The sequence below is a fragment of the Vicia villosa genome, linkage group LG1 (genome assembly GCF_029867415.1).
Source record: "Vicia villosa cultivar HV-30 ecotype Madison, WI linkage group LG1, Vvil1.0, whole genome shotgun sequence".
Classification (NCBI taxonomy): domain Eukaryota; kingdom Viridiplantae; phylum Streptophyta; class Magnoliopsida; order Fabales; family Fabaceae; genus Vicia; species Vicia villosa.
Genome location: NC_081180.1, coordinates 178893197 through 178965285, shown reverse-complemented (window position 1 = coordinate 178965285; position 72089 = coordinate 178893197). Strand labels below are relative to the sequence as shown.

General features: G+C 37.3%; 3 protein-coding genes and 1 long non-coding RNA gene across 8 annotated transcripts; 2 read left to right on the top strand and 2 right to left on the bottom strand.

Annotated features, from left to right (window-relative positions):
- The first annotated feature begins 2776 nt into the window (after positions 1-2776).
- LOC131620748 (uncharacterized) lies at positions 2777-4065 on the top strand. Its single transcript, XM_058891912.1, has one exon. The coding sequence runs from the start codon at positions 2889-2891 to the stop codon at positions 3732-3734; it is 846 nt and encodes a 281-aa protein (XP_058747895.1). The 5' UTR covers positions 2777-2888; the 3' UTR covers positions 3735-4065.
- Positions 4066-10621: 6556 nt separating this feature from the next.
- LOC131620728 (uncharacterized) lies at positions 10622-13558 on the bottom strand. Of its 5 annotated transcripts, XR_009289258.1 has the most exons (10): positions 13360-13558; positions 13127-13180; positions 12949-13008; positions 12527-12688; positions 12276-12339; positions 12083-12178; positions 11864-11980; positions 11469-11778; positions 11188-11323; positions 10622-11003 (listed from the first exon to the last, which is right to left on the bottom strand). It is a non-coding gene; the product is annotated as an uncharacterized LOC131620728 (long non-coding RNA). The 5 variants fall into 5 exon arrangements; XR_009289257.1 differs by having other exon boundaries at positions 11473-11778; positions 12276-12688; XR_009289260.1 differs by having other exon boundaries at positions 11897-11980; positions 12276-12688.
- A 4601-nt stretch (positions 13559-18159) lies between these two features.
- LOC131660256 (protein MAIN-LIKE 2-like) lies at positions 18160-20116 on the bottom strand. The gene is made up of 2 exons (XM_058929467.1): positions 19697-20116; positions 18160-18198 (listed from the first exon to the last, which is right to left on the bottom strand). The coding sequence occupies exons 1-2, from the start codon at positions 20114-20116 to the stop codon at positions 18160-18162; spliced, it is 459 nt and encodes a 152-aa protein (XP_058785450.1).
- A 13432-nt stretch (positions 20117-33548) lies between these two features.
- Positions 33549-62527, top strand: LOC131660246 (uncharacterized). Its single transcript, XM_058929443.1, has 3 exons — positions 33549-33837; positions 60197-61277; positions 61519-62527. Exons 1-3 carry the CDS (start codon positions 33549-33551, stop codon positions 62525-62527), a joined length of 2379 nt encoding a protein of 792 aa, XP_058785426.1.
- The last annotated feature ends 9562 nt before the right edge of the window (positions 62528-72089 follow it).

Sequence of the window (72089 nt, the reverse complement as noted above, 5' to 3'; positions counted from 1 at the left end):
CGCTCTTATAGGGGGGCCTACCAGAGCGCTTTTTCCAGAAAAGCGCTCTTATAGGGGGGCCTACCAAAGCGCTTTTTGAAGCGCTTTTGTTACCTTTGCCAGCGCTGCCTTTCACAGCGCTTTTAAGCGCTTTTAAAGCCCATAAAAAGCGCTTTTAAAGCCCTTCCGTGTTGTAGTGGCTATTTTACCACTTCTAAGGTTCATACAATAACAACGAAGACATACTCAAAAGGTAAACAACAACAGGCAGATATTTTCTCAAAAGAAAACAAAATATGTCTATACAACGCTTTGACACCGTTCCACTGGGCGTGCCAATTTGTTTACAGGGATTTCTGGTAAACAACTGCTAGTCCTTCAAATTCTATGTGTTTGGTAACTTACGGGATCGACTAGATTGATCCTAGGACATATGTCGAAGTGATGTTATCTTTGTGATTGAATTCATATTTTGTATCTACTTTGTTTGACAAAGGTATTCAAGGTTCTTCTAAAGGTTGTGATATATATATATATATATATATATATATATATATATATATATATATATATATATATATATATATATATATATATATAAATGAAAAATGACTTCGACTACGAACTCTAAATGACCAAAATAAAAGGTTTCAAGTTTAAAGTTTATAGGAAAGTAAAAGACATGTAAAAAGAAGTAAAAAAAACTTAAAGACTTCAATTGAAATCTAAAAGTAATTGACAGAGATGTATAAATGACTTGTATTGATAAAGTGAAAATAACATTGAAAATAAAACTGGTGTTACAGTACATTCTCAACAAACTCTTTCTCTTACGCTTGGTATTTGAGTATTTTTTGGGTGATTTTGTCAGGGGTGATCGCGGTGCGGTTTGGGCGGTTTTGACGAAAAAAATCATCCGAACCGCAAGCGAAAAAATCGTGCGGTTTGGTTTGGTTCGGTTGGCTTTTAAAAAAAATCCGAACCAAACCAAACCAAACTAATGCGGTTTTGTTCGGTTCGGTTGGTTCGGTTCTTACAAATATTTTATTGAGCCATACATACACATATAGATGACAACATAATTTTGTATTTAGACATTCATACACTATCAAATAACAACAAAACTCGTCATATTTTGACAACAATTTTCCATTTAATATGTAAAAATTAAATTAGACAAAAGTGGAATATTAAACATAAAATAATAGCATAAAACAATATAAAAAATATTATAATGAAACAAAAAAATAGAAGAGACGAGAGGTAGTGAAGGTGAAAAAGAAAAAAGTTGAGAGATTAGAGAAGAAGATGGGCGATAAAAACGAAACTGAATTACGGAATATTTACATAAAAATGAGAAGGTGAAAATGAAAGAATATAAGAGAGTAGAGATTATAGAAGAAGAGGGAAGATGTATGTGACAAAGAAGGTGCGATAATATTATTAGAGATTTGAGAAGATCAGGACTGAAAATATATGTGTAAGGATGAGAAAAATTGTTCGTAATCATAAGGCTAACGTATAATTGGTTTAAGTTTGGGTTCGTTGTGAGTAAAGTAAAAGTTAGGTTGTAACATAATGCGGTTTGATTCGGTTTGGTTCGGTTTACAAAATACAAACCGCAAACCGAACCGAACCGTGCGGTTTTGTTAAATGATGACCCAAACTAATCCGAACCAAATGCGGTTTTTGGCGGTTTCGGTTTGGTTTGGTTTGGTTTGCGGTTTTCTATTGGGTTGGTTTGGTTTTGAGCACCCCTAGATTTTGTACAAATTAAACACCCCTGAATCCTAACACTAAGATCCCTATTTATACTAATTCGACCTTAACGGTCTTTTCACGTAAATATGCCACGTTCGACATTTCAAATGCTTCGATCTTCTAAAGCTTCCACGCATCTTTCTGGTTAAACGAACTACTTTCAAATTCAAATCTTTCCCGCTCAAAATTTCAAAATGCAACCAACGCGACCGTCGAAGTGTTTCCTCCAAAATGTCTGAAAATATTCTAAGTCTTTTTTATTCCTTCGAACTCAAAGCAACTTAGCTTGGACTCCACTTCAACATAACATTAAGTTCTTTATAAGAATAAACTCATAAATGGTCTTATGAAGTCATATCTCATGTTATTCTTCGAAACATGATATCCTTAAATCAACATTTCCAGCTAAGAATATTTAACCCTATTTTAGATTGAAAAATTAGTAAGAAAATAAATTACTTTCAATTTAAGATATAAAAATTGAAACAAATTTAAAAATGATGAAATACATACTTCATATCAAAAGTTTGCATTTTGTTTTTAAATTAGGAATAAGTTTTAGAAATTAAATATCAGTTTCGTTATTCTCTTATGAAAGCTAGCACTATTTATATAAAAAGAAATTAATTAAAAAAATTCAACACATTAATTAGAAATGATTAATATTAGTTTATACTCTAAGAACATAAATAAAGAAATTAAATTTGAAGAACTTGTTTTAATGAATTTCTATTTTTTATTTGTTACATTGATGTAACAATAATCGTTAGAAATTTTTGAACCAACTAATGATAAACATGCAAATTGTAAACCAACAGCCCACGTCACGCCTGATCAGTTTAATCAGTAGTTATACTATTATTTGTTATTCGTTGCTTTGTTTGCTTTTGACATTGCTTTCGTCTTCTTTTGACGGACCAATAATAATAATGACAATAAATCATAATAATAAGTAAATTTTTTTAATATCTCTAGAAGAATAAAGCTAGCTTTATAGTTAGTCGAATATTCGTTCCATTCATTCTTTCATATAAATACGTAACATAACCAAAACCACTACCATACTCAACAAACTTTCAAACCTTACACACTTTAAATTCTCTTATTCAACAAGTTAGGTTTTCAGCTTTCAAGTTTCAACAACCACTATGCCACAGTTAGATTTCGAAGCGTTAGTTTCCGCTTTATCCGGCGTCGCCACCGACCATAAAATCGCATGCGAACCAACGGAAGAATCACAATCACAACCACAGCATCATTCCGACTCACCGCCGCCGGAATCGTTTTGGCTCTCAAACGACGCGGAATTGGACTGGTTTGACAGAAACGCCGTCTACGAACGAAACGAATCAACCAAAGGAAGTTCGATTTCCACGAACCTAAACCCTAGCTCCGCCTCAAACTCGCAGCGGTTCTCCAAGAACATGAAGAAATCCAAGGCTACGATAATCGGATTGCCGAAATCTCAGAAAGCTTCGTTTGCGGAAGTTCGGTGCCAGCGTAAGCATCGACCGGGAAACAACACTAGGTTGTTTCCGAAACGAAGCGCGTCAACCGGAGGAAAATCTGATTCTATTGTTTTGGAGCCTTCGTCTCCGAAGGTTTCTTGCATAGGAAGAGTCAGATCCAAACGGAGTTGTAACCGCCGGTTGAGAACTCGTCAGAGATCGATCTCCTCCACCACCACCTCCGTCACCGTCGTTAGACAAAAATCTTCCCGGAGTCAAAGAAAGAAGAAAACCGGTTTCATCCAAAGCGTTTGTGCGATTTTCCGAAGCCACCGGAGTGGAAAATCAGCACAGAAAACGGATCTTGATCTTCCACCGGGAGATGAATCTTCCTCAAGAAACAAGATAGCGAGCCGAACCGACGAGTCGTTTGAAGAATCGGTTTACAGTGAACCGCCCGGTTTGGGTTCAATGAACCGGTTCGTGTCAGGGAGGCGGTCCGAGTCATGGGGAGTAGGTGTGTCTGAAATCACCTCTTCACATTAGGATTTGTTTTGGCGCCGAACAGATTCGGTGGCTGCCACGTGTGGGCCCGATGTTAGCGTGTGTTCATTGGGCTCGAAGTTTTGAATAGTTGTTGAAAGATGACGTGGCGCGTAGAATAACTGTTTGTAACTGTTTCACACTAGTACTTGCTTAGTTTGTGCTTTGAAGCGTGTTTGAATTTGCTGTTTCTAGTTTTTGAACTTATCTGGTTTAGGAGTAAAGTGACATAACGACGGCGTTTTGTAAATATGATTCGTGTGCCCTTTTGCTGTAATGAGCAAGTGTAAATTTTTTTAGCATAATGTTTCATAATTCATACACACTTACAAAAGCCATGTTTTTTAATATATAGTAGTAAATTGGTATCATGTTAATCGATAAAAAAATTAATCCTGCTAGTTTTTTTAACTAGTTTTAATTTTTTAAATTACTCTTTTTTTGTTAAAAAAGTAATTATGTGTTTTTTAAATTGGTATGATGACATGGAACAACGAACACCTCTTTAATCGGAATCTAATGAACATTTTCTCTAAGTAGTTTATACTTTAAGTAGTTTATACTTTATAGTAAATGTTAGATTGTCTCATAAAAATTAATGAAGTTTCGTTTTTAAAAGATTTGATATTACTACACTATCAAATGTTTTTTCTTGTAGGTTTGAATTGAATTTTTTTATATTAGTGTTTTGTTTACTAAATGATATTTTAATAGGGTTTTCTAGGTTTTGTTTTTAGTTTTCTTTTATAATTATTTTTTATTTTTATTTTTGATTATTTTTAGAAATTTCTACATTTTGAGTTTGTTTTTGGATTGACTTGCCATGTCAGCGTTGCTGGATATATATTAGTTTAGTCAATAAGTTAGTCGGCATTCTGTTTGATTGACAAATGAGTTATTTATAGTCAACTATGAACAATGTCACAAACAATTTAAGCTGTATCTTTTTATTAAGTAAAGTTTATTTTCGAAGTTGATTATGTTTTTCTGCATGTTATATTGTGATGATTTTTATGCTTGTAAATATTTGAAAATTTTAAAAATATTTACCGTATATTTTCATTAAATATAGTTTTAAGCATTTTCATGTGTAGGCCAATCAATCACAACAGTAGAATGGTTTCCTCTAAATTGGCATATAAATAATATTAATAAACAACGTTAAGAAAATGTGTACAAAGCAAAACTATGGAGGATGGTTGGCTAATATAGAAATTATAGTGGCTTCAGGAGGTATATTAAGGGGCATGATATAGTTATAGTTATCTACATTAATGGTGTTAGCCACAATCTTCTAAAGTATAATATGTGAGTTAGTTGGTTGATGTTAAATGGAATTTATATTTAAGTATTTTCATTTTAATTTTATTTGGCCTTTATTTGAGTGAGTTGAAGTGTATATAAATTAAAAATTCAGTTAGTTACAAATAGATGTAGAATTTGTTAAGTCGTAAAAAAGTTAGTTACAGTTAGTTACAATTTTTTCACTCTCTCTTTCTCTTTACATCTTTCATCTTCTTCTTCTTGTGCATTCATGAAGTTTCAATGTTAACTCTAATAATTGGTATCCAGAGTTTCGGTTGTTGATCAAAGGAAAACACAAGTGTACGTGAGGCGTGTGCTTGATTTCGTTTGTCAAATTCACATTGAATTGAAGATCGAAATTGAAGATAATCACAATCTTGATCCTCAGGGTTATAGAAACATGAGTGTACGAGAATTGAGCAAATTGCACAAGAACAAAAATGAACGACGAAAACGGTAGCTTGAATACAAAACTTCTAGTATTTGACAAAAAAATCATAATCAATGGTCGATTCAGATGTGTGTGTTGTTTGGTACTCAAGATGTGCTTGAGCTCGTCAATGATGGCTACGCGTCGATCGCAAAAAACACAACACAAGTGCAAAGAAATATGCAACATGAAATGAGGAAGAAGGATCAGAAGGCATTGTTCTATATCCATCAATATATGGATACGAAGGTATTTGAGAAGATTGCTGATTCGACTGCGGCGAAGGCGACGTGGGACACACTTGTATGGTGCTATGGTGGCGATGCATCAGTGAAGATAGTAAAGTTTCAGTCCTTAGGCAAGCAATACGAGAATCTCACCATGAAGAATAATGGGAAAGTTCCTGATTACATCTCCATAGTGATTGTGGTCACGAATGAGATGAAGGCTTGTGGAGAAATGCTTTATGAATAAGTAATTATTGAAAAGGTACTAAGATCACTTACTCGTCAGTTTGATTACATAGTTGTAACCATAAAACACTCGAAAGGCACCATCACCCTAAAAATTGAAGAGTCATAGAGAAGCTTAAAGGCACAAGAATTGTGAATGAGTTCACAAGAATTATATGGGTAACACTCTTAAAGTTCAAACATGAGGTGTTTACTAAGTTCAAAAAGTTTAAAGTGAAGACTAAAAATCAAAGTGGATAAAGGTTGAAGATCCTCAAAACTGATGGTGGAGGTGATTTCAATTCAACAGAGTTCAAGAAGTTCTATGATGAGCATGAAGTGATTGCTCCATACACTCAACAACACAATGGTCTTGCTGAAAGAAGAAATAGAACTCTGCTTGACATGTCATGTAGAGTTTGAATAACGTGAGATAGAAAAGAAACTACCTCACACATTGTGGGGTGAATCCATTGACACGTCAACATATGTGCTCAAAAGATGTTCAACAAAGAAGTTAAAGGAAGTATTTCCTATTGAGAAATGGACTGGAAGAAAGCAAAATGTGAGCCATTTCAAGGTGTTTGGTTGTGTATGTCACAAAATTGTATCAGATGCTACTAGAAGGAAATTGGATGACAAAAGTAAAGTCATGTTACTTATAGGTTACCACTGTACGAGTGCTTATAAGCTCTATTTCCTAATCACCAACAAATTCGTTGTCCGCAGAGATGTCATTGTGAAAGAATCAGAAACATGGGATTGGAACAAATCTGAATCTAACTTTAGTGCTGGTGGATAATGAACCAATAAGCATTGATGAGGCTCTCAAGAATAAGTTTTGGGTGAAGGCCATAAAGAAAGAACTTGAGGCAATTGAAAGAAACAAGACACGAGAGTTGACTATTTTTCCAAAGAAACAAGACATGTGGGTGTCATATGGGTTTTTAAGATAAAACTGAAGTCAGATGGGTCAATTGTCAGGCATAAAGTACTGTTAGTGGCTAGAGGATTTCTACAAAAATTTAGTTTATACTATTTTTAAGTTTTTGCACTTGTGATTTTGGTGTGCCTTTATGCTAACAAGAAATTGAATCACTGATATAAACAAGTTCAAAAGGGTTTTGAAGAATGCATTTGATATGAGTGACCTTGGAAACATGGTATATTTTTAGGAATGGAGATTTTACACTCTATTAAGGGAATCATTGTGCACCAACTGAACTATGAGCTTGAGTTGCTGAAGAGATTTAAGCTGATGAGTTGTAAGTCTGTAGTCACACTTGCAGAGACAAACCATAAACTGGATTCTGATGTTGATTGTGAGGAAGCAGATGCTATAAATTTCAAACAGTTGGTTGGCTCTCTGAGATATCTGTGTAACACTAGGCTTGACATATGTTATGCTATTAGAATGGTGAGTAGATTCATGAGCAAACCAAAGTGGTCACATTACCAAGCTGCAGTCAAGATACTCAGGTATATAAACGGAACAGTGAGTCACGACATTATGTTTCCATCTAGTGTAACATGTGATGTTGAGATGGTATGTTATTCAGACTCATACTGTGTGGAGACAGGGTAGACAGAAGAAGCACCACTGGTGCATTATCTGCTTGTCAGACTGTTTGGCTTATGAATTTGTTAAAGGAACTAAAGTTCAAGGTGAGCAAACCGGTATTGATGATTGACAACAAATCAACTATAAGTATTGCCAAGAACTCAGTGCTACATGGAAGGAGCAAACACATTGACACAAAGTTCCATTTTATGTGAAATCAAGTTTATAGTGGAGTGCTGAAAGTTGTTCACTGTAGCACTCATAAAAAACTTGTAGATGTGCTGACCAAAGCAATCAAGACTGAACATTTCATTGAATTTAGGGATAAAATTGATGTCATTGATTTTTAATCTTGAATATGAATTAAGGGATATTGTTAAATGTAATCCAGATTCAAGTATTTTCATATCAGTTTCATTTTGTTTTTATTTGAGTTTCAGTTGAAGTGTATGTAAACTAAAAGTTCACTTAGTTAGAAATAAATGTAGAATTTGTTAAGTTGTAAAAAAGTTAGTTACAATCAGTTACAAATTTCTTCATTCTCTATTTCTCGCTGCATCTTTCATCTTCTTCCTTTTATGCATCCCTGAAATTTCACTATTACTTTTTTCTGGTCCTTATTTATAAGAGAGAGTTTATATTTTAGATTCATTCAATGATCAATATATTTGGTCCATATATAAACTATATACATTAATCATTGAATGAATCTAAAAAGTAAACTTTCTCTTATAATAAGAACGGAAGGGAGTAAGTCCAACAATAGAGAACATGTCAAATAAGTTTATCTTAAACTAGTAACAAACCCGTGCGTTCGCACGGGTTCTGATACGTTATGTGCAATGATTTGAAGACCGTATTTGTTAATTAAAACAATAATTAACAAAAATAATTAACAATAATAATAGTAGAAAAATGACAACAAAATAAAATTGTGGAATGTGATTTAAAAATTAAAAAGGTGGATGTTAAAAAATGATTTATATTTCATGTGGGCCAAATATAGTTGATGTCAAAGTTTTTTTAAAATAGTTATTGAATAAATTGTAAAACCATAATTACATTTATTTAATTAATTGTGAAAATATAGAATGAAAGCTCAAAATGAGATTTGTGCAGGCCGAACCAAACAATAAGCGATGCTTGTAAAATGAGGCCCACCGAACTCAGGTTTTGCATCAGAAGAGACATGAAGTAGAATAACGTGTACTTAATATTGTAAACCACAATTTCATTTAAGTGAAACCAAGGAGATAATTAGACACGCAAGTTAATTGGTAGCAGTACTTTTTGTAATAAAACAAATGAATAATAAAAAATCAGAATAATTTACTTACTAAAATATTATTAAGCATAAAATAAAAAATGCTCAATAATATTAGAGTATCATATTTAGTATTGTTTAACAACTAAAATGTATGATTAGAAAGAGAAACTAAAAGAGAGTTAAAGCATATGGAAGTACCTGTGAGGATGCATAAGTACTGATTTATTACGCGCATTTGTACACAAATTAAGAAATGAATAAAACAAAAATATATTTTTTTGAAATCGTTTATAAAAATATTTGAATAAGTAATATATTTTCTTCTCGTATTTTAATATAATTTATAAAATTATTGAAATCAGTAATACATTTTCCGATAAATAAATATAATACCGTTTATTAAAATATTTGGTCCATATTCAACTGTGTTTTAATATGATTTGAATGGTTGGAATATAAAATTATTTTTTGAAACTTAAATATTAAATTGTTTTAATATAACTATTGGTGAAATTCAATTGTCAATTTTTTTTTGCTGATAATGTAAAATTTGTTTCAGATATATATTTTTTAATAAAGAAATGTCTGGTTACCCGTGAAAAAATAATAATTGAAGGTATAATTAATAAAAAAATATTTTGATCAGTAACTTCATGTCCCGTTAATATTCAATAATTTCATGTCCCGTTTTAGATGTACATTTATTTTTGTTTTTTTGAATATTATATGTACATTTTTTTAATAATTTTTTATTTAAAATTAATAATCATTATTTGGGAAATAAATAATCAACATTAAGTAACTTCATGTCCCGTTAAAAAAATTTTGATCAGGAACTTCATGTCCCGTTAATAATAATATTTTGATCAATAATATCATGCCCCGTTTCAGATGTACATTATTTTTAATATTAGATATACATTTTTTAATGTAAAATTTTTTAATTAAAAATAATAATCATTATTTAGAAAATAAATAAGGCAACTCACATTTAACAGCAACATCAGAGAATAAATTTTTATTGAATATATAAAGCAAGACTATTTATTCCAACAAAAATAAAATGTTAATTAATGTATGGAGCAACAAATTAAAATATGTATTTTTGTAACCATCTCCAAATCAGTAGTAAAACATTTAATTTAAACCATGTTTACTTATTTTATAAAATTAAGCACATTATTAATGATATTAAAATAATTAAATAATATTTAAATATATTTAAAAATATTTAAAAACATGTTAAAATATTCTAACACATTTTTTAACAATTTCTCAATTTAAATGTTTTTAAATATTTCAAAGAGTCTCAAATAATATATGACATAATAATCATTTAAAAAGTAATATTCAGTAAATTGTTTAATAATTATTTCATATTTAAAATAATCAATCACACTTAAAAATGTATTTAAATATCATTTAAAATATTTAAACACATTTTAAGATATTCAATCACATTTAAAAAGTATACTTGTATATTTTAAAAAACTTCTTATCAAAACAAAACTCAACACAATTTTTTTTCAAAACAAAATATATATTTTTTTGATATTATTTTATTTAGACTATTTTAAAGACCGCACATTTAGTTGATAATATTTTATTTAGACAATGTTTTTTAAGGAAACATGTAAATAATAATAACACTAATCTTGGATTCAAAAATAGACCTCTTTTTCTTCCTTTTTTGGCTCTTAATGCAGTGCATTCCTATTTACTTTGTCTAACAAAAAGTGCAAAGTAGGCAAAGCCACTACTATATTGGACAATGGAATGCGATAAGAATAATAACCAAACGTGACCACCAAATGTTTTGAACAAACTTTAGATTCAATACACATGAGTTTTTATAATTTTCAGCCCTGTGAACTTTTCTGTTATCTTTCTATTATCTACACTGTATATTACTGAATATAACATATTACAATACAAATTTTGTCACTTATTTACTGTGAAAATTGAGGGGAAAAGGAGCATATAAGAAGAAATCTACATTATAAATTGTTTTATTTATTAGTAACATATATAAAACAAAGTACTGTGTACTATATCAAATTCTCATGAATCTCTTTAGTATGTATGTATGCTCTGTTAGCAGCCCATTAGGCTTGAATTGTCTACTCCCACAACTCATGCTTTGTCGGGTTAGGTCGTATCAACATTCGAGGATCAACAGTCAAGCTTTGACTTCGTATCTGACATTTTAAGGACTTTTGTAACTGAAAACGATGATTCAACAGAATAGCCTTCTTTGCTGCAGGAATAATAGAGCAAAAGTTAATAAGAAACCATTACAGGCCCAACTCAAGTTCACACAAGCAATCTATAGGATTGAAAAGATTAATTACAGAAGTAAGAAAAGTTTGAAGGTTAAATTAAAAATGTGAAATCATCACAAAACACAATAGTAAGATTAATACCATTATATTACAACATACCTGTTAGAGAGAGCAAAGTTTGTTCTTGATAAACACCAATACAGACTATGAAGAATGAAATATGTACAGAAAGAAAACACCTACATGCAGCAAGATTTTGGAAAGAAATGGTATTTGAGAGGTGATGGGTATCCTCCTGTGAAGTTAAAGTTAAAGAAAAATATTACATCACTGTCCAATGGATCAATTTAGATCTTTTATAAATAAAGTTTCATATCTTATCAAATAAATGAGCAAATATATACGTATCAGGGTCCAATAAATAAGCAAATATATCTCACCAACCATGACAAGCGCAATCTACTACACATATAACCAGCCCTACGCAGTCCACCAGAAATTCACTCCCTCATCATCAGATCAACCAAATCGAGCTGCACCAACAATTCCGCAGCATAAACCGTAAGCCGAAACTCAGCTGCATATCATCCCCTTACGTTAATCTGAATCAGCCCCCAAATCCCAAACAATTCCAGAACCTGCAGCTACCCTTTCTAAATTCAAACCAAGCTGAAAAACAAAAGGTTCCATTACACCAGCCTTGGTATCATATTTCATTACAGCTGCTTTCAAAGTCTCCAATTCTTTAACCTGTTACGATTTGAAAACCAACACGAAATGTATTAGGATCAACCAAATGATACACACACAGAGCTAATAATCCAACAATACATACGCTAGGGGCTGTATCCATTTCAAAGAACACAACTTGTATTTTCCCGTATAACTCAGAGCTGGTATTGTGTTGTTCCATGCATTCCTTGGCGCTTTTCACAACCTTCTTTCAGATAAGCTGCAAATCAATGGTGTTACATAAGGATATATATAAACTCAGTTGAAGTTTAAGAGGAAATTAAGAGCCAAGAGTCTTGATGCAAAAAATGATGCTTATTACCTGCCTCCTAAGAACGGCCAAACTCTTTGTATGCATGGGGAACTGTGGAAGGACTCCATTTGAAGGAGGAAGACCAAGGAGACCACAAATCAAAGTCTACAAACTCGCCATGGAGATAATTACGTCAAGCAACTTTATCAGAAACATGGAATAACGTAAATCTATATTCTAGGAAGAAAGCAAAATAACATACCATTATTCCAAGTAGAAATCATCATAATGGTAGGCAGATGGTATATGACATATGATCCATGCAGCTTTACAAACAAATATGTTAGTATATACTTACAAACAACTATTACAGTAAAGGTCTAAATTGGTGATTGAAAATAATAGTGATCAATTTGATCTTTCATTCTTCAAAATGGAACAAATTTGAGAGACCCTATAATATACTCAATCAATAAAATCAGCATCCTCTTGGAAAGAGTAGGAAAAAGAGACCTTAAATTTCTTTTTTCACATATCCTTAGTGAATATCGGCATGCTTCTGTATCGACATCAAGTATGGAGACAACATTCTCTACAGCTGCGACAAGGTATCTTCCTAACCATTATTGAAATCTCATCTGTGCAATGCCACCCTAACCATTATTGAAATCTCATCTGTGAATATCCAGCCAACATAGCATAATTATATGAGGTGTTATCAAAAAACAGTCATTTTCCAGTTATATCACAAGTTTAACACTATGAGCAACAATCTAATTAATTTCCCGTGGATTTATAAAGACTTTGTGAGCCCCTCAACAGACCCCCATTATGAACAAACGACAAAAAAATCATGCATGATTTTAACAATCTGCAATAAAAGCACCAAATGCATATTACTTTCACAAATAGCAAGCAATTTTAAGAAAGCATACCTGTTGAATTTTAGGGAGCACTTTGTGTAGAACACCTTTACATTCACACACCAGCTTCACCTGCAAATAACAATTAAAAAAAAGACTAATTACAGTCAGATATGAAAAGCAGAAACATATTAAAAATAACAACAACAACAATCCAGTAAAAATATCATCACCGATTATAGATTCATACCAGAAGGAATATCCTTTTGCGAATTGGAAGCCATGAGCAAACAAATCTAAATAACTGAAAAATAAACAAAATCGTATAGCAATAAAAATTAGGTTATTAACTATTAAAAAATTCACAGAAAATTCACCGATTCAGATTAAAAGAATCATTGATTACGACCAACAAAACTAAGATTGAAAAAAACGAAATTAAGAGAAATCGAAATTACGAAGAAGATTGAAGAGGATGAAAACCTGAATCTGAAGTGCCATAAAGAAGAGACAGAAAATTGTTAAATCTGAGAGAATGGAGAAGGAGTTGTATTGAAGGGAGAAGGAACTGTGGTGGCGGCTAGGGTTAGGGGAGGTGAAGATGAAGAGAGACGACCAGAGAAGGAAAACAGTAACAGATGGAGAGAAGGAAAGAAAAGAGGAAAGAGAATTGAGGTTTGCGTGTGGGTGTGGGTTTGGGAAGAGAGATAATCAGTTTCAAAATTTATTTTTCAAAAATTAAAGTGCCCTTTGAATAAATCACCAAAAAGATATTTTTTGTCCCAAAAATATTAATTTAGACTAAGATAATCAAAGGGTATTTTGGTGAAATGCAGAACAGTAAATTTTCTTATATTATAGATTTTTATTTTTTATTACAAGTATGTGAATAATCATTGTAAAAACGTGATTGCTAATAAAAAACTCTCCTTTATTGATTACAATTCATAAGATTTTACCACACCATGTGGGTTTCATTTTAATTTGGTGAAATTTTTAATCGATAAAAGTGAATATGTTTGAGAGGTTAGGTTCCCTCAACCTATCCGTATACATAATATTTTATTATTACAAATTTATATTTATTATACAATAATTAAAGAAATTTATAATAAATATTTTAAAATTTTAAGCTCTATAAAAATATTAAATAAAATAAATGTGTATATCTTTTCTATAAAAAGGATATCATTTTGGTAAATAATTGCATACATCTATATATAAAAAGAAACATTTTTTATTAGGTTTGAAATCAATAATTGGACTATAAGGAATTAGACGTCAAACCTTATTACATCATCATAACCAAGTCGTGGGCTTGTGCTGTTGAAATTAGAAATTTTAGAGCTGTGTTCCACATCTATCTCCCCTGTCCGCATCACCACAAACAAACTCTATATTCACCTTTTTCGTGCTTTTTCTTGTTGCTATTTTTAAAGAGTACTCCCTCCGGTCTCAATTATAAGCAAACATTTAATTTTTAGATTCATTCAACAATCAATGTATTTAGTCTAATAATAGACTAAATACATTGATTGTTGAATGAATCTAAAAATTAAATTTTTGCTTATAAATGAGACCAGAGGGAGTATAATCAAAGAAATTCATACATTAAATATTATGAAGTCAAAAATACAGGTTTGAACATGTATTCCAGGCTTTGAGCATATCAAATGTATAGTTATAATTAATAATACATTCTTTTTTGAAGTATATACGTTACACTTTTTCTTTTGACTGAAAAATAGTTATTTCATTATATCAATAATATTCATTACAAGTAAAATAAAAGAGTGGTATTGAATTTGACCATAAAAAAAGGAGTAGTATTGAAACGAACAACCACTTTTGTATTTTTCTTAGAATTCATCAGGAGAATTTTCAATATCAAGAATAAACAAATTAAACTCTACAACGGAGGTATGTTATTGGCTAATTCTTATTCTATATTTTTTTAATAATCGGTAACAAAAGAGAAAGTATGTTATGCTATGTAAAAAGTCACGATATGTGGACGAGCTTGTCATGGACACCCTAGAAATAATAGATGATGTAAATTGATTTTTTTTTTTAAAATTGGTTTAACTATTTTAGAGAATTTCTTTACCCACCTCCTTATGGGGTCACCCCCAGCGAAAACCCCATTTTATCCCTGTTTCGAAAATGTATTTCCGAAGTTTTTTTTTTTAATTTTCAGATTTCGGAAGTGCATCTCCGAAAACACCAAATGGGGAGTGTTTTCGGAGATGCATTTCCGAAAACACCTTTTTTCAGATTTTGGGGGTTTCAGAAATGAACTTCCGAATTATGCAGAAACTGTGTTTTTTTTTTAATGTTTTTGGAAACAGTCTCGTATTTTTAATTAAAGGAAGACGGCAAAAAAAAATAAGCGACATATAAACAGAAAATACTAATATGATAAAAATAGTAATATATACAAGCCGATCCAAATCCAAATAATAATAGTGTGCGAAAGATACAATACGAAAACAAAAAAAAATAAACCCGACCACTACTGGGTATGCCTAACCCTCTCTCCCTGGGACCTCCTTTGCCGCCTGTATGCCGCCGCACGGCCCGCATCAGTGACGATCATCTCCATCACGGCGACTGTCTCTGGACCGCCCTGATGAACGACACCTCGACCCAACGCGTTCCGTCCAAGCATCTCTATTCGCTGGCAGATCGGCAAGAGATCAATGGCGTGGTCATCCTCAGCCTGATGGTTCTCTAGGATCTCCTCGTGTGCTGGCCTAGGAGCGCCGGGAGCGTCGGGTGTGAGCAGAGGATGTGACACCCAATAGAACCATGTGACGTATCCCTCCGCACTGTGCCAGTCCTGGGTGACCCGAATGCGACGATACTCCTCCGGTACCACATGATGCTCCCAATCCTCAAATATGGCACTGAGCTGCACTCAGGTCACTGTGTCGGGAGCAGCCTCAAAAGGTGACCTGGGTATCATCTGCACATACCCAAACTGTCGCATGCACCGCTCAGGGAGATACCGGACCATGGTGCTGGTCCTGCATGCCAACCAGCCAGAATATAAAGATATGCCGTCAAAGGGGACAACCTGAGTGTAGTCGCTGAATGGCCTCCAAGTGACGTCATCGTGCATCGTGCGGTCCAGGTACCCACGGTATGGTCCCACCGCATTGTTCCCCCTCTGGAGAACGTATCTGGAGGCCTTGGGCATGGCGTCAACGTACTCAGGATCAATGTGGAAGCCGTGGATGCGGGAGAAGTAAGAGATGATCCAGCTCTGAAACACAAACACGATAATGTATTAAAAATAAATACGAAACATAAATAAATACGAAACAATTAAAATGAAACGTACCGAAAGTAGTGTGAAGGATCCGGTCAACTGCCTCGTCCTCCAGTTGGAGGCCTCATTCAGCTTCTGGTATAGGTATGCTGGAGTAGCTGCCCCCCCCAGTTCCACTGGTGAACGGTAGTCAGGTCCATGAAGTAGCGGAGGTAGGTCACGTCGACGTACCTTGCACTCTTGTCCACAAAGATTGCAGCGCCTACCACATGCATGTACCAGCACCGGAGAGCGCAGCCACGGTGATACTGTGTAAATAGGTCGTCACTCGCATCCTCGGATTCGGCCTCCGACACCAGGTGGTGCTCGAAATAGCGGCTCAGTATGGTGAACCGGATATGAGGCCCAGATGTCGTGATGCACTCATAGTCAACAACTTCGGGCTCCATACCCAAATAGAGCGACATCCACTGACTGGCTTCGACCCTCTGGATCCGGGAGTGGGTCAACAGCGCCCCCCTGATCGGCAGGTGGAGAAGACACTGCACATCATGCAAGGTGATCGTCATCTCCCCAACCGGCAAGTGGAAAGAAGATGTCTCCCAGTGCCACCGCTCCACAAAGGCCCCCTGCATGCCGTGGCTGATGGTGGTGTACCCCGTCATGCAGAGCCAGCCCACTAAGCCCTGAAGCTCTCACTGCGTCGTTAAACCACTCAGCAGTCGGTTTAAACAGACTGAAAACCTTCCGGACGTGGTTCACCATTTTCAACGGCTCTCTCTCCTGTTACAAAAAAAACAAATAAAAAAGTATGTTAAATAGACCGTTAAGAAAATATTGAATAAACGGCTAAATTATAAACAATTAAATGATATAGTCGGGCAAATTATAAAAAATACCTCTCCCTCCCAGATACGCCGAACGACGTGCTCGTGGTAGGTAAGCAGCACAAAAGTGTCACTGGGCCCTCCCGGGTAGCCCTCCTCCTGCTCATCCTCCTCCCCGTATGGAGGGTCAACATCCGGTACCTCCTCCGCCTCGTGGTATGACACTGCCTGCTCCTCCTCTTCCTCTCGCTGGCGGGAAGAAGATACCCAAGCCAGACGACTCCTCGATCCAGATGTAGAGGTACCCTCGTCCATCTCCACGGGAACTCGCACACGTCGTCCCCGGCCCTTCCCCCGTCCCTACGTCGACGCCAGCTGCACCGCCCGCTCGCGTCTAGCCGACGCAGTCTGGGTCTCTCTACCCTGTCTGATGCGTGCTTGGTTGCCTGACATGTTTCTGAAAACAATTGAAATCGATTAATATGCGAGACAACAGAAAAAACTAAAAAAAATTACATTTCTGATACATTTCGGAAGTTCATTTCCGAAATTGGGAATGGAGGTGTTTTCGGAAATGAACTTCCGAAACACCCCTGCGAAGAAGTTTTCTGCAACTTCCATGGCAGACCCCAAAAACAAACTTTAAAACTATGTTTAATCATTCTAAAAAACCTAAATACCAGTACCAACCTAACCTAAATCAATTTTTGCTATTTGTAAACACCCTAATATGAATTTTAATCATAGATCTAAAACTCGAAATGCTTACCGATTTAAGAGATTGGAGGGCTTTGAATGTAGTATAGCAAGGTTATTGGAGCCTTTGATGTAGCCTTGGAAGTGGTTTGCACAAAATATCTCTGGGGTTGTGTTTGAAGTTGAATTAGGGTAAATGAATGGGGGGACTGTTTTGCTTAATCTGCAAAACGCGCAGTATTTCGGAAATGAACTTCCGAAATGGTGTTTTCGGAAATGCATTTCTGAAATAAGTCCAATTTTTAAAAAAAAAAGGCGCTTTCGGAGATGCATCTCCGAAAACACCTTTTTCTTGCATTTCGGAAATGCATTTCCGAAGTCAGGGGTATATGTGATTTTTCACCAGAGGTGACCTAGAAGGTTGGGAGGTGGGCAAAGAATTTTCCCTATTTTATGTAGTTGAAACTTGCTACTTTTGCAAAAATAATTTTAAAATTTTATGTTGATACAGAAAACTAAAGGGTCAGACTGCAAAATAAAAATTTTCATTTAGACTATTTAGCAATAACCATGTGATAAATTTGACATAATAATATGGCTGAGTTTCAAGGAAAAAAAAATCCAAATAACCATGTTTAATAAATAATTTACATCAAAAACCATGTTTTCGGCAAAATTACGCATATGACCAGGTTTCAGAGGTGGTCTCCACATAGGAGCCACCTCTGGTGGCGCAAATGCCTAAAATGCCATAACCTATGCGCCACCCAGGGTGGCTTCAATGTGCATTTTCCTCTTTTAAGTCACCTAGGGTGGCGCCTATGTGTCTTTTATTTTTTTATTTTTTTTTAATTGTTTCTATACTATTTTTTTTTTAATTTTGTTATTTTTTTTTTTATTTTTTAAAAATTGTTTTAATATAATTAAAAAAACAATTAAATAAATAATGAAACACCACGTGTCATTCATTCCAAACATTACAAATACGAGAAATGCAGAAACAACATTACAAATACGGTCATACAGTCCAAACATTACAAATACGGAAAAAAAAGAAAATTTTTAAAACATGGATATTATGCTATTCACGACCCCTCCGACCCGGAGCCGGACCATGACCCCTCTCACCGCCAGTTCTGCAATCTGGAATTATTCGAATCCGGTTGGAAGGATCTCGACGACCCACTTCTCCACGACCCCCCCTATTCCTTGGTTGTTCTTGTTGTGTCTAGGTAGGTGGTCCTCGGATTAGCCCCTCCATGCGCTTGTTGGACATGTATTCTTGTATGCTGCTGTCAAATAGTCGGGTCCCCATGCCCTCAAAGATTGGTCTTGGCGGTGGAGTTGCGTCATATGGTCGGTAAAACCCAGCACTTGATTGGCCTTGGAAAAATGGCATTGTTTGTTGTGGTGTGGTGTACCCATATTGTTGGTGTTGTGAAAATTGGGGTGTGGAGTATCCATGTTGTTGGTACTGTGACGATTGAGTGGTCATTTGCTCGTTTGGGTCGTATTCGTCATCTAGACCCATGTCGGGGGCTGGGTTGCCTATTAGAGTTGGAGGGGCCGGCGTCGCCGTGTTGTTGGGTGAAGCCCCATGATTGTTGTTGGATGGGTTGCCTAGTGGAGGTGGAGGGGCCGGCGTCGTAGTGTTGTTGGGTGAAGCCCCATGATTGTTGTTGGACGGGTAGCCTAGTGGAGGGGTCGGCGTCATGGAGTTGTTGGGTGAAGCCCCATGATTGTTGTTGGCTGGGTTGACTTTGGTAGGGCGTTGTTGGTGTTGTTTGATATTCTTCATGGTAAGGTTGTTCGGATGTTTGGCGTTGTCGGCGTTGCTGGCGTTGTTGGAGTGGTTGTTGGGGTGGTTGTTGGGGTGGTTGTTGTGCGTATTGTTGTTGGCGGGGGTCGTGTAGGTAGTAGGGGTCGGACACATACATATCGGGGGTTGTGACTGTTCTAAACCAAGCAACGTAGTCCGCGGTTGGAAACATGGGGAGTTGGGCAACAGGGAATTGTCGCTCAAGACCTTAGTCATTAACCAAACATACTCCTCGGTAGAGTTGTCGCTCAAGACGAGTTCATCATAATAAGCTCTAAGGGAGGCCAGACTGATACCCTGGCCTCTTGAACCTTGAGTAGGCACAACTAGATCTCTTCCCAACACTCTCTCACACAGTGAATTAGCATGTTGAACAGATCCATTAACAGCCTTGCCATCAATGGGCAGACCAAGCAACATATAAACATCCTCTAGAGTAACCGTACACTCACCTATTGGAAGATGAAACGTGTGGGTTTCAGGCCTCCATCGCTCTTGTAAGGCAAGGATGAATTTTCTGTCTATGGTGTTGTTGTGCATTTTTATGATATGCCCGAAGCCACATGCTTGTAGATTCGGAATAATCCTCTCGTCGGGTTCAACATAAGCCACATTATCAACGCTCATGTTTTTGGCGAGACATATGACAACGAAGAAGTTGGTTTTCTGTTTAGAAACACCGAGGTTAAACGATTTTGTTTAAGCAGAAAAGCAAATTTCAGTTACTTCAAAGGGAGATTAGAGACGAAGCTTGCAATGGGTGGTGTATCCCAGATTTTTTACCAATATCGATTTCTTCGTGGGGACAACCTGGTCAAGTTTATCCAAGTTGAGATCAAAGATGATGAAGACATGCAGAATATGTTCGCCAATCATGAGTATTCTGGTTACGACTGCATAGAACTGTATGTTACTCTACCAGAAGTTCAACCCACACAAATGGTTGAGTCACAAGTCATTGATGCACTTGAAGACGAGCAAGCAGAGGTCAACGTTGTAGATGAAGAAGAAGAAGCACCGGAAATAGAAGTTGATAACTTGGTCAACGAGGAAAGTGAAGATGAACCGGAAGTTGTTGTACCACGAGATCAAGTGCATATGCCTCCAGTGCACATGAGGAACTTGAATTTTGATGGGGATGACGAACTATCGACTGATGTTTTCTATGATCCATACACTCAAACAGATCAACGGTTAAAAGTAAGAGACAGATTTCGTTCTAAGGAGGCATGTATCATGGCCATAAAAAGATTTCATATGGCTAACAATGTTGATTTTAGAGTTGATCGCGCCAATGTCGAGAGGTACAAAATTTATTGTAGAAACACTGATTGTGGATTCAGGTTGCATGCATCATACAGGAAGAGAAGTGATTCATGGGTTATAGGATATATTTCCCAAGATCACACATGTGTTAACACAAATGTTTCACAAGATCACCGTAAGCTAAGTTATGACATTATTTGTCAAGAAATCTTGCCTCTAGTTGAAAAAGATCCATCGTTAAAGGTGAAAACGATAATCTCTCATATCGTTGCAACATACAATTACACTCCGTCTTATAGAAAGGCGTGGCTAGCGAAGACCAAAGCGATCGAAATTGTGTATGGAAATTGATCGGTCACCATTTCTAGTAAGTTTCCGCATCTTTTTTCGACCGAAATTCGTAATCTTGGTAATACTAAGTGGCATTGACATGTGTTTTTATAGTAAGTTTCTTGTTTTTCGGTTGTATGGTTTTGTTGCATGTTAATGTGTTTGGAGTATTATAAAAGTGTCGTTTTATGCGCGGGTTGTTAGTTTGTTGTTAGCCAAGTTGATGCACGGGAGAGATAGAAACGTATGGCGCGCACAAGCGGAAAAAGAAGCCGAAAGAGCCAAAGCTGTAGACAACACGGGCACCCGTGTTCAGGCACACGGCCGTGTGGAAAAGTGGCTGGAAAAGCAATTCCTGAGGGCAAGGCAGAGGTTTCACACGGGCACCCGTGTTCAGGCACACGGACCGTGTGGAAAAGTGCGTGGAAAGTGATTTTCTTGAAGTCAAGGTAGAGGAACAACACGGGCACCCGTGTGCAGCAACACGGCCCGTGTTGTTGAGGCGTGCTGATTTTATTCTCTTGTTTTTCCTCACTTGAAGGGGACCAGTAAGGGTATTTTTGGTATTCCAGTTGCAACCTGAATGGAAGTGAATGATAAGTACAACCTAGGGCAAAAGGAGAAGACACTTTTTGACAGATCGTAATAGAGAATTGCAGAGAGAAAGAGACGAAGCGAGATCTTGGAAGACGAAGGGATTCAACGGTGGACACCATTGAAGATCCTCGTTCTCTCAATTGATTGTAATGTCTAAACTTTTTCATTTGTGTTTTTTGAATACTATGACAGGCTAAACCCCCCAATGCTAGGGGGTGTCCCTGATTCGATCTGTAATAACTCTGGATTTGGTATTTCGTTAATTTAAAGTTCGTTTGTTCAAGTCAATTGTATAATGTTTATAATGCTTTCTTTATTGAACGATAAGGATTGTTCTGTGGTTAACAATTCGTAGGTCTACAATTGTTAGGGTTTGTATGCAATTGAACCTCATGATCATCACCTAGGACTAGGGATATAATTTGGTTATTCGGAAATTCTTGATAAATAAATGATTTGGTTTACCCGTTTTCTCTAAGGACTTAAGTAATCGGAGTTCAAATCAAATACGATTGTCACTAAGGACTTAGGATTATCATTCTTGAGAATGAATACTTGAACCACATGATCCGGTTAATGAAATCTACATCCAGAGAAAATTAGAGAAAGAATCACACACCCTACCTTAGCATTATTTTATCATATTCTCAAATTCAGTTTTTAACTTCCGTTATTTCTTAGTAGTTTAATCTCTTTCGAAGCAACACACCATATGAACTTTTGTTTAATTGACTGAGTCTAATCACTTGTGTTTCCTACGCAATCCTCGTGATCGATACTTGGGGTAAAACCCATTATTACTACATCGGTAAAAATAGTACACTTGCTATTTTACCGATCAAGTTTTTGGCGCCGTTGCCGGGGATTGCCAAAATATAAGTGCTAATCAGTCAATTAAAATTTTATTGCTCTGCAATTAAAATTTTATTTTTGCTAAATTTATATTTGTTTAGTTTTATTTTTGTTTACTTCAAACTAATTAACTTCTAATCTTGTATGCGAGGTAAGGCCTCAGCTGAACTTCTTTTTGACGCAGAACCAGAAAGGCTATTGCGAGCACGACTCCGAGAAATTAAGCAGAAAAGACTGGCTTCAACAAGAGAATCTCCTATAGTTTCAGAATCAGAAGAAGAACCAAGGATATCTAGTTCATCCGAACAGTCAGAATCTGAGCCAGAAACTATGGCAGCTGATCTACCTCCCCCAGAGAGGCTTTTAGGAGACTATGGAAGGGCTAATGCCCCACTTGGAAGAATGACTATCGTAAACCAACCAGTCAATGTGGCACACTTCCAACTCCATCCTTCAACTATCCGACAGTTGGAGAGCAAGCCGTTTGCGGGAAGAATCAATGAAGATGCAAATAAGCATCTACAAAGATTCCTCACCACAACAACATCATTGAAGATTGAAGGCCATTCTGAAGAAGCCAAGAGACTTGTGATGTTCCCATTCACTTTATCCGAAGAAGCGGAAGAATGGTTTTACTCACTACCAGCTGGAAGCATCACGACATGGCAACAAATGGAAACGGCTTTCCTTAATGAATATTTCCCTGCATCAGTTTTTATTCGAAAAAGATATGATATTGTGAATTTCAAGAAAAAAGAAGGGGAATCGCTGGGAGATGCATACAAAAGGTTCAAGAGATGTTTGGTTGCGTGTCCTACTCATAACATGGACCCAACCGAGCAAATGCAGACGTTCGTGAACGGTCTCCGACTGAAGACAAAACAGCTTATCGACACTGCCGCCGGTGGCTCAACCAACTTTTCAACAGCCACTGGTATCAAGAGAATCATAGAAGCGATTGCCGCCAATGAGCATATTGAGTTATATGACCGCGCTATGAGCCAACCAGAAGGAAAAATTGATTTGAAGCTTGCTGATCAGGTAGTCAAAATGGAAGACCAAATTGCGGCTGAGGTAGAGAGAAGATTGAAGAAGATGAATATCGGTGAACAGAAGGTGGCTCAAGTTGAGCCAACTACCTCCGTTGTTTGTGAAATATGTAGTGGGCCACATTTTGCTATGCATTGTGTGGCAACACAAGAACAGGTGGAACAGATACATATGTTAAGGCAAAACAACCCATATGCCAATACATATAACCCAGGATGGAAAAATCATCCTAACTTTGCATGGAAGGATCAACAAGGAAACTTTCAGAAGCAAGGATCAACCCAGTTCCAAGCTCCAGCTCAGACACAACAGTACAGACCTCCACAACAACAACCTCCGTATCAACCACAGTTCCAGCACCATCCACAGCAGTTCCAACCTCAAGGTCAACAACAGGTACCAAAGAAAGCGGATTGGGAAATTGCTTTTGAAAAGATGGTCGCTCACAACTCTCAATTCCAAGAGGAAACAAGGAGCACTCTTAGGAACATAGGTTCTTCAATAAAAAATCTGGAGATTCAAATGAGTCAAATTGCACAACAAATGACCAATACTCAACCACAGGGTGCTTTACCAAGTACAACGGTTACGAATCCTAGAGACAATAATCATGTGAACGCTGTGACAACAAGGAGCAATAAATCGAAGGAAACACATGAGAAAAACTCTGATGAAGAAGATATGTTGATTGAAGTAGATGTGGAGATTAAAGAAAATGAGGTAGTAAGCAAAGAGGTCATAGGCGAAGAAGGATTAGTCAAAGAAAAAGTTGCTACACCTAAACCAGCGGTGAGACTTCCTTTTCCCACAAGGAATAGGAAGAAAGAACAACATGAGAAGAACTTCGAGAAGTTTCTAGAGATGTTCAAGAAACTTGAGCTGAATATTCCATTCTTAGAGGCACTGGAGCAAATGCCTACATATGCGAAGTTCATGAAGGATATCATTTCAAAGAAACGAACAATCGACAGTGACCCGATTATTCTAACCGAAACATGTAGTGCTATTTTGCAGGGGATGAAGATTCCAGTTAAAAAAAGAGATCGAGGTTCGGTAACGATTCCATGCACAATTGGTGATAGATCCTTCAAGAAAGCTTTGATCGATTTGGGGGCAAGTGTGAGTCTTATGCCTTTATCCATCTACAAAAGATTGGGAATAGGTAAAGTACAAGACACTCGTATGACACTTCAGTTTGCTGACCAATCCGTTAAAAGACCCTACGGAGTGGTAGAAGATGTGTTGGTAAAAATCGACAAGTTCGTGTTCCCGGTAGACTTTGTTATTTTAGAGATGCCCGAAGATGAAGAGATACCAATCATTTTGGGAAGACCTTTTCTGGAAACCGGAAGATGCTTGATCGACATAGAAGAGGGTACTATGACTTTGAAAGTTTATGATGAAGAATTGAAGATTGATGTACGAAACACGATGAAGTACAAGGATGATGTTGCCACGAGTCAACACATTGAGGTAATTGAGCAAATTTGTGATGAAGAAAATTCTTTGACAACACAAAAGCTACCTTTGGAAAGAGTTTTGAGTCTATCAATCTTCGAAGAGGAGGAAATCATTGATGAAAAGGACAGTGAAGTCCTAGCCATGATGGAAACGTCATTTACCAAAACTTCTCGTCACAATCGATGGGAGGATCTAAGGCAACCATTAGTGGAAGGAAGTAAAGACGAACCAAAGAAGGGGGCTGAACTAAAGCAACTTCCGGAGAACCTCAAATACGTCTTTTTAGACACTGGAAGTAAGTGCCCGACTATTATAAGTTCTCACCTTGAATTTCTTCAAGAGGATAAGCTTGTCAAAGTCCTCAAAAAGCATAAAAGTGCTCTTGGATGGTCAATTGAAGACTTGAAAGGGATAAGTCCAACGCTTTGCATGCACAAAATCTTAATGGAAGATGATCACAAACCGGTTGTCCAACCTCAACGACGACTAAATCCAGCAATGAAGGAGGTGGTTAGAAAGGAGGTGGTAAAACTTTTGGACGCAGGGATGATCTATCCCATATCTGACAGTTCATGGGTGAGTCCAGTGCATGTGATGCCTAAAAAGGGCGGAACTACGGTAATCAAGAATGATAAGAATGAGTTGATTCCCACAAGAACAGTTACAGGGTGGAGAGTCTGTATAGATTACCGAAGATTGAATCTGGCAACTAGAAAGGATCACTTTCCACTACCTTTCATCGATCAGATGTTAGAAAGGTTAGCGGGTCATGACTATTACTGTTTCCTCGATGGCTATTCGGGGTATAATCAGATAGCTGTTGCACCAGAAGACCAAGAGAAGACCGCATTTACATGCCCTTTTGGTATTTTCGCTTACAGGAGAATGCCATTCGGGTTATGTAATGCCCCAGCCACATTTCAGAGATGCATGCAATCCATCTTTGCAGATATGCTCGAGAAACATATGGAAGTATTCATGGATGATTTCTCAGTTTTCGGTAAGTCTTTTGATAATTGTTTGACTAACCTTGCTCTTGTTCTAGAAAGATGCCAACAGACCAACTTAATCCTCAACTGGGAGAAGTGCCATTTCATGGTGCGCGAAGGTATAGTGTTGGGTCACAAAATTTCTCACAAGGGAATAGAAGTTGACCAGGCAAAGATAGAGGTAATAGCCAAACTGCCTCCCCCCATGAACGAAAAAGGTATTCGAAGTTTCTTAGGACATGCAGGTTTTTACCGTAGGTTCATAAGAGATTTCTCAAAAATTGCAAAACCATTAACTACACTGTTGGTTAAAGACAAAGCCTTCGTTTTTGATGAAAAGTGTGCCATGGCATTTGATACTATAAAACAAAAATTAGTGTCGGCACCAATTGTTGTAGCCCCGGATTGGTCTCTACCTTTTGAGATCATGTGTGATGCCAGTGATATTGCAGTGGGGGCAGTTCTAGGACAGCGTAGAGAAAAGTTGTTGCATGTCATTTACTACGCTAGTCATGTGTTAAACCCTACACAGATGAACTATGCAACTACTGAGAAGGAGTTGCTAGCTGTTGTTTATGCCTTTGATAAGTTCAGACAATATCTGTTGGGTTCTAAAGTCATTGTTTATACTGACCATGCTGCCTTGAAGTATCTTTTTGCTAAACAGGACTCTAAACCAAGGTTACTAAGATGGATCTTACTCCTTCAGGAGTTTGATGTGGAGATTCGTGACAAGAAAGGGTCTGAAAACACTGTGGCTGACCACTTGTCTCGAATGTCACCTATTGCAGAAACAGAAGAGACACACCCAATAAAGGACGAGTTCGCTGATGAACATATCCTCGCTGTTATTGGTGTGCCTTGGTTCGCCGATTATGCGAATTATTTGGTAGGTGGTATTGTACCTGAAGAATTTGACTCTAACAGAAAGAAAAAGTTTTTACATGATTGCAGGTTTTACTTATGGGATGATCCATTCCTATACAAGAAGGGACTCGATGGTTTGATCAGAAGATGTGTACCCGAGGATGAACAGAGGGATGTGCTAAAAGCATGCCATGATTCCGAATATGGAGGACATTTCAGTGGTGATAGAACGGCTGCGAAGGTCCTACAATCTGGGTTGTATTGGCCTACACTATTCAAAGACGCCCAAAGGATTGTGAAAGAATGTGATAGGTGTCAAAGAACAGGGAATATTTCTAAAAGAAACCAGATGCCACAGAAGGGTATACTCGAAGTGGAATTGTTCGATGTGTGGGGAATCGATTTTATGGGACCTTTTCCACCATCTTTTGGAAAGAACTACATCCTCGTAGCCGTTGATTATGTCTCCAAGTGGGTTGAAGCAGTCGCTCTCCCCACAAATGATGCGAGAGTGGTAGTGAACTTTCTCAAAACCAATATCTTCTCTAGATTTGGGGTTCCCAGAGCACTCATAAGCGATGAAGGCACCCACTTCTTAAACAAGTTGATGGAGAATCTGTTGAAAAAGTACAATGTGAAACATAAGATTGCCACTGCTTATCATCCTCAAACCAGTGGTCAGATGGAGGTTTCGAACAGGCAGATCAAGCAGATTCTCGAAAAGACGGTTAGTGCTTCGAGAAAAGATTGGTCTATGAAACTTGAAGACGCATTATGGGCATACAGAACAGCATTCAAGACCCCCATTGGTATGTCCCCGTATCAACTAGTTTATGGTAAGGCGTGCCATCTCCCTCTTGAACTTGAACAAAAAGCATTTTGGGCCACCAAATACTTGAACTATGATCTTGCAAGAACAGGTGAATTACGGATTCTTCAACTCCATGAGCTAGAAGAATTCCGTGATCAAGCCTATGAGAATGCTAAGGTATATAAAGAGCAGACCCGGAAATGGCATGATCAGAGAATAAAACAGAAAGCATTCTGTGAAGGCCAATTAGTGCTTCTTTTCAACTCCAGGCTTAAACTCTTTCCTGGGAAATTAAAATCCCGGTGGTCTGGTCTGTTTGTGGTACAAAAGGTATTCCCTCATGGTGTGGTGGAAGTGAAAAATCCAAACAATGGAGATGTTTTCAAGGTAAATGGACAACGGCTGAAGCCCTACTACACTGGAGTAGGCACGGGAGTGATCGATCATTTGCGTCTCACCGGATGAGGTGTAGACCGTCGAGCCATGCGACGTTAAACGAAGCGCTCCGTGGGAGGCAACCCACGCTTGTTTTCTTTAACATTCGTTTTCTTTGTTTTATTTTGTTTTATCGTAGGTGGTAGAGTTTAGACCGGTAGACGAAACTCGAGTAACAAGGCACGGAGATTGATCCATTTTGATGCATAGAAGAACATCAACACGGGCGCCCGTGTGCAGCAACACGACCCGTGTTGAAATCAGAACGCAGCAAAAAAGAGAAATAAAGAAAGAGTGAAAGAGAAGCTTCAGCACCAGCAACACGGGCGCCCGTGTGCAGCAACACGGCCCGTGTTGCCCCTCAGCACGCTCCCTTGCAAATAGGCAGAATTTTCACACGGCCGCCCGTGTGCAGCCACACGGACCGTGTGGGCTATGCGGGACAGAATTTTGAAATTTTTTTTGGGCCACCCATGTGGGCCCCATCTACATTATAACAATCTTCTTCTTCTTTCCACTCATTTTCCCACTTCTCATTCTCCTCCTCCATTAAACCCTAGCCTCCACCTTCACTAAACTCACTCTACCACCATCAACCATCCATTTAAACACTTTAGTGCCTTCACAAAAGTTACTCTACTCTCCATCCTCTTCACTTCTATCGGTTTAGTTTTTTATTTTGTGCAATTTTATTTTTCCGAATTTTTCCTTGTTGTGTTTGTGGTTTCTTGTTAAATTTTCTTGCAGAGCTATTATCATGCCTCCCCGAAAGACAACCCAACGCCGCAATGTCAGGGATGATTTCGCCGAATCCTCCCAACCGAGGCAGCGGGTCCGTCGCGCTCCTAGTCACGCAACCGGTCGTAGCGGGAACCAGGAGGAAAATGCCCATGGCATTACATTTGCCATGCTGGAACACAAAGCAAGGTATGATGTCTTAGTTCAGCGTAAATTGCTCCCGACCAGGTATATCTGTGACGACACACTTACCAAGTTAGGCCTCAAGGATGAAGTCTACCGTATGTTTCACAACATCGGAATGTTGCCTTTTATGTTATTTGAGGCACCGACTTATGAAGGCCTAACTTTGGAATTTCTGAGCACAATAGAATTTAAATTGAGACACAGATGGAATGGCTCCGAAATGGAGTATTTTGGTGATCTGGAGTTTTATATGTTTGGACATAAGCATTCTTTATCTGTGGAAGAGGTTGGGGCAGCCCTGAAATTACCGTCCACTGGACCGGGCGCCCCCCCCCCCCCCCGAAACTTTTCCTACTTGTGAATTCTGGGAAGCCATCACAGGTGCAGCTGGGTACAATCCAAGCAAAGCTAAGGCCTCGGGGATTCATAACCCTTGTTTCCGATATGCTCAGAAGGGTTTGGCTTTCACCATATTTGGGAGGGGAGATAGTACAGGGGTCTGTGCGAGAAGAGAGCTATTTTTGTTGCATAACATGATTGAGGTGAGTCGGGTGAATGTCGCGGCCTTTGCTGCTAACCACCTGAAGCAAGTTGGTTATGCTTCTTCCGGTTCGGTTGGTGGAATGATCTCTCAATTGGCTGAGCACTTGGATTATGGCCACTTATTGAATGATGAACCCTCAATACCGGGTAAGAAAATTGATTTGCAAACTCTTGTAAATCAAAGGATGATTGTAGTAAAGCCCGGGTACTTCTCACTAATTGTCCATGGACAGCATATTATGGCACTACCTGCACCTGATTCTATTTCTATTGCAAATCGTGCTAACTGGTTGTATGTAGCTACAGGTGAGTATATGGGTGAAAGCCCTCCACATGACCATAATTTTGCAGGTGACGACATGGAGGATGACCTTCCAGCCCAAGATCACCCTGTCTCGCCTCCTCAACAGTTCTTCCAGCACACTGTTGGATCATCCTCCATGACTCAGGATCAATGGGGGTGGGTACAAACGGAGATTGGCGCTCTCCGCACCGAGCAAACACGACAAGGTGTTGAGTTGTTCAAACAAGGAGCTGTGGTGGATGATGTCCAAGAGATGATGCGACGCCTTATGTTGCAGTTTCCTCAGGATCCTCCTCCTCCACCGCCTTATCAGTGAGCTAGGTAATCTCCGTCACACTGGAATTAAAACATTGAGGACAATGTTTCGTTCAGGTGTGGGGGAGGTTCTTTTGTTATTTTATTGCTTTGCTTTCCGTTTTGAATTCATAGAATAGTTTGTTTAGTGTGTTTATGTTTTATTTCTCTTTTATCTTTAAGTGTGTTTCTTCTAAGTTTGTGGGTGCAGTGCCAGCATGGTGTTACCAGATAAAGGATACAAGTCGAAAGGGAGCGAACTAACAGTTAGTGGTTGAACAACACATTCCACACTTGATCTCCGCAGGCACTACGGAAGCTGACACAATCAAAGAGAAGAAGGTAGGACGCAATAAGTCGACACTGAACCAAGAGAGGAGTATGGTATACTTTAGATGAAAGGAAATTGCAGGACACCAAGAGCGCCTTGAAGCATGCAAGCTTAACCGACCCGGTGAGATGTCAGAGCCAAATTCATAACTCCACATGAGAGTCCAGTCAGGTATGGCACTATTCACTTTGATTTTGCGTACGTTCTCATAACACAAGCACACTACGAAAGCGCACACTGAGGCAAGTTTTTTTTGTAAACCCCGAGCCTTTCTAGCCATCCCGTATGCATGATATCATTTGTCACCCTTTTGAGCCGTAATGTGTGTTTTGTTCATTGTTGTTAGTTATTTTTCTTACCACCCGCATTCCCATTGTTCATATTATCGCTCGGCATTTATAGTAATCACTTGAAGGACACTAAAGAATCTAAGTGTGGGGTTGTAAACCATTGAAAAAAAGAAAAGGGGCAAAGAAAAAATTGATATCTCAAAAGAAAAAAAAAAGAGAAAAGATGAATATGGATCTTGTGAAAAAAAAAAGAGGTTTTAAAAATTCAAAGCAAGAAAAATCTTTACCTTTGCCCACTTTTGAGAAAGACCAAATAAGGTCCAAACCCCATTTTTACGATTCAAATCAGTATGAGTAGAGAAGTGAATCCAATATAAATGCCGAGCACCAAACCTTTTGTTATCCCGTTTCTTGTTTACCCACCAAACCCAAGCCTCGATACAGCCCTAAGACCTCATGAAGTGTGTGCAATCCGTGTGTGTAGTGATTAGAGAATATATTCAAAGTTGAAAGTAATATGCATGCCTTGGTACTGTGAGTGTAGACACTTTAACCCGGAGAGATTTTGTGAGATTGTGAAAAGCTTGCAGGTGAAAACATGCTCGAAAGTGATAATGCAGTCGATAGTTTGAAGAAGGAAACCAGAAACTCGATTGCTAAGTGTGGGAATCTTGCGAAAAACCTGATTGTGTTGTGGAGAAAAGAATCTCGTAGGTGACCTTTGTTTTGCCTCGATACATCACTTGAGGACAAGCAATGAGATAAGTGTGGGGTTGTGATCGGTCACCATTTCTAGTAAGTTTCCGCATCTTTTTCCGACCGAAATTCGTAATCTTGGTAATACTAAGTGGCATTGACATGTGTTTTTATAGTAAGTTTCTTGTTTTTCGGTTGTATGGTTTTGTTGCATGTTAATGTGTTTGGAGTATTATAAAAGTGTCGTTTTATGCGCGGGTTGTTAGTTTGTTGTTAGCCAGGTTGATGCACGGGAGAGATAGAAACGTATGGCGCACACAAGCGGAAAAAGAAGCCGAAAGAGCCAAAGCTGTGGACAACACGGGCACCCGTGTTCAGGCACACGGCCGTGTGGAAAAGTGGCTGGAAAAGCAATTCCTGAGGGCAAGGCAGAGGTTTCACACGGGCACCCGTGTTCAGGCACACGGACCGTGTGGAAAAGTGCGTGGAAAGTGATTTTCTTGAAGTCAAGGCAGAGGAACAACACAGGCACCCGTGTGCAGCAACACGGCCCGTGTTGTTGAGGCGTGCTGATTTTATTCTCTTGTTTTTCCTCACTTGAAGGGGACCAGTAAGGGTATTTTTGGTATTCCAGTTGCAACCTGAATGGAAGTGAATGATAAGTACAACCTAGGGCAAAAGGAGAAGACACTTTTTGACAGATCGTAATAGAGAATTGCAGAGAGAAAGAGACGAAGCGAGATCTTGGAAGACGAAGGGATTCAACGGTGGACACCATTGAAGATCCTCGTTCTCTCAATTGATTGTAATGTCTAAACTTTTTCATTTGTGTTTTTTGAATACTATGACAGGCTAAACCCCCCAATGCTAGGGGGGTGTCCCTGATTCGATCTGTAATAACTCTGGATTTGGTATTTCGTTAATTTAAAGTTCGTTTGTTCAAGTCAATTGTATAATGTTTATAATGCTTTCTTTATTGAACGATAAGGATTGTTCTGTGGTTAACAATTCGTAGGTCTACAATTGTTAGGGTTTGTATGCAATTGAACCTCATGATCATCACCTAGGACTAGGGATATAATTTGGTTATTCGGAAATTCTTGATAAATAAATGATTTGGTTTACCCGTTTTCTCTAAGGACTTAAGTAATCGGAGTTCAAATCAAATACGATTGTCACTAAGGACTTAGGATTATCATTCTTGAGAATGAATACTTGAACCACATGATCCGGTTAATGAAATCTACATCCAGAGAAAATTAGAGAAAGAATCACACACCCTACCTTAGCATTATTTTATCATATTCTCAAATTCAGTTTTTAACTTCCGTTATTTCTTAGTAGTTTAATCTCTTTCGAAGCAACACACCATATGAACTTTTGTTTAATTGACTGAGTCTAATCACTTGTGTTTCTTACGCAATCCTCGTGATCGATACTTGGGGTAAAACCCATTATTGCTACATCGGTAAAAATAGTACACTTGCTATTTTACCGATCAGAAATTGGGAGGATTCGTACAAATGACTCCCACATTTCTTATATGCGCTTCAAATTTATGCTCCTGGAACCGTTACTATTTTAGAGACCCTTCCGGCGCAATCTCCAGACGGAACGTCCCTTCAAGGAAATGTGATATTCCACAGGCTTTTCTGGGCTTTCCGCCCATGTGTGCAAGGATATTCATATTGCAAACCAATTCTTCAAATAGATGGAACTTGGTTGTACGGAAAATATAAAGGCACCATGTTGATAGTTGTGGCTCAAGACGGAAATAGTAACATCTTTCCTGTTGCGTTCGCTCTTGTGGAAGGAGAAACTGCTGGAGGTTGGGGTTTCTTTCTCAGAAATCTTCGGACACACGTTGACCCCCAACCTGGACTTTGCTTGATTTCAGACAGACATGCTGCCATCGAGAGTGCGTACAACAATCCAGCAAACGGGTGGCAAAACTCAACCTCAATGCATGTTTACTGTATTCGACACATTGCACAAAATTTCATGCGGGAGATAAAGGACATGGCTCTTCGGAAGACTCTTGTCAATGCCGGATATGCGTTGACTCAACTGACGTTCCAATATTATCGACATGAAATTGTAGCGGCAAATCCAGATGCAGGCAGATGGGTAGACAATCTTGCTAGAGAGAAATGGACCAGATCATACGACAACGGGAAGCGATGGGGGCACATGACTACGAATCTTGTGGAGTCTATGAATGGGGTGTTTAAGGGCATCAGACACCTTCTGATTACTGCCTTGGTGGAAGCAACATACTATAGGATGGCTTCTCTTTTCGCAAGAAGAGGTGAGCGTTGGAATGTAGTTATAGAATCCGGACAAGTATTCAGCGAAACATGCGTCAAATTCATGAAAGAGCAATCTGCCAAAGCCAACAACCACATTGTGACATCTTTCGATCGATTCAACCGGACCTTCAGTGTTAAAGAAACGATTGACCATAACGAGGGACTTCCGAGACAACAATACAAGGTTCTTATAGATGAAGGGTGATGCGATTGTGGAAAGTTTCAAGCCTTTCGGATGCCATGCTCTCATGTAATTGCAGCATGTTCGTATGCGCATCAAGATCCGTTAGCACTTTTATCTCCCATTTACAAGGCGGATACCTTGCTCGGGGTGTACAACAACTCATTTCAAGTGATGGCAAAGGAGGATTATTGGCCTGCGTATGAAGAGGACGTGGTTTGGCATAATGATAACATGCGGAGAAAGAAAAGAGGTCGCCCGAACAGCACCCGGATCACAACCGATATGGATCATGAGAAAATGGTACGAAAGTGTAGCATATGTCGTGAAGTCGGGCACAATAGAAATACCTGTCCTAACCGTGGATCAAATTCCACCAACAATTAGTTGTATGTCATTTGTATTAGTATTTGTATTTGTATTTGTATTTGTATTTGTATTTGTATTTGTATTTCTATTGGTAATGTATTTGTATTATCCTTTATTAAATCAACTAGTTATGTCTTTGTCACGTAGTGAAATTGTCTTCATGGCCCATACTGCTACTCTTTATTTTGGACAGTCAAATACGCATGCTTTCGTCTAGTCCCATCAAGTCAGTCATTTATCAGTGTGTCTGCATTTATCATACATGTTAGGCGTGCTTGTAAACAGTACACAACATCATTACTTTTTTCTACCCACTACTATTATAAATTAGGGGCTCCTATTGTTGAGTTTACACACAGATACACAAACTCCAAATACCAAACAATCATACAAACACAACCATGCTTCGCCGGACAACCATTAGGCCAGATGGATGTCACCGGACAACAGAGTTGCCGCCCCGAAGATCAACATGGCGTGCCGAACCTGAACCGGAGTATCACAGAAGGAACGGACATGTCATATTCTCACCCGTCAAACCTCCCATGCCGGTTATTTTTTGGAATATCTCTTCCGTCGAGCAACTCAAGAGGACTCTCATGAGTTTTTTAGAGGGGGGGTACGAAGCCGGCGAACAGATAAGAAGCATCAAGAGGCTTAAAACAAGGGCCGATGCTGTGAGTGGAGCAACTATAACTTTCTGGGATAACGTGGAATACGACATTGATGCCATTCAAATGATGCATGGACCTAATGACATTGTTTTAACCGTGGTGATTTCTTAGATGTTTTAGTTTATCTTTTTCTGTTGGTTATTTTCTATGTACCTTTTAATTAATGAATGAACTACTATTTTCCGTGAACGCTCGAGTTAGCTGATTCACTGATCTTATCTGTTGCAATTTAATATATATATTTTTTAAATACTTTAATATAAAAACAATTTTATTAATAAATAACAAAATTAAAAAAAAAATAGTATAGAAACAACTAAAAAAAAATTTAAAAAAATGGAACACACATAGGCGCCACCCTAGGTGGCTTGAAAGAAGAAAATGTACATTGAAGCCACCCTGGGTGGCGCATTAGTTAAGGAAAAATGGGCATTGGCGCCACCAGAGGTGGCTCCTATGTGGAGACCACCTCTGAAACCTGGTCATATGCGTAATTTTGCCGAAAACATGGTTTTTGATGTAAATTATTTATTAAACATGGTTATTTGGATTTTTTTTTCGAGTTTCAAGATGATAATGTTTGGATAGAGTTGAGTAGGAGAAGTGGATACTAATTTGCTATAGCCAAAGCCTCTTCCATATTGTTTTAAAAATTAGATTAAATCCAACCGTTGAATTAAAAATCGGAAAGATTATCGATCTGGATTGGTTGATGGATCAGGTGAGATGTTAAATTAGTAAAAACTGGTCAGAATCAACCAAAACCAATGAGCTGGCAGTTTTAGATAACCGACAGTTTAAATTCTTGCTTTATTTTTTCTTAGACAAAGTGTTTGGAATTTTTTTTAAAAAAATAAAATTAAAATATAGTAGATTTTGTTTAAAAATTATTTGGAACAAATTTCTCTTCTTAGAATTAAATTTAGTAATTATTTTGTTATTTAGTTTATATTGTAATTAGACTTTGTTCAAAATTTATTTGTTATCATGTCATTTAGTTTACTCGTATAGTTTGACTAATGACTCAGTAGTTCAACCAATAAACTAATGACCTAGTATCCTTTTTTTTTGGCTTTATACCACCGGTTTAGTCCGGTTCGGGGGCGAGTTCTGGCATCAAGTGGTTCCATCCCCCTCCCGATCGCAGTTGCGGGGGATCGAACCGTGGTTCTCCCTACCAAGTCCAGCGCCAATCACCACTGGACCAACTAACGATTGGTAATGACCTAGTATCCTTGTCGGTTTAAAAATTTGTCGGATTTTTAAAATATTGCAGTCTCACATTTAAAACTCATATTTTTGATATTTTTAAAAGATATTAACTAGTATTTCTTCCGTAGCTATTTATAAAAAAAAACACTCATTTTGTTATATATTATTAAAAAACATTAATTTTATGTAATTTAATTATTTTATTTTAAAAAATACATCCTTTCCAAAATAAAATTAATTATAAATGATATTTAATTTAATTTTTTTTCATCAACAACAAGCAATCAAAATTATTTTTATATTTTTCTATAGAACATATTTTAGAAAAGATACATAAATTTAAAATTTCTTAACAAATGTAAAATATTAATCTTTTATTATAAATTATTACCGAGGGAGGGAGTACTATTTATGGTAGAGGAGAGACACTATTAAAATAACTCATTAGAGTTTATCATATACTTATCTTATGTGCAATGCATAATCGATAAATTTTGAGGCTTTCTTATCCGATAAATTCAAGTGGATTTCGTAACACCTTATTTTCTTTAATGTATTTATTTAATTGAATTTCCATTTTTAATTATTTAAATAATTTTTATATTCATTTGACTGATGATTGGAGAATTGACTTGAGTATGTGATGTTTAGGTTTGATGGAGCATAGTTCTATTCATTTAATTAAATTAGTGGAATTAAGATAATAGTAAATAATGAGAATTATTATTAAATAAATAGAATTAGAGTCAAGAAGGATATTTTGGTGAATAAGGGAACAAGTGAGGGCATTGTGGGAATAACTAGTCAATGGGGATTAGGTTTCTAATAAAAAAGGGGTTAGTAGAGAGTTTTTGGGTTAGCAGGTGAAAACAAAATTTTGGAAAAAAGGAGGCTAGGAGAACAAGATTGAGAGAGGGAAAAAACCATTGATAGAGCTTGAAATCATTGTTGAAAATCCAAGGTAAGGGGGGAGATTACTCTAAATATGATGTCAACTGCATGATTGGGTAGGGAGAAGTCTTTAATCTCCGTTATAATTTTCTCTATTCTTCCCAATGATGAATGATTACTGAGATGAGTGTGATTGTTGTGATGACATGAAATAATTGATGTCAATATGGCAGAATTAGTGTACTCATTTTACCATGAAAATTACATGTATTGATTCATAAAAGTTGTAAAAGTTATGTTTATATGTGCTATGTGTGATTGGTGCTTAAGGTATTAGAAATCATGATAAATTGATGGATTTTAAGGGTAATTGATGAGTATGTAATGGTTTGATTGTTATATGTTAATTCATTGATGTATTCTGATCAATTTGGGTATGGGAGGTGGAAAAATCAAAGTTGCGATAATTTTGTTGCAGAAAAACGCAGAAAATTGCTTTTGCTATAGTGTGACGGTCGTCACGCGTTAAAGAATTAACGGTCGCCAGCAAAGGGGACAAGGAGACCGCCGTGATCTCTAGAGGGTGACAGTCGTCACCCTCATGACGAGTTGGTCATCAGGCTTCTAGAAGGGCGTTGTTTGCTTAATTTTTGTGTTTCGAGCTGTCTGTTTGGAATTTCGATGTTGTTTGGTTGTTTGTGTAACACCCTTCTAAACCACAAGGAATATTCGCAATATAATACGAATTAACATCAAATAAAATCACCAACAAGGGTATCACATCATTTCATCATCATAAATCAAAGCATATCATCTCGCAGCGGAATCCACAACTTTAAACATCTTTAAAATAGTTCTCATAAAACATCAATTTAAACTTCATGGTTCATGAGTCATAACTCAAAACATCAACATCAAAATCCTTTGAAAGGTAATTCATCAAAATGTCATTCAAATTCAAAATAATCAAAGTGAACATGATAGTTCTAAAACATAACAACCCATCGTGATGTTACGTATCAGAGCAAGACTACCTTCAATCTAAACAATGGTAAAAGGATGCCATGAAGCTATCCTCAAACATCAACGGACTACTCTTAATTACCTGCGCGTTACCCACGTGGAGGCAACATTAAAACAGAAAGGGTGAGTATTTCATAATCATTATGTAAGACATAAGGAATAGATATAGTATTTGTATACCATTAATCAACCATACATATACCAATACAACATATTCATCATATACTTATACTTACCCACACTTGCACATCATCATCTATTCACAACATCACCTTATGATTCAATCACAATTATCAATTAGGTACACCACATCACAAATAATCAATATCATCAAGTCATGCATCATCATAACAATGCAATGAAACAACAATGGACTCATGGATGTGGTACCAATTCATTACCGATGACTCTGTCACCGTCCTTCAAATATCCCCATCATAGGATCGATTCCCGCTTGGAACTAGAGCTCATCAACAAGTTGCACTCAATCCGCACAATAGGATTAAGGGCCATCACTGGATCAAGGTCCTACAACATCACTGGACTTTCGTCCTACAATTATGCTATGAATGCATGATGCTCAAATTACAAATTCAACGGCCACGACTAGTCAAAATGGCATCATCATTCTTGTATTCAACAAAGTCATGGCATTATCCAAATATACAACTTCACAATATCTTAATCAACTCAACACACAATCATCAATGCATCACGTTCTCAATCATCACAATAACATTCACCAAAATTAAATATAGAAACACAACAATTCTCAAATCCTAGTTGCATACAAAATGCCCTTTAAACCCGCCCAAACATGCACAGTAAATTCCCAAAAATTCTAATAAAATATAACTTATCATATTCTGAAATCAATTTTCAAAAATATAAATTTTCGTTTTTCAGGGATGCGCTAAGCACGACCCTACCGCGCTAAGCGGGCTCCTATCTGTAAAAAAACCCCTTTTATTTCACAGAGCGCGCTAAGCGGGCTCCTTCGCGCTAAACGGACTATGTGATTCTGCAAAAAATTCATGCGCGACCTGCATCAAACCAGTCCCAATCCTTTGTCCAAAAACTAAATTTTAACATTATTTCTCTGTGATTTAAGGCGTATTAACCTATTTCTAACATGTATTAATCATTTTAAACACAAAAATACAATTATTCATTATATTCCCAATCATCTTCATCAACCCTAAACCCTTTAAATCATGTTAATGGAGGATTTGAATCTAAATCATGATACCATTCACCAACACAAAAAACAGCAACATCATATATCACGCAATCATAGAAATCAAGCAATGCATCATGGTAATTCCTCAACATCATCAATTCATCATAACATCCCAATCCAAAACCAACATACAGTTATCGATCCCTTAAATAAAACATAATAATTAGGATAACCCCCTTACCTTAGATTATTAGCCGAATTGATTCCTTCTTCAAATTCTACGGTTGATCTCCTCTTCTCTCCTTTCCCTAGCTCTCTCTTCTTTTCACGCTTCTCCAAAAATTCTTCGTCGAATGTGAAGGGTAGAAAAACACTTAGAAAGGGGGGGTTTGAATAAGTGTAGTTTCAAAACTTGTAAGATAAAAACAACTTGCACAAATATTTTTATCCTAGTTCGTTGTTAACTAAACTACTCCAGTCCACCCTTGACAAGGTGATTTACCTCAACTGAGGATTTAATCCACTAATCACACAAGATTACAATGGTTTTCCACTTAGACAACTTCTAAGTCTTCTAGAGTATTCTGATCACAACCTGATCACTCTAGAAACAACCTGCTTAGATACCCTCTAAGACTTTCTAGAGTATTCTGATCAACCTGATCACTCTAGTCCTTTACAAATTAATGTAAACAAACTCTAAGAGTATTATAATGCTTCTTACAAGCTATAATCACAACTGTGATATTTCTCTTAAAGTTGTAAGCTTAATCTCACTAAGATATTACAACAGCAATAAGTGAGGTTGAAGATGAAGTTATGAGAGCTTTTTGAATTTGACAGCGTTTCTGTATATTTGCGCAAGTGTTGTCTTCAGCTTCTCATCAGAACTTCTATATATAGGCGTTTGAGAAGATGACCGTTGGGAGCATTTAATGCTTTGCGTATTCCATATAGCATTGCATTTAATGTTTCACTCTTTTGTTAACTACCTCGAGCCTTGCTTTCGCTGTGACTACTGACGTTGCCGTTAATAGCTTCTAACGTTCCTTTTATCAGTCAGGTAGCCTGCCATCTTGTACTTGATTCTGATTTGATCTTTTGTAGATACAACATTTGAATCTTCAGAGTCAATACAGCTTGGTGCAGAGCATCTTCTTGTCTTCTGACCTTGAAGTGCTTCTGAGCGTGATACCATGAGAACTTCAATGCTTCTGCTTCTGAACTCAAGTTCTTATGATGCTTCCATAGACCATGTTCTGCTTCTGCCTGACCATCTTCTGATGTCTTGCCAGACCATGTTCTGATGTTGCATGATGAACCTTCTGAGTCAGTGCTTCTTGCGCTGATTTTGTGCATACTCATTATATAATTCCTGAAATGGAAATTGCATAGTATTAGAGTACCACATTATCTCATACAAAATTCATATACATTGTTATCATCAAAACTAAGAATATTGATCAGAACAAATCTTGTTCTAACAATCTCCCCCTTTTTGATGATGACAAAAACATATATAAATGATATGAATTTTCAATCAGAATATCAGACGGCTAAAGACAATTACACAGTTATAACAGAAGCATATAAACATAGTGTGTGAATATGTCTCCCCCTGAGATTAACAATCTCCCCCTGAGATAAATAATCTCTCCCTGAAATAAATACTGGAAGAAATTTATAATAAAGGACTTCCCTGAGTATTTTCCATTTCAGTTGAGACGATCACATATGCTTAGATCTTCAGAACATTCATAGCTTCTGCTTCTTGCTTCCATAGGACAGCTTCAGAGCTTGAATTTCTTCTTGGATCATTTCATGCTAGATTGTATCAGAACATTGTTGAATGTACCAGAGCATCATCAGAGCATCTCTACATTCTAAAATGTTACAAAACAAACTACACGACAAAAGTCAGAGCATGAATGAATCAGAACATAAAATATGTATCAGAACATATAATATGTATCAGAGCATGAATACTAATGTTTCAGAGCATATTTAGAACAAAAACATGCATCAGAACATTTAAGGAATAAGAAAGAGTTAGAGCATATTCTATCATCAGAATATCATAACATTCTTCCTTCTTGCTTCTGATCTTGAAGCTTCATAGCACTCAGCTTGCTTCAATTCCAATGAGCATGTTCTTTACAGAATTGCTTTTCCCCATGCTTTTCCCATGTGCTTTTCCCCATGGTTTTGCTTCTCATGTTGAGCTTTTTAAGATTGTCTTCAATCCTGCAAAACACTTAAAAACACAGAACTTGCAGATTCTTGTTAGAAGTGTAGAGACTTTCTCCCACCAATTGATAATATAAATAAGATCATTTATCACACATTTTCTCCCCCTTTTTGTCATAACATAAAAAAAAACACAAAAGATTCAGATGAAAAACAAAACAATATGAGAGAAAAAAAAGGATAATTTCATTGATAACAAGGAAGAATTGTCAGAAAATACAAGGAAGATGCATAGAAGACAGATGCAAGAATCAAGGAAACAACTAAGACACAAAGGACTAAGACGACCCTAGCTTAGACATAATCTTGGCCAGCATGTCATAAATCCCAGTGTTGCTCTCAGTCTGCCTCTCTATGAAAGAGTGAAACTCAACATTGGTGTCCTCTTGTCTGTTCATGCGAGAAGCTAGCTCAGCTTGGTTCTTCTGAATAACCTCTAGAGTCTTCACCAGAAGAGAGGGTTCACCAGAAGAAGCTTCACAGCTTCTGTCCAGAGGGACAACATTCTCAGCAGCAGCTTCCATAGTCAGATCATCATCATGATTTTCCTCAACAGGAATAGTCTCAGCAGGACGATCTTCAGCATCAGCTTCTTCCATATGAGCATCTTCTTCATACTCAGGAACAGGAAGATCATAATCTCCATTCTCAAGAGCTTGAAAAATAGCAGCAAGATTCCTTGGAGCAGAAGGACCTTCAACTTCTGGAGGATCAACAACTTCTGGGATGACCATATCAGGGTCCTTCTTAGAAGGATTTTCCCTTAGAAAATCAAACAGCCACTTGAAGTCTCCAGTCAGAACTTGATACTTAGGTCTCCAGACCACAATATCCCTGCAAGGGTTGGCTTCTAACTCCGCAGAGATTCCCGCTACAGCAAGTTCATCAATGAATTCCTTTTCTTCAAGACAAAATCTTCCACCAAGATGAGTAAACTAGAAATCTTCTGATTGCCTCACAAAGCTATTTGGTCGAGGAGCAAGTTCTACACAAATTTCCTGAAGTTCTTGAAAATAAGCATCTGCTTTTCTTCTGAAGATTCTCCAGAATCTTCGCATAGCAACATCATTTAATCCAGCATGATGAGCTATTTTGAGAGTGTCAAAGACTCTTCTGACATTCCTCTTTACCATTTCATAAATTACACCAATAGGATATGCTCGGCGGGATTTTATTTTTGTTTTGGCAAAAACAGGTTTTGGGACAGAATAGGGTTGAGGTTCTCTATCAAGACAGAGAGATGACTCTGCTTCATTCTCAGATTCTAACACTACCAGCTCAGGTTCAGGACGAGGCTTGGGTGTGTAGTTGCAGTCACGGAGCAATTGCTCATGTGATGTAGAATCTGGGAGGTCTGCTACAGAAGGATTATTTTGAGAGGTGGATGGAATGGGTTCATAGTTTGCATGAGGTGGGGGTTGAGAAGTGGATATATTTGTGTGAGGTAGAAAGAGAGTTTGAAGAGGTTCAATTTCAAGAACAGGGTTTTCAAGAGCCTGGTCAGAAACAAAGTTGGTTTTGGATGGAGAGGGAGGAATGGGAACATTTGTGATGGGTGAATGAGAAGGGGTAAGAGTATTGGTTACAGGAGAAGAAGAAGGTGTGAGAACATTGATATTTATGGGTGATTCTGATGGGGATTTTTCTGGTTGATTTACTGGTTCCGGGGTTTGAGCAATATTTATTGGTGCAACTTCTGAACGTAAAGTAGGAACAGAATCAGGTTCAGAGAGATGTATACCTTTGGACACCTTCTGAATAGCCTCAACCACAGCCTCCAGCTTCCTTTGCTTCTTACTCTTCTGCTCTTCCACAATCTTTGCCTTCCCAAGAGAAATTTCTTTTCTTCTGGCAGAAGCCAGTTTCTCCTTTTCACTATTAACAGCCTTTTGACCTTCAACATTTTGAGTTGCTGGTCCTTGGGTAATTCCTTCTGGCTGATTCATAGCTTCTTGAGCTTCTTCTTCTTCAGAATCTTCTAAAATAAGTCTTCTTCTCTTCTTGGTTGTCTTCTTCTCAACAACCACATTTTTTATTTTCTTTGTCTTTTTCTTCTTTCTTTTCTCCACTTCTTCTTCTTCTTCTGCTGTTTGCACAACAACAACATTTGCTTCACCCACATCTTCTTTCTCAGTAACTTCTTCAACAACAGCTGCATCAACTTCTTGTTGAACTTCCTTCTCTAGGTTAACAGAAGAATGATCAAATTTTTGCTTTGTCCTTCTTTCCTTCTTGACAGCAGCATTAGGTGCAGCTTCTGAAACATTTTCTGAAGCAGCAGGCCTGGAAGAGGAAACTTTCTTGCGACCTCCTTTAGCAGGAGCAACCTTGCCTTCTTCTTCATTGAGTGAGTTCAAATATTCAGTTCTGACTCCTGGCAGCTCACTTCTGAAGAAAGACTCAAAGTCAGCAAGAACAGGATTTCTTCTGCTTCTTGCTCCAGGAAGAGGTTGAGGAGCATTCTTGACAGCTTTAATCACATTCATCTTTCTCAGCATGAGAGCATTCAAATAGCTTCCTGTATCAACAACAAGATCTTTGATGGTTCCTTGAGCCTCCAACTCCTTAACAATCTTGGAATGGACCAGAAGATTTGTAATGATTCTTCCAAAAGGAATAACGTTACTCTTCTTCGTTCTGAAGGCATTCCTGGATTCCTTCACAGCTTTGCACATATGTTTGAAGATGATATGGATGATATCAACCTTTTTCTTAGTGGCAATACAATACAGAATGTATTGATGCTCTCTGTTGACAAAGTCAGCAGAATGGGTTGATTTCCTGTGGTAGAAGCACCCTAGAAGAATTTTGGTCCAGATTTGAAAAAGATCCTTCATATCTTTGACAGGCTTGTTATACTTCCCATTTGTATAAAGAGTAGACAGACAAGTTCATATACTCCTTCAGCAGTTCTTAGATCAAACATCATTCTGAGGATCCCTTGAGTAACAACAACGAATTTTCCATGAACAAAGGACATAATAGATGTAGGGGTAACAACAACATGCACCCAGAATTCCTTTACTAGTTCTGGATAAACAGGTCCACAGAATTCAGCGAATAGAGATGTCCATCCTTGAAAGATCATATCATCTTTAAGATGAAACTCATGTTCTTCAATATTGTCAAAATCAACCATGAGTTCACATATAACTTCCAACTCATCTTTGGGTATAGAACATGTGATAACTGGAACGATTTGTTGTTCTACTTCTGGATGACGTAGAGAAACCGAGGAACCCACATTCTGAGAGGATGAGGCGGCCATTTGAGCAGCTTTGAGATTAGAACAAAAACTGGGTTTGCGCTTAGGGTTAGAGAAAGAGAGCAAAGAGGTTACAAAAAACAAGTGCACAAGGAGAGAGAGAATGGGAGCGAAAAGAATAGACGTTATGATTTGAAATATATTTATAGAGGCAGATTTAAAAAAAATGCAATAAAGTTATGAGAATGAACAGTTACAGAATCAATTGAAATCAATTGCATTAAATGATGAGTGACGTTAGGTGAGAGAACGTGGTAATCGAAATGATTTACACAGTTACCTAGGGCGACGTCCCATCAGATTCACTCACGCTTTTACCAACCGTGCAAACACGTGTTCGCCATCAGAAAACACTTGATGACAGCTGTGTTGCATTGAATTTGCTTCTGATGATGAATAGAGCTTTTTCATCTTCTGATTCTGGTCACTGATTCTCACTACCATTCTTTAGAAATTATCTAGTTCTGATAGGATCATCTTTCTTTCCAAGAATCACATCTTCTGAGTGAGCTGAGGTGAGTCTAGAAGATCTTCTGACTGTTGGCTCTTCAGAAATTCTGAGATTCTCTAAAGATGCAGCAACTTGATCTTATGATTCTTTACTTCTGAGATTTTCAGCTTCTGAAACTTTGCTTCTTGGTTGTACAACTTCTGATATATCAATATCTATATCTGCAAAATTCTCAACCTGCTTTGGCTTTTCAAGACCAAGCTTATCATCAAATCTGATATTGATTGATTCTTCTACAACCACTGTTTCAGTGTTGTATACTCTGTAGCCTTTTGAGCGTTCAGAATATCCAAGAAGGAAACATTTTTGTGCCTTAGAATCAAACTTACCAAGATGATCTTTAGTATTCAGAATGAAACAAACACATCCAAAAGGATGAAAATATGAAATGTTGGGCTTTCTGTTCTTCCACAATTCATAAGGAGTCTTATTTAGAATAGGTCTTATAGAGATTCTATTCTGAATATAACATGCAGTGTTTATTGCTTCTGCCCAGAACTGCTTGGCCATATTGGTTTCATTGATCATGGTTCTGGCCATTTCTTGTAGAGTCCTATTCTTTCGCTCTACAACTCCATTTTGATGTGGAGTTCTAGGGCAAGAGAAATCATGGGCAATACCATTTTCTTTGAAGAACTCCTCAAAGAATCTGTTCTCAAATTCGCCACCATGATCACTTCTGACCTTTATGATTTTGCACTCCTTCTCAGATTGAATCTGAGTGCAGAATTCAAAGAACACTGAATTACACTTGATCAGTGGTTTTTACACATGTTTTTACCATTATTTTTAGTTGCATTTGAAGTATTTTAATCAGTGTTTTATTTCTTCATTCCGCATTTTACGTTTTAGTTGTGTGTTTAAGTGTTTGCAGACTCAGATGAATGAAGTGGAGAAAATCAGTGCGAAACGTGAAGAAACTGATGAAAAAGCACATGGCCTGGCCAAACGCGTCTCCACACGCGTGTGGAGCCTGTAAAAGGACATCCTGCTGCTCAAACGCATCCCTAGACGCGTGTGGAAGTAAAATATTGAGGTCTGCTGAGCAAACGCGTTCCCAGACGCGTCCCAGACCACCAAACGCGTGCCCAGACGCGTCCCAGACTACCAGACGCGTGCCCACACGCGTGTCAGCAGCCAGAATTGCAAAGGAAATTGTCCCTCTGCCCAAACGCGTCCCAGGACGCGTGTCATGTGAGCCAGACGCGTTCCCACACGCGTGTGAACGTGATTTTTTGGCCTGTTTTGCTGAAAAGCCCAGAATGACAGTAATAAAAGAAGGAGATCGCGTTTGGACAAGGGTTGGAGAGTTTGGAGTGCGAAAATACATTAGAGAGGCTGGAGAACTCAAGATTGATGCAAGGAGTGAAGGATTCTATGAGCATTAGCCATTGAAGATCTGATTCCTTCATTTATCTGTAATGTCTACAATCAAAACTATGTTTTTTGTTATTATTATGAGTAGCTAAACCCCCATTGCTAGGGGGTGACCCTGATTCTGATTGTGATGAATTTATTCAATTGATGCAATAACTATTTTACTTTTCATATTTGTTAATTTGTTCTTCATCTGTTAATAATGCTTTATCCGTCGGAAAAACGGATTCTGAATATGAATGAATAGTGTAGTTGGACGGCATATTATTTGTGGACATGATTAAGAACATATAATATCTATATCACCTAGGACTAGGGATATCATATTGTAACCGGAAATTCTTGCTATTGGAATGCTTGATCATAATCGTAATTATCTATGGACATAGTAATTAGGTTGTGAGGTCAAAGATCTTTTCACTAAGGCCTTAGGATTAGATACTCTAAAGAACCGGTAATTAATTATGAAAAGAATGTTGTTGCATTGAGGCAGGAAATTCGTTGCATGAAGAATCATTCACCGTCCCTAGCAATCTACTCATCTCTGTTCATCGTTCTATTATTCTGTATATTTAATTTATTTGCAAAACCAACCAAAACCCCTTTTGAACTTTTGTTTAATTGAAATACTGATAAAACTCTGTATCGTCAAGCAGTCCTTGAGATTCGACATTCGGGGAATTTTCCCTTTATTACTACATAGGCAAAATAGTACACTTGCTATTTTACCGATCAAGACTCATCCTTGTATTTTAAGAACTTTACCCATGTCCAGCGGTTATAATCATCTACGATGACTAATCCATATTTCTTCCCTCTGACAGATGCTGTTTTGACTGGGCCAAACAGATCAATGTGCAGAAGTTCTGACGGCCTTGAGGAAGAAACAACGTTCTTAGACTTGAATGTAGGTTTGGAGAACTTTCCCTTCTGACATGCTTCACAAAGAGCATCTGATTTGTATTTCAGATTAGGGAGTCCTCTAACAAGATTTAGTTTGTTAATCTGAGAAATCTTTCTCAAACTAGCATGTCCTAATCTTCTGTGCCAGACCCATTGCTCTTCAAAAACAGACATAAGGCAAGTCACCTTCTACTTCTCAAGATCAGAAAGATCAATCTTATAAATGTTGTTCTTTCTCTTGCCTGTAAATAGGATTGAGCCATCCTTCTGACTTACAGCCTTGCAAGACTTTTGATTGAAGATTATGTCATAACCATTGTCACTTAATTGACTTATGGATAATAAGTTATGCGTTAATCCTTCTACAAGAAGTACATTAGTTATGGAAGGAGAGTTACCAATACTTATGGTTCTAGAGCCAATAATCTTGCCCTTCTGATCTCCTCCAAACTTGACTTCTCCACCAGATTTAAGCACCAGGTCTTGGAACATAGACCTTCTTCCTGTCATGTGTCGCGAGAACCCAGAGTCTAGGTACCATGACATTTTGTGCTTTGTCTTCTTTGCAGCCAAGGATATCTGCAATAGAAATAATCTTTTCCTTAGGTACCCACATTTTCTTGGGTCCTTTCTTGTTAGTTCTTCTCAAGTTCTGATTGAACTTGGGTTTAGTATTATAAGAAATAGGAGGAACAACATGATAATCTTTAATCTGAGTTTCATGATATTTCTTAGGTTGTGTCACATGCTTTTTGGTGTGTGTTATGTGAAAGCTCTTGGCATGTGATGTGTGCCTAATATCATGGGAGTGGTCAAACTTAAATTGGTTATACAGAGGCTTGTATGATATTTTCATATCATCTACAGAATCAAGCTTGTATTGGGTTTCACCCTCATAACCAATGCCAACTCTTTTGTTTCCAGAAACACCATATATCATAGAAGCAAGGTGACTTCTGCCAATACTTCTAGATAGGAACTTTCTGAAGCTCGAGTCATATTCTTTCAGAATATGGTTCAGACTTGGAATGGATTTTTTTGAATCAGAAGGAGATCCAACATTGTTGGATAATTTTAAAACTTTTTCTTTTAATTCAGAATTTTCCAATTCCAGCTTCTTAGTCTCAAATTCAAATTGCTTTTTCAGCTTTTTGTATTTGATACTAAGATGAGCCTTGAGTTCCAGAAGTTCAGTTAAACTGGAAACTAACTCTTCTCTAGATAGTTCAGAAAATACCTCTTCAAAATCTGATTTTGATGTAGATTCTGATCCATCATCCACTGTGGCCATCAGTGCAAGGTTTGCTTGCTCGCCTTCAGAGTCTGGTTCTGATTCTGATTCGGAATCATCCCATATTGCCATAAGGCCTTTCTTCTTATGAAACTTCTTCTTGGGATTCTCCTTCTGAAGTTTTGGACATTCATTCTTGAAGTGTCCAAGCTCATTGCACTCATAATAAATGACCTTCTTCTGGTCAGATCTTCTGCCTCCAGAAGATTCTCCTCTTTCAGGCTTCTTTGAACTTCTGAAGCCCTTGAACTTCCTTTGCTTGCTCTTCCAGAGTTGGTTTACCCTTCTGGAGATCATGGATAGTTCATCTTCTTCTTCTGATTCTGATTCTTCAGAATCTTCTTCTTCAGCCTGAAAAGTGTTAGTGCATTTTTTATAATTAGATTTTAATGCAATAGACTTACCTTTCTTCTGAGGTTCATTAGCATCCAGCTCAATTTCATGACTCCTCAGAGCACTGATCAATTCTTCAAGAGAGACTTCACTCAGATTCTTGGCAATTTTGAAAGCAGTCACCATAGGACCCCATCTTCTTGGCAAGCTTCTGATGATCTTCTTGACATGATCAACCCTTGTGTATCCCTTGTCAAGAACTCTCAATCCAGCAGTTAGCGTTTGAAATCTTGAGAACATCTTCTCATTGTTTTCATCATCCTCCATCTTGAAGGCTTCATATTTCTGGATCAAGGCAAGAGCTTTAGTCTCCTTGACTTGGGCATTTCCTTCATGGGTCATTTTCAATGACTCATATATATCATAGGCAGTTTCCCTGTTAGATATCTTCTCATACTCACCATGAGAGATAGCATTCAGCAAAACAGTCCTACACTTATGATGATTTTTGAATTGCTTCTTTTGATCATCATTCATTTCTTGTCTTGTAAGCTTTACACCATTAGCTTTCACTGGATGTTTGTAACCATCCATCAGCAGATCCCATAAGTCACCATCTAGACCAAGAAAGTAACTTTCAAGTTTATCCTTCCAATATTCAAAGTTTTCACCATCAAATATTGGTGGTCTAGTGTAACCATTGTTACCATTTCCATTGTGTTGCTCAGTGGAAGCAGATGTATTAGGTGTTGATGGATCTTCACCAGCCATCTAGATTGTGTTTTTCTCTTCCTGAATCTTTTCTAACACGGTTAAGTGCTTGCACCTAGAACCGGCGCTCTGATGCCAATTGAAGGGTAGAAAAACACTTAGAAAGGGAGGGGGGGTTTGAATAAGTGTAGTTTCAAACTTGTAAGATAAAAACAACTTGCACAATTATTTTTATCTTGGTTCATTGTTAACTAAACTACTCCAGTCCACCCTTGACAAGGTGATTTACCTCAACTGAGGATTTAATCCACTAATCACACAAGATTACAATGGTTTTCCACTTAGACAACTTCTAAGTCTTCTAGAGTATTCTGATCACAACCTGATCACTCTAGGAACAACATGCTTAGATACCCTCTAAGACTTTCTAGAGTATTCTGATCAACCTGATCACTCTAGTCCTTTACAAATTAATGTAAACAAATTCTAAGAGTATTACAATGCTTCTTAAAAGCTATAATCACAACTGTGATATTTCTCTTAAAGTTTTAAGCTTAATCTCACTAAGATATTACAACAGCAATAAGTGAAGTTGAAGATGAAGTTATGAGAGCTTTTTGAATTTGATAGCGTTTCTGTATATTTGCGCAAGTGTTGTCTTCAGCTTCTCATCAGAACTTCTATATATAGGCGTTTGAGAAGATGACCGTTGGGAGCATTTAATGCTTTGCGTATTCCGTACAGCATTGCATTTAATGTTTCACTCTTTTGTCAACTACCTCGAGCCTTGCTTTCGCTGTGACTACTGACGTTGCCGTTAATAGCTTCTAACGTTCCTTTTGTCAGTCAGCATAGCCTGCCATCTTGTACTTGATTCTGATTTGATCTTTTGTAGGTACAACGTTTGAATCTTCAGAGTCAATACAGCTTGGTGCAGAGCATCTTCTTGTCTTCTGACCTTGAAGTGCTTCTGAGCGTGATACCATAAGAACTTCAGTGCTTCTGCTTCTGAACTCAAGTTCTTCTGATGCTTCCACAGACCATGTTCTGATTCTGCTTGACCATCTTCTGATGTCTTGCCAGACCATGTTCTGATGTTTGATGCTGAACCTTCTGAGTCAGTGCTTCTTGAGCTGATTTTGTGCATACTCATTATATAATTCCTGAAATGGAAATTGCATAGTATTAGAGTACCACATTATCTCATACAAAATCTATATACATTGTTATCATCAAAACTAAGAATATTGATCAGAACAAATCTTGTTCTAACAGAATGAAACTCTCTCCTAATTCCTCTTTTTACTTAGTTAGCCTTAGGACCCCTATTATGAACTTCCTCTTTTTCCCTTACTAACTTCTCCTTATAATATCTCTTTTATTTTATTTTATTAAATAATAACAATGCTAATTAGAAATTATATTATTTTAATGTTTTAACTAACACCTTAATTCCACTATCCCATACACATCAACATCATCATCACACGTCATATAATCACATCAAAAACATCAAATAATAAATCAAATAATTAAATCTAATTATTGGGGTGTTACAGTTTGACTGATAATTGGAAACTATTGGGTTATTTTTAGTGTTGTTAATTGCTAATTATGTGATAGAAATAATTGAGTTGATGTTGTATGCTGCTCGAAAGTAGGGACTACTTTGCTGATGTTGTGTAGGTTTATGTACAGTTATATGTGGAATTATAAATCTTTTGTTGAGTTGTTGTCGTGTATATCATATTCATGCATTAATATATTGTGGTTATTGTGAAAGAGGCGAGTCATTGGTTTAGACGAGGGAACTAGTGACTTGTTTGGAGCTCAAATATGGGGGCTTGCGGTTTAGTTATTGGGACCCGGTTCGTATGAAGAATCTTTGTTGAAGTGGTACCACATGCATGAGTATGGTTGTTGTTTTCATTGCATTACATAAAGGTTGTTGTGTAAATGAACTGTTTGGCTAATACTGAAGAGTTGTCCAAATTGTTGCGAAATTGAATTTTGATGTTTTGGCGCAAATGTGTTGTTTTGAGTAACTTAATTGGAATGCCTGGTAGTTGATTAAATTATAATTAGGATACCCTTGCATTTCTTTTACACCATTGTATATTTTGATCATATTCTCACCCCTTATTTTTTGTGGTGTTTCAGTACTCCTTCTTGGGGTACAAATAAACAGGTAGATGGGTAGATGCTTTGGAGATGAAGGATGCCATTAAGGCTATTCTTCCTTTTTTCGTTTATGCGTTTAGAATCTGTTGCCCTGATCTGCAACACTTGGCAGGCAAATGTTATTGTTAATTTATTATGTGTTGTCATTGCGAGAGTTAGATGTTATAACTTCTGATGATTTTTTGAGTTGTTTTGATGTTGAAGGCTTTTGCGATAACTGTGTTTAATTTCAATTAAAGAGTATTATGTGACTTATTAAATTGAGGAATGGTGTTTGGTGATTAATTCCACCATGATCACATGTGTTTATGATATAATTTGTTTTATTTAAACTATGTTACAGAGCAGGTTTGTGATTGTGTTTGTGTGACACCCTATGTGCATATTTGTTTATATTCGTATTATTATGCCTTGGGGTTTTAGGGTTTTACATAATGGTATCAAAGCAGTTCGGTTCATCCGGCCAAGTTTTTGTATGTCGTCGGTTCCCTGGTAGTCGATTAGTGTGTGAACATTGTCGAATGCTTTGTTTCTTCTAATGTTATTTGCCCATATGCAAAGATATAAGTTGAGGAAGAAATGATGATGCAATTGCTGAAGCTTTGGAATCATTGGCTCAAGCAGTGGCTTAGAATAATCAGAATAATCAGAATGGTGGAGCCGTTGATGAACTTTGTGGATTAGGGATGTTTTAGAGAAACAATCAGCCGACTTTCAAGGGTAGACATGATCTAGAGGGTTCATAAACATGGATCCGTGAGATTGAAAAGATTTTCAAAGTGATGTCCTGCACCGACAAATAAAAGTGTTGTTCAATACTCATATGCTATCAGAGGAAGCCGAATACTGGTGGGATAATGCGTATCACAGAATGGATGATGAAGGTACTGAGGTTTCTTAAGATGTGCTATGATCTGGATTTTTAGAGAAGTACTTGACTACTTTCCATAGGACATGCGCGGTAAGAAAGACATCGAGTTCCTTGAGCTGAAGCAAGGGAATATGATATTTGATGAATATGCTGCTAAGTTTGAAGAGCGTGTGAAGGTTTTTCCACAGTATAATAGTGCGGTTGTTGAGGGATCTAAGTGCATCAAGTTTAAGAGCGGCTTACAACCTAAACTCAAGCATGGTTTTGGGTATTAGGAGATTTGCCGGTTGTCTGTATTGGTGAATAAGTGCATGATATATGATGAGGAGAGTAGAGCCCGATATGGTCACAATAAGAGACTGAGTGAAAAGAAAGTGAACGATTAGAGTCGTAGAACACCTTATGGAAGTCCATTTGATAAGGGTAATCAGAAGGATGATCAGAAATCTGCAGGTGGGAAATAGAAAAATGGGGGAGGAACTGCTACTTCTGTGAGATGTTTCAAATATGGTGAGTTTGGGCATCGTATTTCTGAGTGCAAGAACATGATTGTGAATTTCTTCAAGTGAGGGAAGCTAGGCCACCGAGCTGCTGAATGTAAGAGTAATAATCTGACTTGTTATAATTATGGAGAACAGGGTCATAGTAGTACTCAACGTCTAAAGCCAAAGAAGGAGCAGTTAGGAGGGAAATTCTTTTCCTTTTTTGGAGCATAGACAGTTAAATCAAATAATCTGATTTGAGGTACGCGCTTTACTAATGGTATACCTTTGATTACTATTATTGGCACTAGTGCAATACATTTGATTATATTTACTGACTATGGGAAAATATTTAATTTAGAAGTGTCTGCTATGAATGGTATCATGGTCGTTGATACCCCAACTAATAGTTCAATGACTACTTAGTTGGTGTATGTGAATTGTCCTTTGACAATTTATGTTAGAGATTTTAGAATCGACTTAGTCTATTTTCCTCTAAGTCAACTCGATGTTATTCTGGGGATGAATTGTTGGAGTTCAATCATGTGTACATTATTTTCTTTGCGAAATTAGTGAAGTTTCTTGAATCCAAGGAGAGCACAAAGTTGATTTTTATGACTGCGAGACAAGTAGGGGTGTCCTTGAGAGAAAGTGCTTAAGTATTCATGTTGTTCGTGTCCTTGAGAGGGAGAAGTGATAGAATGATTAGTGATCTACCTACTGTGTGTGAGTTTCCTAAAGTGTTCCCAGATGACGTTAGTGATTTTCCACCGAAACATAAATCGAGTTTTCCATAGACTAAATACCCGGTACTAGCCCTGTGTCGATGGAACTGTATAGAATGTTTGCTTCAGAGCTGAAGAAACATTTAGAGGATCTTCTTGAGAAGAAGTTTGTTTGACCGAGTGTTTCATCATGTAGAGCGTCAATACTATTAATTAAGAAGAACGATGGTAGCATGAGGTTGTGTGTTGACTATCAACATCTGGACAAGGTTACTATCAAGAATAAGTATCCTCTTACAAGAATGTATGATCTGATGAATCACTTGGTTGGTGCTTGTGTGTTTAGCAAGATTGATTTGCGGTCGGGTTATCATCAGATTTGTGTGAAGTCCGAAGATATTTCGAAGACGGCGTTCAAAATAAGGTATGGCCACTATGAGAATTTAGTGATGTTGTTTGATGTGTCTAATGCGCCTAGAGTGTTTATGGAGTATATGAATAAGACCTTCCATCCATACTTAGATAAGTTTGTTGTTGTGTTCATCGACGAAATTTTAGTGTATTCTAAGACAGACAAAGATCATGCATGAAGTTTTACGAGAAAGCAATTGGTGTGAAGTTGTCCAAGTGTGAGTTCTGGTTGAAAGAAGTGATTTTTATTTAGCATGTAATTTCTAGTGGAGGTGTTACTGTTGACCCGTCAAAGGTTGATGTTATGTTGCAGTGGGAGACTCTGAAGTATCTCACTGAGATCATAATTTTTCTAAGTTTAGTTGGTTATTACAGGAGGTATATAGAAGGCTTTTCGAAGTTGGAATTGCCTTTGACTCAATTGACTCGAAAGGGTCAAGCTTTTGTATAGAGTCTGCAGTGTGAAGAGATTTTTCAAGAACTCAGGAGGAAGTTGACCTCTGCGCCAGTTTTGATTTTGCCAAGTCCAAGTGAATCCTTTGTTTTGTATTGTGATGCTTCGAAAATGTATTTAAGTGGTGTGCTCATACATAATGGTCAGGTTGTAGCTTATGCTTTGCAAAAGTTGAAGGTTCATGAGAGGAACTATCCTACGCACGATCTAGAGTTGGCAGTCGTGGTGTTTGTGTTGAAAATTTGGAGACATAATCTATTTGATTCCAAATTTTAAGTGTTTAGTGACTACAAGAGTTTGAAGCACTTATTCAATCAAAAGGAAATGAATATAAGGCATAGGAGGTGGCTTGAATTTCTGAAGGACTACGATTTCATTTGTGTTGCCATCTTGGTAAGGCTAATGTTGTGGCTGACGCTTTGAGTATAATTTTTTTGCATATGTCGATGCTTATGATTCGAGAATTAGAGTTGATTGAGCAATCCATAGATCTTAGTCTAGTATGTGAAAGGACTTTCAACAATTTGAATTCAGGTATGTTAAAGTTGAACAATGGCTTTCTTGAAGATATCAGAAGATCGACTTGAGCTTAAGTGACTGATTGGTGCTAATCAATCAAGATAAATGTGGTGGCTTTAGGATAGAAGAGAATGGTGTGACGAGATTCAGAGACCGAGTGTGAGTTCCAAATGTACCAGAACTAAAGAAGAGTATTCTTGAGGAAGTTCATAGGAGCGGTTTGAGTATTCATCCCAGTGCTACTAAAATGTATCAGGATCTGAAGAAGATATTTTGGTGTCCAGGAATAAAGAAAGATATTTCTACATTTTTGTATTCATGTTTGAATTGACAGGCGTCGAAGATAGAACATCATAAGCCACCAAGTATGATGAAAACTTTGAGTATGTGAAAATAAGACAACATTTCTATGGATTTTGTGACAGGTTTTCTAAATACGACAGAGGGATGTGATCCTCTCTGGGTTATTTTTGATAGGATGACTAAAACGCCTCATTTTATTCCTTCAAGTATTGTTTCTAATTGAGACCCGAGATTCACATCGAGGTTCCAGGGGAGTTTATAGAAAACGTTGGGTACTAAGTTATGTATGATTTCTTCTTATCATCCACAGAAGGACGGTCAAATGGAGAGGACTATCCAATCCCTAGAGGATTTGTTGATGGCTTGCATGCTAGAATAAGGAGGTGTTTGGGATAGCCACATGCCGCTGATTGAATTCACCGATAATAACATATTCCATTATAGTATTCGAATGGAACCATTTGAGGCATTGTATGGAACAAGGTGTAGGACTCTGAGATGATTAAGATGATTCAAGAGAAGATGAAGGCTTCGTAGAGTCGCCAGAAGAGTTACCAAGAGGGGATCATGTGTTCCTGCGAGTTATCCTGATAAGTAAAGTTGGTCAAGATTTGAAGTCTCGAAAGCTCACACCGTAGTTTCATTGGTTCGTATTAGATCTCGAAGAGAGTAGGAGAAATGTACTAAAAATTTGCTTTACCGCTATTTCTTTCGAATCTCCATGATGTATATTATGTGTCTTAGTTGGGGAAGTACATTCTTTATCTGTCTCATGTGATTCAAATGGATGACGTGCAAGTTAGAGAGAATTTGACTGTTGAGACATCTCCCTTGAGAGTAGAGTATCGAGAAGTGGAGCACTTGCATTAGTGAAGGTAGCACTTGAGATGAGGAAGTCATATCCCACTTTGTTTCCTTCACGTAATTTTCGAGGGCGAAAATTCTATAAGTGGGGGAAAGTTGTAACACCATGTTTTCTTTAATTTATTTATTTAATTGAATTTTCATTTTTTTTAAAATTATTTAAGTGATTTTTAAATACATTTGATTGATGATCGGTGAATTGACATGATTATGTGATGTTTGGGGTTGGTGGAGTATAGTTCTATTTATTTAATTAAATAAGTAGATTTAGGATAATAGTAAAAAATGAGAATTATTATTAAATAAATAGAATTAAAATGAAGAATGGTATTTTGGGGAATAAAAGAATAAGTGAGGGCATTATAGGGATAACTAGTTAAGGGAGATTAGGTTTCTAATAAAAGGGGTTAGAAGAGAGTTTTTGGGTTTAGTATGTTAAAATAAAATTTTGGAGAAAAGGAGAGTGAGAGAACAATGTTGAGAGAGGTAGAAAAACCCATTGATAAAGCTTGAAATTGATGCTGGAAATCCAAGGTAGAGGGAGATATTACTCTAAATATGGTGTCAATTGCATGATAGGGTAGGGAGAAGTCCTTAATCTCCATTAGAGTTTTCTCTATTCTTCCCATTGATGAATGGTAATGAGATCAGTGTGACTGTTATGATGGTATGAAATAATTGCTGTCAATAGTGCAAAATTCATGTACAGATTTTACAATAAAAATTACATGTATTGATTCATGAAAGTGGTATGAGTTGTGTTCATATGTGTTATGTGTGATTGATGCTTAAGGTATTACAAATTGTGATAAATTGATGGATTTTAAGGGTAATTGATGAGTATGTAATGGTTTGATTATTATATGTTAATTCATTGATGTATTATGATCGATTTGGGCATGGGAGGTGGAAAAATCAGAGTTGGGATAATTTTTTTGTAGAAAATGCAGAAAACTGCTCCTACTACAGTGTGACGGTCGTCAGGGGTTGGAGATGGTTAAGAGTTGTCAGAGAAGGGGGCGGTGAAACCACGGTGGTCTGCATAGGATGGCAGACGTCACCCCTATGACGAGTTGGTCGTCAGGCTGCCAAAAGGGCGATATTTTCTCAACTTGTGTGTTACGAGTTACATGTTTCGAATTTCGATGTTATTTTGCTATTTGACTGATAATTGGATACTGTTTGGTTGTGTTTGGTGTTGTTAACTAATAATTATGTTATGATACCTAATTGAGTTGATGTTGTATGTAGTTCGGAAGTAAGGACTACTTTGCTGATGTTGTGCCTGTTTATTTACAATTATATGTGGAACTGTAAATCTTTTGTTGAGTTGTTGTTGTTATGCATATTATATACATGCATTCATATGTTATCGTTGTTGTGGAAGAGACGAGTCACGAGTGATGAGGGGACCAATGACTTGTTTAGAACTTTGATGAGAGGGCTCGGGGTTCAGATGCTGAGACGTGATTCGTATGAAGAACCTTTACATAAAGGTTGTTGTGTAAATGAGTTATTTGGCAAACGCTGGTGAGTTATCCTAAATGTTGTGAAATTGAATTATGATGTTTTGGCGCAATTGTGTTTTTTTGAGATACTTAATTGGAATGCTCGGTAGTTGATTAAATTGTAGGTAGACTACCCTTGCATTTCTTTTGCACCATTATATATTTTAAGCGTATGCTCACCCCTTTGTTGTTTGTGATTTTTCTGTACTCCTTCTTGTGATACAAACAAACAAGTAGATGAGTAGGTGCTTTAGAGCTGAAGGATGGCATTGAGGCTATTCTTTCATTTCTATTTATGCGTTTAGAGTTTGTTGCTATGGTTAGTAACATCGGGAGGGGACGTTATTGTTATTTTATTATGCGTTGTCATTGCGAGAGTTATATATTATAACTCCTAATGGTTTTTAGTTGTTTTGATGTTGAAGGCTTTTGCCATAACTGTGTTTAATTTTAATTAAAGAGTATTATGTGACTTATTAAACTGAAGAGTGGTGTTTGGTGATTAATTCCATTGAGATGAGCCCATGTAAAGGTGAGCATGTGATGACAACTGATATAATTTGTTTTATTAAAATCGTGTTACGGAGCACGTTTGTGATTGTGTTTGTGTGACACCCTATGGGCATAGTTGTTTCCATTTGCATGATTACGCATCGAAGTTTTAGGGTGATACAAATTTCACATGCTAGTAAAGGAGATATAATAATTGGTTGCTTGATTACACCAATTGTCAAGTACTTAAACTATGAGACAAATCTTTATGAACTTATTACAATCTGGAGAAATACAAAATATTCTACTTTACGACATAATGATGACATTCTTCACACGCAACCTATTATTAGTTACAACAAATCATCTCACGTTTCGATAACAATCGATAATGCAACGCAAGTGGGAATTTGCCTACACCTAAAATAAATTGATGCACCAAACCAACAGACATGCAACTTTAGGATCAAATGGTTGTTGTCATACCCCAATTTTTGACCCGCATTTTATGTGTCCATTCCCATTTCATATGAAAAATTCAAATATATATATATATATATATATATATATATATATATATATATATATATATATATATATATATATATATATATATATATATATATATATATATATATATATATATATATATATATATATATATATATGCATATATACATCTTTGCGCGTTTTGATTTGTTTACCATTTAATAGTATTTTCAAGCATTTCCACTAATCTTGTATGGTTTTATAATTTTTAATATTAATTCAATTTAATTGAATTTCTATTAAAATTTAAAATCAATTTTCTTTTATTATCATGTTATTTTGCCATTTTTATTTTGTTTAGGTGCAAATAATAAAAGTCCAAGACAATTGAGGATTTCATTTGGTACAAAGGCCCATGTGCATATTTGTTAATTCAAGTTCTAGAAAATTTTACTTCCTACCCCTACAATTGCCCTTCTACCCCTACAATTTTGTAAAAATGCCAACTTTACCCTCAATAGTTAATAACCATTTTACCATTTTACTTTTTACCATTCATCTAAAAAGTCAAAAAAATTCAAATCTGCACCCCTACGCACCTTCAATTCGAAACACTTCTGGTAAGTCATCCGGTTTACAAATCAACAAACCGGAACACATTATGAATGTCATCCGGTTCACTTTTTTTTATTTCCGGAAGACATTTTAAAACTGCTCCGGTAATACGAAAATCAAACCGGAACAGATAAGCAAAGTGTTCCGGTGCACTTGTAATCAAACCGGAACAGTTTTAAAAAGTGATCCGGTGAAGTAGATATCAAACCGGAACAGATTGGAAAACTGTTCCGGAACGCAATTTGCATTTTTTAATTTTTGGTTATTTTTTTTCAGGTATGGAAGTTCCGCTCCAAATTTGTCAAAAAAACGAGACAGCTATAGATACCACTGATGTTTTCACAACTTCACAGAGATTTGTCACACGGGAAGAAGTTATCCGCTGGGTTAAAGAGACCGGAATCAACAATAAAGTGACTGTTATCATAGCGCGTTCAGACACTGAAACAGGCAAAAGAGGAAGAAGTAACAAAGTTATATTTGCGTGCGATAAAGGTGGAAAATATAAGGATAAAAGTGAGACTCAAAGTGCTACTAAGAGATGTGGATGTCCATTCAAAATCAGATCGACTCCGGCAAAAGATGGGTCTGGATGGAAGGTTGATGTAAAATGTGGAGTTCATAATCATGGTTTACCAGATAGATTAGAAGGTCATTCATTTGTTGGTAGGTTGACAACAGATGAGAAGCAGCATGTTGCTGATTTGACAAAGAGACATGTTCCGCCTAGACACATATTGATTTCCTTGCAAGAGCGAGATCCTGAGAACGTCACTCGGATCACGCAAATATACAAGCATAAAAGTGTGATTGAAGCGGAGATAAGAGGTCCAAGAAGTGAGATACAACATTTGCTTAAGGTTATAGAGGAGGCGAACTATGTTTATTGGAGTAGGAAACAGGATAATTGTGACGTTGTGAGAGATATTTTTTGGGCTCATCCAGATTCGGTAAAGTTGCTGAATCTTTTTCCTACTGTCTTGATTATGGATGCCACTTATAAGACCAACAAATATAGACAACCTCTGTTTGAAATAGTTGGTATGACATCGACCGAGTTGACATTTGCGGTTGCATTTGCTTATATGGAGTGTGAGCAGACAGAGAGTTATATTTGGGTCTTGGATAAGCAGAAGCAATTGTTTGTGAAGAAAGATGTGGTTCCACAAGTGATTTTGACGGATAGAGATCTTGCTTTGATGAAAGCAGTTGAAGTTGTTTTTCCTACGACGCATAACTTGCTATGTCGTTTTCATATTAACAAAAATGTTGGGATGAAATGCAAGGAATATGTGATGAAAGACATGCAAGAGACGATAGGCACATTGTGGAAAGTGTTGTATGGGCTAGTAATGAGGTTGAGTATGGTGTACGGTTGTAATATCTTGAACAAGCATGCTTTGCTTGTACTGACTTCCTCGATTACGTGAAGAACACTTGGTTGATCCCACATAGGCAAAGATTTGTAGGCGCATGGATTAATCTAGTGCTTCATTTTGGTAACACCACGACAAATCGGTATGTCATAATTCTTAAAATATTTATTTATTATTAATTTTTAGAATATTATTTTTTTATACTTTCTTTGTTTATTTTAGGGTTGAATCTGCACATTGGAAGCTAAAGCAGATGATAGGAAACAGCCTTGGTGACATGGTCAAAGTTTGGGAAGCTATGAATTCTAACATAAAAATCCAAATAGGTAACATTCGAGCTTCGTTTCAAAAAAGTTTTTATGAGGTTGAGCATGCACACATTAGTCCATTTTATGATAATTTGCGTGGTTCAGTATCGAGAGCTGCTTTGAGACGCATTACAGAAGAGTTATTGAGGCTTGATTATGTGTTAAATAGTAGGGAAAAATGTGGTTGTACTATGAGAACAAGTTATGGGCTACCTTGTGCTTGTGAGATGGGAAGATCGATTGTTGTTGGAATCCCATTACAAATAGAAAATGTTCACCTTCAATGGAGGATACTATCTATGGAAGGTGACTTGCCTTTAGATGAGGAAGCTGGTTCGGAGGTGGATATGAGTAATGCAATTGATGAATTGTGGAGAAGGTTTAAATCACTAGATGTTGTTGGAAAAAGAGCATTGAAAAGTAGGGTTTGTGAAATTGCATATCCCACAACAACTTCATTGTGTCCACCACCTGAGAAAATAAAAACTAAAGGCGGAGTGAAGAGGAAAGGGAAGAAACCAGTTGGGTATGATGTTTATAGGGATCCTTCAGTTTTTGAGTATGCTGATCAGGCGTCTCAATCTTCACAAAAACAATCGCAAGCATCACAAACTTCCAAGAAGCAATCACAATCAAAGAAGCAATCACAAGCAAAGGACGAGGATTTCACTCTTCAGTTTCCTTGTCATATTAGGCCATATATTACCGAGATTGTTAATGTTGTAGCAGATGGTAATTGTGGATTTAGAGCCATTGCGTCGTGGCGTGGGTATAGTAAGGATGGTTGGGCAATGGTTCGTCGTGACTTGGACATGGAATTAAGAGAAAAGAAGGACTTATATGAGAGATTGTTCGGTCTAAGTTTATCCGAAGTGAGAAATGGATTGTTGATAGATCATGTTGGTTTTCAACCACCAGAGTAGGAAAGTACTCATGTATCCAACACTGTTAACAAATAAATTAAATGATATTCATTAATACCAATGTTTATATATATATATATATATATTAAATAATATAAATTATAATATATGAATAAACATATAATTAATTAAAAATAACATAAATACCTGTAGCAGAGTAGGATATCCACCGAGCTGCTTGCAACTAAACATAGATGCATCCCCAAGGTGGCGATAAAGAGTGGCCAGTGCCGCTGATGCCCAACTGTATGAACCAAGCCCACGTAGATCTCTAAACAATAGCAAATATCGGGCCTCAACCAGGGTAAATGTCTTATCCACAAAAATGGTAGAACCTACCAACATCATCAGATATGCCCTGGTCGCGTAAGTCCAACTACCAGCAGCACGGTACTGCACGAATCTGTCATACAGCCACTGCAGTGAGTAATAAGCTCCCCTGCAAGAACGCACATGTACAGCCATGGCATGTCTATCCACTCCCAATAACTCGCAGCCAAGATCAACAACCACCTGCTCTGTGACATGCTCATCAGGATACCAAAACATACCATTGATAAGCAAATGGAGCAGGCACGCAACATCATCTAAAGTAATCGTCATTTCACCAAATGGCATGTGAAATGACGAAGTCTCAACATGCCACCTCTCCACAAATGCTGAGACGAGATTAACGTCTATCTTGGTCAGGATAGTTCTCTGAAGAGAAGCCAGACCTGACCCAGTCACGATAGCCTCAATCTCAGGTGGGAGCTGCTGAGGCACTCTCTCCTGGAGCTTCGTCCCGTGCCCAACGACTTTAAGCTCCTTTTTAGGGCCTCTTTCCTGAAAATAAATAAAAAAACCACATTAGAAGATATAATAATAAATTCTATTTAAAATAAATCAAATAATTTTACTTACCTCTCCGTACCATAACCGGCGAGCAACATGGTCTTGATATCGAACAAGTAAAGATAAATCTGATGGTCCACCAGGATATCCAACTGGCTGTGGTGGCTGCGGTGGTGGGTTAGAGGAACCAGCTTCGTCGCGGCGGCGGCGGGTATGTGGTCTCCCGTCTGGTCCTAGTGTACGCATTTTCCTGGAAAAAATATTAAAAAAAAATTAAAAAAAAAAATCACAAAAAACCAAACCGGAACAGTTCCAAAAAGGGTTCCGGTTTGCAACTGAGCTAAACCGGAACAGTTTTCAAAAGGCTTCCGGTGGAGATGAAAACAAACCGGAACAGATTTCAAAAGCGTTCCGGTATGCAATGCAACAAACCGGAAGAGTTCCAAATTGTGTTCCGGTTTGGAAGCGAACGCACCGGAACAGAATCCAAAAGAGTTCCAATGGCACGACGATATATCCCTTTTCTACTCCAGTGGAACGTTGGTAGCTCACCTTCAATGGAACGTTGGTGTATCTTTTTATATCTTCACCGTCAATGGTACGACGGTATATCACTCTTCTACCTTCAGTGGAACGTTGGTAGCTCGCCTTCAGTGGAACGTTGGTGTATTTTGTTATATTTTCATCGTCAGTGGTACGTCGATGTATTTCTATTCATACCTTTAGTGGAAAGTTGGTATATTTTATCGTCAGTGGTACGACGATATATCTCTTTTCTACCTCCAGTGGAACGTTGGTAGCCCACCTTCAGTGGATCGTTGGTGTATATTATTATATTTTCATCGTCAGTGGTATGTCGATGCATTTCTATTCATATCATCAGTGGAACGATGGTGTGTTTTCTGTTAATGAAAGATTGGTATTCTGATTCCCCAGTGAAAGAGGATGCATATTTTCTCATCCCCAGTGAAAGGTGATGCTTTAACCTCTCTGGTGCGAAATGTTTTCCCCAATGAAGTTTCTTTTCCCAGCAAAGTCTCGCTTCTCCAACGAAGTCTTGTTTTCCCCAGTGGATTTCTTCCCGCAAGACATTTGTTTTCCCCAGTGGATTTCCTTTTCCTCCTCAGTGGTGTCCTGTTTCCCTCTTGTGGAAATCATATGCATTCATAATTATAATCATTGCATGGCATCTTAGGGCCAAAAATTGTGTATTTTGTATTTAAGTCTCTCCAATCACGTCGAGATGAAGATTTCAATCTTCATATCTCCGGATAGAAGAAACTTAAATAGGGGCATCGTTCATACCCCAATTTTTGACCCGCATTTTATGTGTCCATTCCCATTTCATATGAAAAATTCAAAAATATATATATGCATATATACATCTTTGCGCGTTTTGATTTGTTTACCATTTAATAGTATTTTCAAGCATTTCTACTAATCTTGTATGGTTTTATAATTTTTAATATTAATTTAATTTAATTTAATTTCTATTAAAATTTAAAATCAATTTTCTTTTATTATCATGTTATTTTGCCATTTTTATTTTGTTTAGGTGCAAATAATAAAAGTCCAAGACAATTGAGGATTTCATTTGGTACAAAGGCCCATGTGCATATTTGTTAATTCAAGTTCTAAAGCCATATTTGTGAGGTCAAGTGAAAGCCCAATATCATTTTTTGGTCCAAACTAATATTGAGGACCCAAGCCATTTTGAGCCAAAAATTGAGTGGGACCACAAGAGAAAGGGAGTTCACGTTTTCCTCTCACCAAAATCAGTCACGGTTTCCACCTTCACAGCAAAACAAATTGGACAAAACGCAGAGCTTTTGAGTCACGTTTTCACCACCCTTCACAAATCCTTCATGGATTCACACGCTTCAGCAAGAATTCACACGTATTTCATCTTCAAATTTCACTTATAAATACAACAGCTCAGATCAAGAAAAGGGGGAGAAAAAAATGTAACGTTACTCTGTTGAAATCACTCTCCAACTTTTCTCCAAGATCTCCTCAACCTCTCTGCTTCACTGAACCTTAATAGAACCATACATTTCAAACTCATGAGAGGTTCAATTCATGAACTCTCTCTGAGTATTTGTTGAAGCTAAATGCAATTTCTAGCCGCGGAAACACAACACCATAACTTCATCATCTTACCTTTACTTTCAATCTTCTTCACCTGCAAAAACAGAGAGAATAGATCATCACCTTCATCCATAATTTTGAACATGCAATTTCCAAATCTGAACCATAACTCACAACAAAAAAACCTTCACCACCGATTGAAAACTAACCTTCATCTTTGCATCATAAACCATCCACCAGTTTAATTTCTATTAAACCTTCCATCCAACAAACATCAATTCACCGATTTAACCTTCTTCAAACCTTCAATATCACCAATTCAACTCAAATCACCATCAAACTTATAATATACCATACTTCAAAGCATCGTTCATAAACCTTCAACTCTCGTAACCGATTCAAAAATCAGAACCGAAATCCATACCTAAACCAAACACTTCAAATCGAACGTAGCTCTTCATCGAACCACATCCTCCATCAATTTCACCTTAACATCGCACTCGATTAGTTTGTACATCACCATATCCGAATAACACCTGCAGATCGAAACGTCAACATCACCATCGCATAAATCCATCAGCTCGCGTTCAAATTACCAATCACAACAATCCTTCATCGTCTACCTCAGTGATTCAACCAACGCCAAATCGCAACAAATCGCAACAACAACACAATTGGAGAAAAGAGGAATGGAGTAGTGGCTTGATTTCAAGAAGAGAGAGTTGGATTTCGTCATCGTGGCGTCGTTTGATGAAAGAACAGAAGAAGCTATAGAATCATGTTGAAGAAAACTGAAACTGAGAAGAGATCGGTGAGTTAGAGAAGAAGAAGAAAAAGAGCGTAAAATATTGGAACATGGGAGATGATGTTTTGCTGAAGAAGAGGCGAATGAGGTCATGCCTTAGGTTTCAGTCAATTATCCATTGGGCTCAAGTTACACGGCTCGATCCAGTTTCTTGCTGCATACCTTCTCTCCAAGACCGCACCCCCTTGGCAATCTCAATTTGATTTTGGGCTTTTGGTTCTAGTAAGGCCCAGTGGATTTCTTTAATCTCACTTCCTCTTCTTGCTGTTTGAGCCCATATAATTTTTTTTGTTTATGTACAATTTTCTTTTAATTCTTGTTTTAAATTCATATTTTCAAAAATATAAAAATATATTAGTATTAGTTTTTTTATCATATATCAAAATATTAAAAATTGTTTTAAATTTCTTTTATGGATTTAATACTTGATGATCCATTTGGTGAGAGCTTGTGATGACTTTTCAATATATCTCTCTTCTTCTACTCCGTTCTTTTTTTTGTTTGAATCACAAGTTAGAGGCCTAATTTCTCTCTAATTTCAATGGACTTAGGGCGTCGATAGGATGAGTATCCGAATCCGCAATATTAAGTGATTGAAATTATGGATGAAAGGAGCTTTTGAATGAGGTTCCATCTTTTATTTCTTTTTCTTTTGATCGATGAAAGTCTTAATACCTTGAGGATTCTTATGGATTCTTGGTAAAGACGAGATCGCTCCCTATTTTATTTTCGTGCGGTATTGCTTTCGGAGAGTGATCTACATATCGCTTCTCTCGCATGCATTAGCACATAAAGTTTTGACCGGCCTCGTTGTAGGGTGATTTCTACATAAATCACTTGGCGATCTGCTTAACATAGCGCAATATTTCGTGTCCCGAATCAAAAAAAGATCAAATATGGAAGAGAATTGTATGCGGTTGATTTAAGACTTATGGAGGTTTATCGTGTAGTCGCTATGATTTTATCAAGCTTCTGATGAATGTCCATTGAATTTAAATCCGAGAACATCCTTCACTCACCATCGATCTTCCTTACTAACTTTGATAACATACTTGACAAGTTTCAAGATGGTTATCTTTAACATCTAACAATTGACTTTAATTTCCGCAATTTATTATATTGCTCTTTATATTTTGCTTTATGCTTTATCATTTCATCATATTTACATTCCGCTATTTTCTCTTTGTCCATTTGGACACTATGTTTATGTTTCCGCTATTTTCTCTTTGTCCACTTGGACCATACTTTACTTTTATGCTAAAAACACTAATAAACAACAAAAATCTAAAAAACACTTAAGGCTCTCTTTCGGACTATTGGTTACTATCCCGAGCATTTTGGAGATTCGGACTTATGGACTTAGTACCTCTGGACCCTTATGATATTGTTACTCTGTTGTTATTCTGTCTGTCTGGCATGCGATTGTTGTCTGTTTGTGTATGTGTTTACGGTGATTTCCGGTAAACAACCGCTATCTTCCAAACTATAATAAATATGATTTGGTTACTCGCAGGATCGACTAGATTGATCCTAGGACACATAGTCAAAAAGATTGTTATCAATGGTCACTCGAACCATAGTCATGATTCGTCTTTGTTAGTAAGAATTGTTTAGAATAAAATGAGTAATCTTGACAGTCACTTGGTTATATGTAAGTATAATTTCAGTGAAAGGATAAGTAAAATAACATATGAAACGAAAGTATTGTTAAAGCGTACAGAATCTTAAAATGCAGGAATGTTAAATACTTCAAAAGTAAATGACATGAAAGTAAAAATACAGAAATGTAAATGGCAAGAAGTAAATGAAATGCAATAATACTGAAAGATATTTGAAAACGAAAGATAATACACATGTATTAAAATGGTGGTGTCATACGTACATTTTCTCAGCGAACTCTTTCTCTTAACACTTGATACTTGAGTAATATGTGAGTGATTTGTACAAAATGAACACACAGAATCCTAACATTAAGATTCCTATTTATACTAATTTCGACCTTAACGGCCCTACGCTAATCTAATGCCACGTTTCTCATAAGAACTCCAGGGACGCCATCTGTTATTTAGACAGTTACGAAACCGTCTTCGAATTTCAAATCTTCCCGCCTGAGTCCTTCTTCGACGCGAGGCAGTGTATTTAAAAACACTACGAAAATACGCTAAGTAGTAATACTTGAACATATTTCATAAATTTTGTCTAAGTCCTCGAAGACATACACTTCTACTAGCTTCAGTGTTCATTATCTTCATAACGAACTTAGAAATCTTCATTCTCGAAGCATGGCCATCAGGAGCCATTCTTTTATTTTTTAAGGGATGGTCATCAGTAACCATCTTTCCTTCGAATGTTTACTTCTTCGAAGAACCAATTTATAAAACGAAATCTTCAGCTAACAAATTGCCCCCAATAAATGCCTGTTTCGAAAATAAAGAGAAATAGGCGTTTCTTTCCATCATAAGATTTCGTCTCTTGTTGATCTTTGAAAGTTCCAAGATTGCTGACTAACGTCACAATCATTGCTGACCCTGTTTCCAAAACGTCTTGTCATTTTCAAAGATGTCTTCTCATAACTTACATTCCCACGTTTTTGACCTTACTTCTTGATCATTACTCCTACATACTAGGAGTAAATCTAATTTATTCGACCGCCGTTGGATTAAATCACTAGCCGCCACGTGTCCCTTGGTTTTTACCCAAAAAGATTTAAAAAGGGTTTTCGTTAAACCTTTAAATACTTGGTTTTGCACTTTTGTACAACTTTTCATTCCTACTTCTTCATCCTCTTCAAAAGAAGAAAAAAACAACTCTCAACCCTTTCAAAAAGCTTACTTTTCCAATCAAAATCTCTCCATAGCTTCATCTTCAAATGTTCTTCAACCTGTTCTGAAGCTCCAAACAACAATGCGGTCTGGGGAACAAGAACACATTCCAAACCCTAATACCGCAGAAGTGCGCGCTATTTACGCTTCCCAGGTAATCATTCCCTTTGAACTTTCTGGAAAACCTCTTGCTTTTATGGGTCCGTTACCAGGTGAAAACAATTCATCTATGAACAAATTCTTCCCCGCTTATTACAAAACTAGACCCTTAGTTAGTAAGATTAAGATAGATGAAGATGGTCGTTCCCCCTTAGGAGAATCTGCTAATACTGAAGAAACTTCAACTGTGACCCCTTTGGCTTTGGCGAAAATTAGGTTAAACTATATGACCAACTTTGTAAAAGTGTTTAGGTCAATCCCTTTAGCCAAAGATCCTGATTTGTACTATGCCTGGTTAGAAAAAGTAGAGAGAACGAAAGGATCTTTCTGGAAATCGTTAGGCATATATGATTTAATTCAACTGTCAAAAACAGGCTTAGAATATAACCAACCCATGTTAGTAGCAGCGGTTCACTTTTGGGATGCTTCTCACAATACTTTCCATCTCCCATGTGGGATGGTTACCCCCACTCTCTTTGATATAGATGCTATTACGGGACTTCGACCAACCGGGGAGACCTTCGATCCCAATGAGATGGATACTGATACTATTGGTTTTAGTGAATCAACAGTTACTTACACTGCTTTCATCCAGAAGCACCATGACAAAACACAAGAAGAAGTTTCTGATGAAGAACATATTGCTTTCTTGGCATTATGGCTCTCACGATGTGCCTTCTGCTCAAGATCCATACAGGTCGCAAAGAGATACCTTTGCATGGCTAATCAGCTACATGCTGGAAAAAAGCTCAACCTAAGCCAGTTACTTTTAGGATCTCTTTATGAAAATCTTAGCGAAGCCTCGAACCTTATCAAAAACTACAAAACTGGCACTTTGCTTTTTGCTGGTCCTTTCTGGCTACTGCAACTGTGGCTTAATGCTACGTTCAAACTTATCTTCCTTTTCGAGGCAATGTCAACGAAGAAGATAACAAAATTAAGAATCGAACTATAGAAGGAACCAGGTTGGCTTACCTAACTCCAAAAGAAGAAACTGGGAAGCTTCGTGAACATTTTCTAGCATATACAATGATGTTCGCCCAGCGCAATCAGTTCGATCCTTCTATGGCTCCGTTCGTACATAGAACAATTGGTCCTGAATGGTTTACTCGCAGGTTCCCATCAACATCTCAGGATCAACAAACTGAGTCTATGGAAATTTGGGAGGAATTTCTGACCCCAAGGTTGTTTTCTCATCGCCTTCGACCATCAAAAGGTCAATGTGTTCTTGTATGCTACCAACCAAATCTGGTTTCGAGACAGTTTGGGTTGGTTCAAGTAAAACCCAAGTGTTTATATGAGAAAAGGAACCATATGTGTTTCCATACCTTGTACCTGACTGAAGAAGAATGTGAATCCAAAATCAACAAATACGTTGGCGTCGCCAATCTTTCTCCTATTCCTTTCGAACCTGCTTTTTATACTACACCAGACTTTCACCAGTGGTGGACGGATTACTATACCTCTCAAATCTTTGATGCCGATAGTCTTACTCAAGAACTAACTGCAGCTTTTGCTGATGTGCAGGAGAATTTTCAAAAAGGTACCTCGACTCACATTAAAGAAATCCAAGCTTTTCAAAAATTCTTTGAAACTATCTACAGGCCTGATGATCTTAGTCGGACCGTTCGTGAGGCTGCAGTCATTTTGCGCGAAAAGTTTTCCGCCAAATTGGATAAGTTGAAATTGCCCTCGTATGTTCGACCAGAACTACGTTATGAAGTGGCTTTCAAAGTTAATCCTCCAAAATTCCCTCCACTGCCAAGTGCGGATTTTGGTGTGGCTCTGAGCCCCCCTTTTCCAAATTGGTTTGTGTGTGGCAACGTTTTAAGAGATCTTCAAGAGAGTAGTAAAAAACGTGCTGAACGAGTGGTTCCGACTAAGCATACCTTGGATACTTTCAAAGGACATCTTCATATAGATCTTGAACATGTTCGTGTCTTGACTCCAATACCTGAAGGTTTGGATTCAGACAATTTTTCGACTGACTTTTCTTTTCTTTGCTGATATACTGATTTCAGTTTCAACTACAGCTGTTGCTCGAAGGAGGAAGATTAAAGAAGCTCCTACCCAAAAGGATTCTGGGGCATCTAAAAGCAACAAACCAAGTGAGAGTGACTCCATTGTTACTGACAAGAAGCCCACGGTACATACCCACTTTATATTCTTAATCTTGTATAATCTGTGAGCAGTACTCATTTTGCTTAATATATATATTTTCCAGAGCTCGAAACCCCCAACAGGTTCGAAACGGAAAGCCTCTTCAACAGTTGTCTCAGATGATGACGATAAATCTCCTCCTCGTACCAGATAAGGACATAGAAAGAGACAAAAAGCTGTTACCCCTTCAGGAAAAGAGAAAGGGGTAAGTTCCTCCAAAGTTGCTTCTCCTGGCGACAAGGCATCTTCTGAAGAATCTCCTCTGAAAACCGCCAGTAATGCTTTCGTTGTCAAAAGCCACAATTCAAGTCCAGACAATATCCCAACCAAGGTATTTGGGTTTTAACCCACATACTATCTTGTAATTTTAACTAAATGATAAAACCGACATCTTACCTTGTTATTGCAGGATGATGCTGGCACTGCCACTTCAGGTCTTAAAGCTTATGACCTCACTATTAATGTTGATAAACTTCACGGTAATCGTAACTCTTTCACTTCCGTCGATAAACTCCTCAAAGCCTTATCCTTACGACTAATTCTGGTTTGTTTAACACAGATATCTCTCAAAACAAAACTCATGTTCTCTCACCAGTCTTCGAAGATGCTAGGCCACTCACCACCATATTGCCTAATGAACCAGTCGAAGAGAGCCAATCTACTGACGAATCCCCACCTACTCATCAAGACAAAA

Bases quoted from the DNA above. Each gene is read 5' to 3' on its own strand.
- LOC131660246 (XM_058929443.1), top strand. From the start codon at position 33,549: ATGGCTCTTCGGAAGACTCTTGTCAATGCCGGATATGCGTTGACTCAA. The intron at 33,838-60,196 runs GTGAGCGTTGGA...ATTTTTTTTCAG, and splicing joins TTCTCTTTTCGCAAGAAGAG to GTATGGAAGTTCCGCTCCAA. The intron at 61,278-61,518 runs GTTGAGTATGGT...TGTTTATTTTAG, and splicing joins TTGTATGGGCTAGTAATGAG to GGTTGAATCTGCACATTGGA.
- LOC131660256 (XM_058929467.1), bottom strand. From the start codon at position 20,116: ATGAGCGTTGATAATGTGGCTTATGTTGAACCCGACGAGAGGATTATT. The intron at 18,199-19,696 runs GTCTTGAGCGAC...TTTATTTTGCAG, and splicing joins ATGTTTGGTTAATGACTAAG to TCTGACCCTTTAGTTTTCTG.
- LOC131620748 (XM_058891912.1), top strand. From the start codon at position 2,889: ATGCCACAGTTAGATTTCGAAGCGTTAGTTTCCGCTTTATCCGGCGTC.